The sequence below is a fragment of the Chiloscyllium punctatum genome, chromosome 8 (assembly GCF_047496795.1).
Source record: "Chiloscyllium punctatum isolate Juve2018m chromosome 8, sChiPun1.3, whole genome shotgun sequence".
Lineage (NCBI taxonomy): Eukaryota > Metazoa > Chordata > Chondrichthyes > Orectolobiformes > Hemiscylliidae > Chiloscyllium > Chiloscyllium punctatum.
Genome location: NC_092746.1, coordinates 130,658,242 through 130,729,862, shown reverse-complemented (window position 1 = coordinate 130,729,862; position 71,621 = coordinate 130,658,242). Strand labels below are relative to the sequence as shown.

Below are 71,621 nucleotides of genomic sequence, written 5' to 3'. Positions count from 1 at the left end.
GTCGCGACACTAGGGATTTCTTACAGAAACTCAGCACCCAGGGACCAATCAAACCAGGAACATTCCTCGTCACAGTGGACGTTTCCGCACTCTGCACCAGCATCCCCACAATGGCAACAGCCTCAGTACTCCACACCAACAGCTGCCAATCTCTGAGCACCGTCCTACAACTCATCTGCTTTACCCTCAACCACAACATCTTCACCTTTAACAACCTGTTCATCCAGACACATGGAACAGCCATGGGGACCACATTTTGCACCCCAATATGCCAACATCTTCATGCACAGGTTCAAACAAGACTTCTTCTCTATGCAGGACCTTCCAACTAACACTATACACCAGGTACATTGATGACATTTTCTTCCTCTGGACCTACGGAAAGGAGTCACAGTGATATCAATGAGTTTCATCCCCCCATCAAACTCACCTTGGACTACTCTCGACTATCTGTCTCATTCTGGGACACATGCATCTCCATCAAGGATGGACACCTCAACACCACACTCTACCGCAAACCCACAGATAACCTCACAATGCTACACTTCTCCAGCTTCCACCCAAAACATATTAAAACAGCCATTCCCTATGGACAAGCCCTACACATACACCGGATCTGCTCAGAGGAGGAGGAATGGGGGGGACATTTGGAAGTACTCAAGGATGCCCTCATAAGAACGGGATACGATGCTCAACTCCGACGTGCCACAGCAAGGAACTGTAATGACTCCTCAGGAGACAGACACGTGCTGCAACCGACAGGGTCCCCTTCGTTGTTCCGTATTTCCCACGAACTGTAAAACTATGCTATGTTCTTCGTGACCTGCAACACATTATCAATGAGGATGAGCACCTCCCCAAGACCTTCCCCACATCTCCACTGCTCACCTTTAAACAACCACCAAACCTCAAACAGATCGTTGTTCGTTGCAAACTGCCCGGACAACTCCATACAACCCTGTCACGGTAGGCACTGCAAGACGTGTCAGAGTGTGGGCATAGATACCACCATTACACGTGGGCACACCTCCCCCCATGTACGTGGCAGGTACCCGTGTGACTCAGCCAACATTGTCTATCTCATACGCTGCAGGAGAGGTTGCCCTGAGGCTTGGTACATTGGGGAGACCGAGGAAAGGCTGTGGTAACGGATCAATGGGCACCGCACAATCATCAACAGACAGGAGGGTTCCCTCCCAGTTGGCGAACACTTCAGCGGTCCAGGACATTCAACCTCGGACCTTCGGACAACCATCCTCCAAGGCAGACTTTGGGACAGGCAGCAGAGGAAAGTGGCCGAGCAGAGGCTGATAGTGAAGTTCGATTCCCATAGGGAGGGCCTCAACCGGGACCTTGGGTTCATGTCACATTACAGGGGACCACACACACACACACACACACACACACACACACACACAGACACTCCTCCACACACACACGCACACACACACACACAGACACTCCTACACACACACACACACACACAGACACACACACACACACAGACACTCCTACACACACACACACACAGACACTCCTCCACACACACACACACACACACACACTCCTACACACACACACACACACACACAGACACTCCTCCTACACTCATACACACACACACACACAGACACTCCTCCACACACACACACACAGACACTCCTACACACACACACACACACACACAGACACTCCTCCTACACTCATACACACACACACAGACACACACACACAGACACTCCTACACACACACACACACACACACACAGACACACACACACAGACACTCCTCCACACACACACACAGACTCTCCTCCACACACACACACACAGACACTCCTCCACACACACACACACACACACACACACACACAGATCCTCCTACACACACACACACACACACACACAGACACTCCTACACACACACACACACAGATCCTCCTACACACACACACACAAGCACACTCACATAGACCTTCTCTCATACGTTCACACAGACACTCCCACATGCACACACGCACCCTCTCACAGACTTGTACCCCTTTACGCTCACACGCATACACATACACACACTCTCATAGACACTCACAATTCCCCCACCCCACCACACACACACACACATACACACACACACACACATACACACACATACACACAAATAAGTTTGTAGGGTGAGTTTGTACTTGCAGAATTACATCTTATTTTGCTCAAAAAATGCGTGAATCCATGCAAGATTCTGTAAATCCCTTTTTTAGATTAGAATCAGTCAGCCCATTGCAGCACAGACAGTCTCACAGCTCACTAACGCTTCAATACCCTCTGGACCGACATGACACCAATTGTTAAAGTCCACTTGAGACTGTACCTTTAAGAAAGTTCTGGGAGTTACATATGAACGAACTCAAACCAACATGGCCATTCTAATAGAAGAGAGACTGAACAAACAATCCAGGCCTTTTTCAAAATGTAATTCCAGCAAGATCACTCTGTAAACTTATGCTATAAATTCTGTGTCTTACGATTATATACTCAAGAAACACCAGATGAAGGAGCAGCGCTCCGAAAGCTAGTAGTTCCAAATAAACCTGTTGGACTATAAACTGGTGTTGTGTAATTTTTAACTTTGTACACCCCAGTCCAACACTGGCATCTCCAAGTCATACACAACTACAGAAGCACAGGGGTGCAGGTGTACAGGAGTGCAGGTGTACAGGAGTATAGGTATACAGGAGTGTAGGTGTACAGGAGTGTAGGTGTACAGGAGTGTAGGTGTACAGGAGTGTAGGTATACAGGAGTACAGAGTACAGGAGTGCCGGAGTCGAGGAGTTGAGGGTGCAGCAGTACAGGAGTGAAGGAGTACAGGAGTGTAGTAGTCCTGGAGTGCAGGAGAACAGAAGTGTGGGAGTACAGTAGTGCAGGAGAACAAGAGTGCAGGAGGACAGAAATATGGAAGTGCAGGGGTACAGGAGTGCAGGGATACGGGAGTGCAGGAGTACGGGAGTGCAGGGGTACGGGAGTGCAGGGATACGGGAGTGCAGGAGTACGGGAGTGCAGGAGTACAGGAGTGCAGGAGTATGGGAGTGCAGGAGTACAGGAGTGCAGGGGTACGTGAGTGTAGGAGTACAGGAGTGTAGGGGTACTGGAGTACAGGAGTACGGGAGTGTAGGGGTACGGGAGTGCAGGGGTACGGGAGTGTAGGGGTACGGGAGTGCAGGAGTACGGGAGTGCAGGGGTACGGGAGTGCAGGGATACGGGAGTGCGGGGGTACGGGAGTGTAGGGGTACGGGAGTGTAGGAGTACGGGAGTGTAGGGGTACAGGAGTGTAGGGGTACTGGAGTACAGGAGTACGGGAGTGCAGGGGTACGGGAGTGCAGGGGTACGGGAGTGTAGGAGTACGGGAGTGCAGGGGTACGGGAGTGCAGGGGTACGGGAGTGTAGGAGTACAGGAGCGCAGGGGTACGGGAGTGTAGGAGTGTGGGAGTGCTGGGGTACGGGAGTGCAGGGGTACGGGAGTGCAGGGGTACGGGAGTGTAGGAGTGTGGGAGTGCAGGGGTACGGGAGTGTAGGAGTACGGGAGTGCAGGGGTACGGGAGTGTAGGAGTGTGGGAGTGCAGGGGTACGGGAGGGTAGGGGTACGGGAGTGCAGGGGTACGGGAGTGCAGGGGTACGGGAGTGTAGGAGTACGGGAGTGCTGGGGTACGGGAGTGCAGGGGTACGGGAGTGCAGGGGTACGGGAGTGTAGGAGTACGGGAGTGCAGGAGTACGGGAGTGTAGGGGTACGGGAGTGCAGGGGTACGGGAGAGCAGGAGTACGGGAGTGCAGGAGTACGGGAGTGTAGGGGTACGGGAGTGCAGGGGTACGGGAGTGCAGGGGTACGGGAGTGCAGGAGTACGGGAGTGCAGGAGTACGGGAGTGTAGGGGTACGGGAGTGTAGGGGTACGGGAGTGCAGGGGTACGGGAGTGCAGGAGTACGGGAGTGCAGGAGTACGGGAGTGTAGGGGTACGGGAGTGCAGGGGTACGGGAGTGCAGGGGTACGGGAGTGCAGGAGTACGGGAGTGCAGGGGTACGGGAGTGTAGGAGTGTGGGAGTGCTGGGGTACGGGAGTGCAGGGGTACGGGAGTGCAGGAGTACGGGAGTGCAGGGGTACGGGAGTGTAGGAGTGTGGGAGTGCTGGGGTACGGGAGTGCAGGGGTAGGGGAGTGTAGGGGTACGGGAGTGCGGGGGTACGGGAGTGCAGGAGTACGGGAGTGCAGGGGTACGGGAGTGCGGGAGTACGGGAGTGCGGGGGTACGGGAGTGCAGGGGTACGGGAGTGCGGGAGTACGGGAGTGCGGGGGTACGGGAGTGCAGGGGTACGGGAGTGCAGGGGTACGGGAGTGCAGGAGTACGGGAGTGCGGGAGTACGGGAGTGCAGGGGTACGGGAGTGCAGGGGTACGGGAGTGCAGGGGTACGGGAGTGCAGGGGTACGGGAGTGCAGGGGTACGGGAGTGCGGGAGTACGGGAGTGCGGGGGTACGGGAGTGCAGGAGTACAGGAGTGCAGGGGTACGGGAGTGCAGGGGTACGGGAGTGCAGGGGTACGGGAGTGCAGGGGTACGGGAGTGCGGGAGTACGGGAGTGCGGGAGTACGGGAGTGCAGGGGTACGGGAGTGCAGGGGTACGGGAGTGCAGGGGTACGGGAGTGCAGGGGTACGGGAGTGTAGGGGTACGGGAGTGTAGGGGTACGGGAGTGCAGGGGTACGGGAGTGCAGGCGTACGGGAGTGTAGGGGTACGGGAGTGCAGGGGTACGGGAGTGCAGGAGTACGGGAGTGTAGGGGTACGGGAGTGTAGGGGTACGGGAGTGCAGGGGTACGGGAGTGCAGGGGTACGGGAGTGTAGGGGTGTAGGGGTGCAGGGATACGGGAGTGCAGGGGTACGGGAGTGTAGGGGTACGGGAGTGCAGGAGTACAGAGACTGCAGAAGTACAAGAGTATTGGATTACAGGAGTGCAGGCTGCAAGAGTACTGGAGTGCAGGAGTACAGGATGCAGGAATACAGCAGTGCACGAGTACAGGAGTGTAGGAGTACAGGAGTGCAGGAAGAAAGGAGTGCAAGAGTACAGGATTACAGGAGTGCAGGCTGCAAGAGTACTGGAGTGCAGGAGTACAGGATGCAGGAATACAGCAGTGCAGGAGTGCAGGAGTACAGGAGTGCAGGAATAAAGGAGTGCAAGAGTACAGTATTGCAGGGATGCAGGAGTGCAGGAGTACAGGAGTGCAGCAGTACAGGAGTGCAAGACTGCAGGAATACAGGAGCGCATGAGTACAGGAGAGCAGGAATACAGGAGTTCAGGAGGACAGGAGTGCAGAAGTACGGAAGTACAGGAATACAGGAGTGCGGGAGTGCAAGAATACAGGAGTGCATGAGTACAGGAGAGCAGAAGTACAAGAATGCAGGAATACAAGAGTGCAGGTGTACAGGAGTGCAAGAGTATATAGTGCTGGAGGACAGGAGTTCAGGAGTACAGAAGTGCAGGAGTACAGGAGTGCAAGAATACAGGAGTACAGCAGCGCAAATGTTCAGGATTACAGAAGTGCAGGAGTACAGGAGTATGGGAGTGCAGGGATACAGGAGTGCAGGGGTACAGGATGCAGGAATACAGCAGTGCAGAAGTACAGGAGTGCAGAAGTACAGGATGCAGGAATACAGCAGTGCAGGTGTACTGGAGTGAAGGAGTACAGGATGCAGGAATAAAGGAGTGCAAGAGTACAGGATTGCAGGAATGCAGGAGTACAGGAGAACAGGAGTGCAAGAGTACAGGAGTGCAAGAGTACAGGAGTGCAGGAGTACAGGAGTACAGGAGAACACGAGTGCAAGAGTACAGGAGTGCAAGAGTACAGGAGTGCAGGAGTGCAGGAGTACAGGAGAACAGGAGTGCAAGAGTACAGGAGTGCAAGAGTACAGGAGTGCAGGAGTACAGGAGTGCAGGATTGCAGGAGTACTGGAGAGCAGGAGTGCAGGAACGCATGAGTGCAGGAATACAGCAGTGCAGGAGTGCAGGATTGCAGGAGTACTGGAGAGCAGGAGTGCAGGAACGCATGAGTGCAGGAATACAGCAGTGCAGGAGTGCAGGAGTACAGGAGTGCAGGAATAAAGGAGTGCAAGAGTACAGGATTGCAGGAATGCTTGAGTACAGGAGTGCAGGAGTGCAGAAGTACAGGAGAATAGGAGTGCAAGAGGACAGGAATGCAAGAGTACAGGAGTGCAGGATTGCAGGAACGCATGAGTACAGGAGTGCAAGAGTGCAGGAGTACAGGAGTGCAGGAGTACAGGAGTGCAGGAGTGCAAGAGTGCAGGAGTGCAAGAGTACAGGAGTGCAGGAGTACGGGAGTACAGGAGTGCAAGAGGACAGATTTACAGATTTTACAGATTACTTACAGTATGGAAACAGGCCCTTCGGCCCAACAAGTCCACACCGACCCGCCGAAGCTTATACCACCCAGACCCATACTCCTACATTCGCAGGAGTGCAAGAGTGCAGGTGTGCAAGAGTACAGGAGTGCTGGAGTACAGGAGAGCAAGGTTGCAGGACTGCAGGAGTGCAGGACTTCAGGAGTACGGGACTGCTGGGGTACAGGAGTGCAGGGATACAGGAGTGCAAGGGTACAGGATTTCAGGGGTACGGGAGTGCAAGGATACAGGAGTGCAGGAACACTGGAGTGCAAGAGTACAGGAGTGCAAGAGTACAGGAGTGCAGGGGTACAGGAGTGCAGGACTGCAGGGGTGCAGGAGTGCAGGAGTACAGGAGTGCAAGAGTACAGGAGTGCTGGAGTACAGGAGTGCAGGGGTGCAGGAGTGCAGGAACACTGGAGTGCAAGAGTACAGCAGTGCAGAGGTACAGGAGTGCAGAAGTCCAGGATGCAGGAGTACAGGATGCAGGAATACAGCAGTGCAGGAGTACTGGAGTGTAGGAGTACAGGAGTGTAGGAGTACAGGAGAGCAGGGACACATGAGGGCAGGAGTACGGGAGTGCAGGAGTACAGGAGTGCAGGGGTCATGAGTGCAGAAGTACAAGAATGGAGGAGTGCAAGAGTACAGGAGTGCATGAGCCCGGGAGTGCAGGAATACAGGAGAGCAGGTGTGCATGAGTACAGGAGAGCCGGAATACAGGAGTTCAGGAGGATAGGATGCAGGAATACAGGAGTGCAAGAATACAGGAGTGCATGAGTGCATGAGTACAGGAATGCAGGAGTACAGAGGAACAAGAGTGCAGGAATACAAGAGTGCAGGTGTACAGGAGTGCAAGAGTATATAGTGCAGGAGTACAGGAGAGCAGGAATGCAGGACTGCAAGATTGCAGAAGTACAAGAGTATTGGATTACAGGAGTGCAGGCTGCAAGAGTACTGGAGTGCAGGAGTACAGGATGCAGGAATACAGCAGTGCACGAGTACAGGAGTGTAGGAGTACAGGAGTGCAGGAAGAAAGGAGTGCAAGAGTACAGGATTACAGGAGTGCAGGCTGCAAGAGTACTGGAGTGCAGGAGTACAGGATGCAGGAACACAGCAGTGCACGAGTACAGGAGTGTAGGAGTACATGAGTGCAGGAATAAAGGAGTGCAAGAGTACAGGATTACAGGATTGCAAGAATGCAAGAGTACAGGAGAGCAGGATTGTTTGACTGCAGGAGTACGGGACTGCAGGGGTACGGGACTGCAGGGGTACGGGAGTGCAGGGGTACAGGAGTGCAGGGGTACAGGAGTGCAGGGGTACGAGAGTGCAGGGTTACGGGAATGCAGGGGTACAGGAGTGCACGGGTACAGGAGTGCAGGGGTATGAGAGTGCAGAAGTACAGGAGAGGAGTGCAAGACTGTAGGAGTACGGTAGTGCAGGAGTACAGGAGTGCAGAGGTACAGGAGTGCTGGAGTACAGGAGTGCAAGAATACAGGAGTATAGCAGTGCAAGAGTGCAGGAGTACAGGAGTGCGGGAGTATGGAGGTGCAGGGATACAGGAGTGCAGGGTTACGGGTCTCAGGGATACGGGAGCGCAGGAATACAGGAGTGCAGGAATACAGGAGTGCAAGAGTACAGGTGTGCAAGAGTGCAGGAGTGCAGGAGTACAGGTGTACAGGAGTGCAAGAGTACAGAAGTGCAGGAGAACATACTGGCAAGAATACGGGAGTACAGGTGTACAGGAGTGCAAGAGTGCAGGAGTGATTGAATACAGGTGTTCAGAAGTACAGGAGAGCAGGAATACAAGAGTGTAGGTGTACAGGAGTGCAAGACTATATAGTGCAAGAGTACAGGAGTACAGGAGTGCAAGAATACAGGAGTACCGCAGTGCAGGATTACTGAAGTGCGGGAGTGCAGGAGTGCAGGGGTACAGGGGTACAGGAGTGCAGGGGTACAAGAATGCAGGAGTACCTCTTGAGATAATGTTCTATTGACCAAGTTCGAGAACCAATCATTCTCCAGGTGATATCTCCCAGACAAGTCACTTTCCCAACATTCTGAACGATGTTCTGTGGCCTGCTCAATCTCACTTGCAGAGCTTCACCTTACAAGGTCATATCATTAACACTTTGGCTGCCATTTGAAATGTTTTCGTTGTAGCATGTTTGTCTGTCCATTCTTCCTTCTTTACCTTCTGCTGCACTGTTCTCCAGGATCATGACTGATCCAACACTCCTGACATCCCTTTTCCTGCCCTTTCCCCTCGATTCCCTGAATGATCACAAATCTATCGATCTCAATCTCAAATATACCCAAGGACTCAGCCCCCACAGCTCCCTGTGACAAGGAGTACCAAAGATCCTCAACCCTCCGAGAGAAGAAATTCCTCCTCATCTCAGTCTTAAATTAGCCCACCTTTATTCAGAGGCTGTGCCCTCTCGTCTTAGACAAACATCCCCTTCCCATCTGAAACCTATGCTCTCTCGTTCTAGTCTCCCCTATCCTGGGAAAAAGCCCTTGGCTATTCACACTATCCATACCTCTTGTGACTTTATGAACCTCTATAAGGTCAGCTTCTGACACTCCAGGGAAAATACCCCAGCCTATTCAGCCTCTGCCGAAAGTTCCATCTCTCCAACCCCAACAACTTCAATTATCAATCACCATTAATTGCTGCAGCCTCCATGGCAACATCATTAACTATCAAACAAATTGCTCATCAGCACTTCCCTCTCATATAGAATAAAAGAGGGTGTTCCTTTGGAATTGATATTCTTGCAAATGATCCTGATGAGTACAAGACAAAACAGAATCATTAAGTCAGACAGTTGAATAGCATGGGTACAAACGACAGGATGACTGAATGCCCGTAGTACTGAGCAAAATAGAAACTGATGGACACGTATGTTAAAACACAGGAGCACACAAGGAACAATCAGGGGTCACAAAGAGGAGGCTGTGTATCTAACCCCGTGCTGTCCCTGTCCTGGGAGTGTTTGATGGGGGACAGAGTAGAAAGAGCATTACTCTGTTTCTAACACCATGCTGTCCCTCTCCTGGGTGTGTTTATGGGGGACAGTGTAGATGGAGCTTTACTCTGGATCTAACACCATGCTGTTCCTTTCCTTGGAGTGTTTGATGGGAGGACAGTGTAGAGAGAGCTTTACTCTGTATCTAATCCCATGCTGTCCCTGTCCTGGGAGTGTTTGAAGGGGGTGGGGGACAGTGTAGAGGAGCTTTACTCTGTAACTAACCCCATGTTGTACCTGTCCTGGGAGGATTTGATGGGTGAACAATGTGGAGGGAGCTTTTCTCTGTATTTTACCGTGTGCTGTCCCTGTCCTGGGCGTGTTTGATCAGGACTGTTACCTCATTCCATGAGAAAATACCGTGAGAAAACCCACTATGTTTCACAGTGGAAATCCCTCAGAAAACATGACACAGACTTAGTGAAAGTAAATGGAAGGCTCAGTCTCCTGTCTCTGGCCTGTTCTCTCAGGTTAATGTCAAAGATGCCAAGTCCCTTCTTTAAAATGAGCAGGGAGGAGCTGTCTGGTGTCATGACCAATATTGATCACTCAATCACTATTGCAAAAACCGAGCGCATTTTGATGAAACCTTATTGTGTTGGAATTGACCAGCGTGCTGTACAAATTATTTCAGGAACTAATCTTTAAAGTCCACTCTGCTGGTTCGAACACACTTGGAAACATCCAGAGATTGTGAAAGGTGCTACAGAAAATCTCACTTTTCAATGTTTTTCTAAGTTACATCTGTGCTTAAAATAACAGTGTCCAATTTCACATGGCCCCAGGATACAGTCCAACAGGTTTATATGAAACCACGAGGCTTCGAAGCAATGTACCTTCATCAGGTGAAGTGCAAGGAGCTGGTCTCATACAGTGTGAGGATGTGAAGGGGATGGCCTACAGTTCAGAGACAGCCAGAGAGATCATTACAAAGAATTAAATATCAGGAGACAAACCAAACAGCTGAGTGAACATGCTGGGTCTAAGAATCGTGTGCTGAGGGTCGAACTAAAGTAACAAGTAATCCCAAACTGTCCACACTAATTAAGGTGGAAAGAGATAACAAGTTCCCAAGGTGATGATCTCCCCTTCACTTGTTACTCAGCTGTTGACACTTTACTCATACCATCGGACATGATTGACCACCTGCAGGGACTTCTTATTCATCCGACTGGCACTCCACTCCCACCATTCGGATGGTCCTTTGATCTCTCTGTGGATCAATTCTGTGCCTGTGGTCTGACCTGCACTTCTCCTGGTCAAGGGGCAGCGTGCCGAAAGCTTGTGATTTCAAATTCACTGCCACAAAGAAATCCTTGTCTTGTCACCTGGAGGCTGTCTTTGGCTGTCATCCAGCCTTCTACTTTCCTTTCCTGACTACACCTTGTCAATACTTGTCAACATCGGCACACCCAGTTATCAACTTGCAGCTCATTTGGATTCCAATGTTCCAAACAGAGCTGCACTTCCCCTCCCTCAGATTTCCAGCTTTCCTCTTCAAGCACATGCCTGGGAATTGAGAAGTACCACAACAATAAGACAGACACATTCAGGCCCCTTTCTACTTTACAGCCGCTGTGACTTTAGAGGTCAATAGTAAAAAGACAATGCACAGAGATTCTCCGAGCACTCCCATGTTCTGGATAGAGATAAGGGGTGAATATGATTGAACAGAATCACAGGATATTCAGTCAGGGACAGTATATATCAATAAAGTGACATACTGTGGATGCTGGAAATCTGTAACAGTTTATAGAAAACCAGATAGTTGGATACACAACAGGGTTGAGATATACACACAGGATAGCAATCTTTTGTAACATATACATTACCCACAAGTGTACGCACCGACCAACTGGGTTGGTATATATGATGTGGAGGTGCCAGTGTTGGACAGGGTGGACAAAGTCAGAAATTACACAACAGCCAATCCTAGGAGCCAGGCTGGCTCGGAAACTCTGATTTATTGTTCCATCGGAAACCTCGCACCAATCCAGCTCCTCCTACTGCCCCCCCCCAACCATGACCTCACCCTCCCATCACCAAACCATTCCCTCCCAGACCATCCATGAACCTCATCACCTCAGGGGCTACACCGCACCAGCCAGTTCCATCTCCTACCCAAAATTCACAAACCAGCCTGCCTCGGTCGACCCATTGTCCCAGCCTGCTCCTGCCCTACTGAATGTATCTCTTCATACCTTGACATTGTCCTATCCCCCTTGGTCTAGGATCTCCCCACATTTATTTGGGACACTACCAATGCCATTCACCTCCTCCATGATTTTTGTTTCCCTGACCCCAAATGCCTCATCTTCACCATGGCCATCAAGGCCCTGTACACCTCCATCCACCATGACCAGGGCCTCCAGCCCACTGTTTCTTCCTCTCCCACCAACCCAACCAATACCTTCCACTGATACACCCATCCGATTGACTGAACCTTACCTCACCCTCAACAATTTCTCCTTCTAATCCTTCCACTTGCTCCTGACAAAAAGGTAGCCATGGGCACCTTCATGGGCACCAGCTGTGCCTGTCTCTTTGTTGGGGACGTGGAACAGTGTAGCTTCCACAGCTACACCGGCAGCATTTCCTACCTTTTCCTCTGCTACATTGATGACAGTAAAGGCACAATCTTATCCTCCCATGAGGAGGTTGAACAATTCATCAACTTCACCAGCTCCAGTTCCAGCTCCTCACAGACCGTGTTCGGGAACTGGAGCTGGAGTTGGATGGACTGAGGATTATTCCAGAGGCTGAGAGGGTGATAGATAGAAGCTACAGGGACATAGATACACCAGAGAACAGCTGGGTAACAGTTAGAGGTGGGAAGGGGAGGAAGCAGGCAGTGCAGGGATCCCCTGTGGTCGTTCCCCTCAACAATAAGTATACCTCTTTGGATACTGTTGGGGGGGACGGCCTAGCAGGGGTAAGCTGCAGTGACCAGGTCTCTGGCACGAGGTCTGGCTCTGAGGCTCAGAAGGGAAAGGGGGAGAGGAGGAGAGCGCTAGGTATAGGAGACTCTATAGTTAGAGGGACAGACAGGCAGTTCTGTGGACATGGGCGAGACTCTCGGATGGTTTGTTGCCTCCCGGGTGCCAGGGTCCGAGACGTCTCAGACCGTGTCTTCAGAATCCTTAAGGGGGAGAGTGTGCAGCAAGAAGTCGTGGTGCACGTTGGCACCAAGGACATAGGTAGGAAGAGGGGTGGGGAGGTCATTCAGGAGCTCAGGGAGTTAGGCTGGAAGCTAAAAGCTAGGACGGACAGAGGCATCATCTCTGGGTTGTTGCCGGTGCCACGTGACAGTGAGGCAAGGAATAGGGAGAGAGTGCAGTTGAACACGTGGCTGCAAGGATGGTGTAGGAGGGAGGGCTTCAGATATTTGGACAATTGGACTGCATTCTGGGGAAGGTGGGACCTGTACAAACAGGACGGGTTGCACCTGAACCAGAAGGGCACCAATATCCTGGGGGGTAGTTTGCGAGCACTCTTCGGGGGGGTTTAAACTAATTTGGCAGGGGGATGGGATCCGGACTTGTAGTCCAGCAAGTAGGTTAGCTGTTTGTCAGGATGTCCAAGAATGTAGGGAGGCTGTGGAGAAGGTAGCACTGACAGGGAATACTTGCGGACACAGAGATGGGTTCAAGTGTGTATACTTCAATGCAAGGAGTATCAGAAATAAGGTGGGTGAACTTAAGGCGTGGATCGGTACCTGGGACTACGATGTTGTGGCCATCACGGAAACGTGGATAGATGAGGGACAGGAATGGCTGTTGGAGGTTCCTGGTTACAGATGTTTCAGTAAGATTAGGGAGGGTGGTAAAAAGGAGGGGGGTGGCATTGCTAATTAGAAATGGTATAACGGCTGCAGAAAGGCTGTTCGAGGGGGATCTGCCTTTGGAGGTAGTATGGGCTGAAGACAGAAATAGGGAAGGAGCAGTCACCTTGTTGGGTGTTTATTATAGGCCCCCCAATAGCAGCAGAGATGTGGAGAAACAGATTGGGAAACCGATTTTGGAAAGGTGCAGAAGCCACAGGGTAGTAGTCATGGGCGATTTCAACTTCCCAAATATTGATTGGAAGCTCTTTAGATCAAGTAGATTGGATGGGGCAGTGTTTGTGCAGTGTGTCCAGGAAGCTTTTCTAACTCAGTATGTAGATTGTCCGACCAGAGGGGAGGCCATATTGGATTTGGTACTTGGAAACGAACCGGGACAAGTGATGGGCTTGTTAGTGAGTGAGTATTTTGGTGATGGTGACCACAATTCTGTGACTTTCACCTTGGTTATGGAGAGAGATAGGTGCGGCAACAGGGTAGGTTTTACAATTGGGGGAAGGGTAAATACGATGCTGCAAGACAGGATCTGAGGAGCATAAATTGGGAGCATAGGCTGTCAGGGAAGGATGTCTTGGAAATGTGGAACTTTTTCAAGGAACAGATACGACAATGTGTTGGGCATTTTGAAAAACTTGAGGATAGACAAGTCCCCGGGCCTGATGGGATATATCCTAGGATGATATGGGAAGCAAGAGAGGAAATTGCAGAGCCGTTGGCAATGGTCTTTTCGTCTTCACTGTCAATGGGGGTGGTGCCAGGGGACTGGAGAGTGGCGAATGTTGTGGGAATAGGGATAACCCCGGGAATTACAAGCCAGTTAGTCTTACTTCGGTGGTAGGCAAAGTAATGGAAAGGGTACTGAGGGATAGGATTTATGAGTATCTGGAAAGACACTGCTTGATTAGGGACAGCCAGCACGGATTTGTGAGGGGTACGTCTTGCCTTACAAGTCTTATTGAATTCCTTGAGGAGGTGACCAAGCATGTGGATGAGGGTAGAGCAGTGGATGTAGTGTACATGGATTTTAGTAAGGCATTTGATAAGGTTCCCCATGGTAGGCTTATGTGGAAAGTCAGGAGGCATGGGATAGAGGGAAATTTGGTCAGTTGGATAGAGAACTGGCTAACCGGTCAAAGTCAGAGAGTGGTGATAGATGGTAAATATTCAGCCTGGAGCCCAGTTACAAGTGGAGTTCCGCAGGGTTCAGTTCTGGGTCCTCTGCTGTTGGTAATTTTTATTCATGACTTAGAAGAGAGAGTCGAAGGGTAGGTCAGTAAATTTGCAGACGATACGAAAATTGGTGGAGTTGTGGATAGTGAGGAGGGCTGTTGTTGGCTGCAGAGGGACTTAGATATGATGCAGAGCTGGGCTGAGGAGTGGTAGATGGAGTTCAACCCTGTCAAGTGTGAGGTTGTCCATTTTGGAAGGACAAATAAGAATGCGGAATACAGGGTTAACGGTAGGGTTCTTAGTCAGGTGGAGGAACAGAGGGATCTTGGGGTCTATGTACATAGATCTTTGAAAGTTGCCACTCAGGTGGATAGAGTTTGTAAGAAGGCCTATGGTGTATTAGCGTTCATTAGCAGAGGGATTGAATTCAAGAGTTGTGAAGTGATGTTGCAGCTGTACAGGACCTTGGTTAGGCCACAGTTGGAGTACAGTGTGCAGTTCTGGTCCCCTCATTTTAGGAAAGATGTGGAAGCTTTGGAGAGGGTGCAGAGGAGATTTACCAGGATGTTGCCTGGAATGGAGAATAGGTCGTACGAGGATAGGTTGAGAGTTCTCGGCCTTTTCTCATTGGAACGGCGAAGGATGAGGGGTGACTTGATAGAGGTTTATCAGATGATCAGGGGAATAGATAGAGTAGACAGTCAGAGACTTTTTCCCCGGGTACAACAGAGTGTTGCAAGGAGACATAAATTTAAGGTGAAGGGTGGAAGGTATAGGGGGGATGTCAGGGGTGGGTTCTTTACCCAGAGAGTGGTGGGGGCATGGAATGCGCTGCCTGTGGGAGTGGCAGAGTCAGAATCATTGGTGACCTTTAAGCGGCATTTGGATAGGTACATGGATAGGTGCTTAATCTAGGATAGACGTTCGGCACAACATCGTGGGCCGAAGGGCCTGTTCTGTGCTGTATTGTTCTATGTTCTATGTTCTAGGAGTACAGGAGTGCAAGAATACAGGAGTACAGGAGTGCAGGAGTACAGGAGAGCAGGAGTACAGGAGAGCAGGAGTACAGGAGTACAGGAGTGCAAGAGTACAGGAGTGCAGGAGTACAGGAGTGCAGGAGTACAGGACTGCAGGAGTTCAGGAGTACAGGAGTGCAAGAGTACAGGAGTGCAGGGGTGCAGGGGTGCAGGAATAAAGGAGTGCAAGAGTACAGGAGTGCAGGAATAAAGGAGTGCAAGAGTACAGGATTACAGGAGTGCAGAAGTACGGAAGTGCAGTACTACGGTGGTGCAGGGGTACGGTAGTGCAGAAGTACGGAAGTGCAGTAGTACGGCGGTGCAGGGGTACAGGGGTGCAGGAGTGCAGGGGTACAGGGATGCAGGAGTGCAGGAGTACGGAAGTGCAGTACTACGGTGGTGCAGGGGTACGGTAGTGCAGAAGTACGGAAGTGCAGTAGTACGGCGGTGCAGGGGTACAGGGGTGCAGGAGTGCAGGGGTACAGGGATGCAGGAGTGCAGGAGTACAGGAGTGCAGGAGTGCAGGAATAAAGGAGTGCAGGAGTGCAGGAGTACAGGAGTACAGGAGTGCAGGAGTGCAGGAGTGCAGGAGTGCAGGAATAAAGGAGTGCAGGAGTGCAGGAGTACAGGAGTACAGGGGTGCAGGGGTGCAGGAGTTCAGGAGTACAGGAGTGCAGGAATAAAGGAGTGCAAGAGTACAGGATTACAGGAGTGCAGAAGTACAGAAGTGCAGTAGTATGGTGGTGCAGGGGTACGGGAGTGCAGGAGTACGGGAGTGCAGGACTACAGGAGTGCAGGAGTACGGGATACAGGGATACGAGAATCTAGGAGTACGGGATGCAGGGGCACGGGAGTGTAGGAGTACAGCAGAGCAGGAGTACAGAAGAGCAGCACATTGGGAGTACAGGAGTGCAGGATTGCAGGAATACAGGAATGCAGGAGTACAGGAATACAAGAGTGCCGGAATACAGGAGCACAGGAGTGCAGGAGTATAGGAGTACAAGAGTGCAGGTATACAGGAGTGCAGGAGTACAGGAGTGCAGGAGTACAGGAGTGCAGGCATAAAGGAGTACAAGATTACAGGAGTGCAGGGGTACAGGAGAGCAGAAATAGAGGAGTGCAGGAGTGCAAGAGTACAGGAGTATAGGAGTGCAGGAGTATAGGACAGCAGGAATACAGGAGTATCGGAATATAGGATTGCAAGAGTACAGGGGTACGGGAGTGCAGGAGTACGGGAGTGCAGGGGTATGGGAGTGCAGGAGTACGGGAGTGCAGGAGTACGGGAGTGCAGGGGTACAGGAGTGCAGGGGTACGGGAGTGCAGGGGTACAGGAGTGTAGGGGTACGGGAGTACGGGAGTATGGGAGTGCAGGGTTACAGGACTACAGGAATCCAGGACTGCAAGAGTACAGGAGTACAGGGGTGCAGGAGTACAGGAGTGCTGAAATAAAGGAGTGCAAGAGTACAGGATTACAGGACTGCAGGAGTACAGGATTGCTGGAGTGCAGGAGTGCAAGAGTGCAGGAGTGCAAGAGTGCAGGAGTGCAGGAGTACAAGAGTGCAAGAGTATATAGTGCAAGAGTATAGGAGTACTGGAGTACAGACGTGCAGGAGCACAGGATTGCAAGAATACAGGGGTACAGCAGTGCAAGAGTGCAGGAGTACAGGAGTGCAGGAATAAAGGAGTGCAAGAGTACATGATTACAGGCCTGCAGGAGTACAGGGTTGCTGGAGTACAGGAGTGCAAGAGTTTAGGTGTGCAAGAGTACAGGAGTGCTGGAGTACAAGAGTGCAGGAGTACAGGAGTGCAAGAGTATATTGTGCAAGAGTACAGGAGTGGTGGAGTACAGATGTGCAGAAGTATAGGAGTGCAAGAATACAAGAGTACAGCAGTGCAAGAGTGCAGGAGTGCAGGAGTACAGGAGTGCCGGAGTGCAGGAGTACAGGAGTGCAGGAGTACAGGAGTACAGGATTACAGGAGTGCAGGCTGCAAGAGTACAGGAGTGCAGGAGTACAGGAGTGCAGGAATGCAGGACTGCAAGAGTACAGGAGTATAAGAGTGCAGTTGTACAGGAGTGCAAGAGTATAGGAGTGCAAGAATACAGGTGTACAGCAGTGCAAGAGTACAAGAGTGCATGAGTGCAGCAATGCAGGAGTACAGGAGTGCAAGAGTATATAGTGCAGGATTACAGGTGTGCTGGAGTACAGGAGTGCAAAAGTACGGGAGTGCAGGAGTACGGGCGTTCAGGAGTACGGGAGTGCAGGGCTACAGGAGTAAATGAGTGCAGTGGTACAGGATTGCAGGAGTACAGGAATACGGGAATGCAGGTGTACAGGAGAGCAGCACATTGCGAATACGGGAGTGCAGGGGTACTGGAGAGCAGGGGTACGGGTGTACGAGAGTAGGGGAGTGCAGGGGGAGAGGAGTGCAGGAGGACAGGAGGACAGGAGTGCAGGAGTGCAGGAGGACAGGAGTGAAGGAGTGCAGGAGTGCAGGAATACAGGAGTACAGCAGTGCAAGAGTGCAGGAGTACAGGAGGACAGGAGTGCAGGAGTGCAGGAGGACAGGAGTGCAGGAGTGCAGGAGGACAGGAGTGCAGGAGTGCAGGAGGACAGGAGTGCAGGAGTGCAGGAGGACAGGAGTGAAGGAGTACAGGAGTGCAGGAATACAGGAGTGCAGGAATACAGGAGTACAGCAGTGCAAGAGTGCAGGAGTACAGGAGAGCAGGAATGCAGGACTGCAAGAGTACAGGATTACAGGAGTGCAGGCTGCAAGAGGAACAGGAGTGCAGGAATGCAAGAGTACAGGAGTGCTGGAGTGCAGGAGTGTAAGAGTACAGGATTACAGGAGTGCAGGAGTACATGAGTACAGCAGTGCAGGAATACAGAAGTGCAGGAGTACAGGAGTGAAGGAGTACAGGATTACAGGAGTGCAGGAGTGTAAGAGTACAGGATTACAGGAGTACAGGAGTGCAAGAGTACAGAAATGCTAGAGTACACTAGAGTACAGGCGTGAAGGAGTACAGGAGTGCAGGAATACAGGAGTGCAGGAATACAGGAGTGCAGGAATACAGGAGTGCATTAGTGCAGGAGCGCATGTGTACCAGAGCACGAGTACAGGAGAACATGTGTACAGGAATACAGGGGTGCAGGAATACAGGTGTGCATGAGTCCAGGAATGAAGGAGTACTGGCGTATAGGAATACAGGAGTGCAGGAGTGCACGAGTACAGGAGTGCAGGAACACAAGAGTACAGGAGTGCTGGAGTGCAGGAATACAGGAGTCCAGGAGTGCACGAGTACAGGAGTGCTGGAGTGCAGGAACACAAGAGTAAAGGACTGTAAGAGTACAGGAGTGCAGGAATACAGGACTGCAATAATACAGGAGTGCAAAAGTACAGGATTACAGGAGTGCAGGAGTACAGGAATGCTAGAGTACAGGAATGCAGGATTGCAGGAGTACAGGAGTGAAGGAGTACAGGAGTGCAGGAATACAGGAGTGCAGGAATGCAGGAGTGCATTAGTGCAGGAGCGCATGAGTACCAGAGCACGAGTACAGGAGCACATGTGTACAGGAATACAGGGGTGCAGGAATACAGGTGTGCATGAGTCCAGGAATGAAGGAGTACTGGCGTGCAGGAATACAGGAGTCCAGGAGTACAGGCATGTAAGAATACAGGAGTGCAGGAGTGCACGAGTACAGGAGTGCAGGAGTGCATGAGTACAGGAGTACAAGATTACAGAAGTACAGGAGTGCAGGAGTACAAGAGTGCAGGAGTACAGGAGTATAAGATTACAGAAGTACAGGAGTGCTGGAGTACAAGAGTGCAGGAGTACAGGAGTATAAGTGCAGGAGTGCTGGAGTACAGCACCACATCAGTGCAGAAGTGAAGAAGTGCACGAGTAAAGGAGTAGATGAGTACGGGATACAAGAGTGCAGGAGTACAGGAGTGCTGGAGTAGAGGTGTACAGCAATACAGGAGTACAGCAGTGCAGGAGTATAGCAGTGCAGAGTACAGGTGTGCAGAGATGCAGCAGTGCAGGTGTACAGCACAACAGCAGTGCAGGAGTACAAGAATACAGAAGTGTATTGCACGGGCCGCACAGTGGCTCAGTGGTTAGCAATGCTGCCTCACAATACTAGGGACCGAGTTCGGTTCCAGCCTCGGGTGATGGTCTGTGTGGAGTTTACACATTCTCCCTGTGTGTGTGCCTGGGTTTCCTCCCACAATCCAAAGATGTGCAGCTTTGGGTGGGTTAGCCATGCTAAATTGTCCATAGTGTTCAGGGCTGTATAGGTTAGGTGCATTAGTCAGGGGTAAATGTACAGTAATTGTGTGGGGAAATGGGTTTGGGTGGGATACTAATCGGAGGGTCAGTGGGGAGTTGTTGGGCCAAAGGCCTGTTTCCACATTGTAGGGATTCTAAGGAGTACAGTGAATAGTGTTTAATGTCAGCACACATGGTGCCACCCCAGGCACCATGTTACCTGAGTGAGGATTTAAGGACAAAGTAGTAAGAGAGACGAGAATTAAAAAGTTGAGCATTACTTCATAGAATAGTAGAAAAATAAAGAAATCAGTAACGGTTTATAATCTTCCATAGTTTAAACTAGGAAATTAGTGGAACACTTTAAACGTTCTATGTTATTTGAAGGTCATTTGCTTATCTCGCTCTCCGAGAGACCTCAGCGTCTGTTCTCAGCGTGGCTGCTACCAATACCATCGCTGCTACTGAAACTGTTGCCTCTCTGATCTCCCCCAGTGCCTCAGGAACATGTTCCAGGCAGGATCCAGCAGAAAGCTGCTTCAGATCTGATATGTTAAAAACAATGACTGCAGATGCTGAAAACCAAATACTGGATTAGTGGGGCTGGAAGAGCACAGCAGTTCAGGCAGCATCCAACGAGCAGCGAAATCGACGTTTCGGGCAAAAGCCCTTCATCAGGAATAAAGGCAGTGAGCCTGAAGCGTGGGAGAGATAAGCTAGAGGAGGGTGGGGGTGGGGAGAGAGTAGCATAGAGAGCTGCAGCATAACAATGAGAGTTGGTGGTAGAGCCCACGGTGCAGGATTGAAGTGCCGAAGAGTCATGTCCGTGGATCGGAGATGTGCCATGAGGGATTTTAAAGGCTGGGATATATTAGATGCCAATGTCCATGTGTTTGGGATGTACACAGTCAGTTTCCATGGAGCATACCCTGAGAGATTGGTGCCTAATGTGCAGTGAATTCCCTAAATACCCACTCTGCTTTCCGGGTCAAGTTTTCCTAACATCGGGTTTGTTTGAATTTGGTAAGAACAAGGCCCAAGAGCAGGAGGAGGCCATTCACCCCTTCGGGTCTGCCTCGCCATTTGATACGATCATGGCTGACCTCATTCTCAGCCTCAACCCCAATCTCCAGAGCCCTTCAGACCCTTCCTAATTAAAAATCTGTCTCTCTCCATTCAATTTACTCAATATCCCAGTATCCACCACATCCTGAGGGAGGGAATTCCACACATTCATGAACGGTTTGTCCACTTTTGGAACATTGTGTGCAATTCTGGTCTCCTTCCTATCAGAAGGATGGTGTGAAACTTGAAAGGGTTCAGAAAAGATTTACAAGGATGTTGCCAGGGTTGGAGGATTTGAGCTACAGGGAGAGGCTGAATAGGCTGGGGCTATTTTCCCTGGAGTGTCAGAGGCTGAGGGGTGACCTTATAGAGATTTATATAATCATGAAGGACATGGATTGGGCAAATACCCACAGTCTTTTTCCCCAGAGTGGGGTAGTCCAAAGCTAGAGGGCATAGGATTAGGGTGAGAGGGGAACGATTTGAAGGGAACCAAAGGGGCAACTTTTTCACACAGAGGGTGATGTGTGTATGGAATAATCTGCCAGAGGAAGTGGTGGAGGCTGGTACAATTACAGCATTTAAAAGGCATCTAGGTGGGTATATGAAAAGGAAGGCTTTAGTAGGATATGGACCAAATGATGGCAGATGGGATGAGGTTAATTTAGGATACCTGGTCAGCATGGATGAATTAGAGCAAAGGGTCTTGTTTCCATGCTGTACGTCTCTATGACTCTGAAAGAAGTAATTTCGCTTCATCTGTTTTAAATCTGCTACCCTTTATCCTAAATGATGACTTCTTGTTCCAGAGTGCCCACATGAAGAAACATCCCCAGTATGTTTATTTCATCAATCCCCTTTGGCATCTCATACATCACTGTGGGACAATAGGAATGTAAATATTACAGAGGTGTGTTGGGCTGTGAGTGTTTCCCAATTAAACATGAACATCCGTTGGGATCTCACCGATGCTTCATGAGAATCCTGCAGCTCCGTTTGTGAGAACCAAGCCATTGGGAGAGACTCCACACAGATGTTGTTTAATTGATCCAATTATAGACTCATCATCAGACAAAAACCTTATGTACAACTCATCCGCACTGACCAGACAGCTCAATCTGACTTCGACCCATTTGCTTCTTAGAAGGTGGAGGGACCTGCAACTTTCCAATGCAGAGGGACAGCTCCTATATCTAGGGAATTCTGAAAGATTATAATTAGGTAATCTACAATAATCCTCTGCTTCCTTTAACATCGGGTCCCAAGGATTTCCTCACTTTTTAATTCCATTATTTTACTTAATTCTTTGCAGTTCCTGTCCCCGATCCACGATTAATTTCCTTGCGGCTTCCGGCAAGTTATCCTCTGGTTTTACTGTAAATAGAATAATATTGCGCAGAACAAGCCCTTCAGCGTCAATACTGAGGCAAAGTACTATCTGCCATTTCCCTTAAGTTTACAGACCAAAAGACTGCAGATGCTGGAATCCAAAGTAGGCAAACAGGAGACAGGAAGAATACAGCAAGCCAGGCCGCATCAAGAGGCAGAGAAGTCGATGTTTTGGGTATAACCCTTTGGGGGTGTGGCTAGGGGGTGCTGCACATGACAAATCCCAGTTTGCAGTCAGTAATGGGTCGATGCTGGTCCTGACCACCCTTTTTGTAACTGTAAATATGATTAGATTACTTGATTAGATTACCTACAGTGTGGAAACAGGCCCTTCAGCCCAACAAGTCCACACTGACCCTCCGAAGAGCAACCCACCCAGACCCATTCCCCTACATTTACCCCTTCACCTAACACTGAAGGGGCAATTTAGCATGGCCAATTCACCTCATCTACACAATTTTGGACAGTGGGAGGAAACCGGAGCACCCGGAGGAAACCCACACAGACACGGGGAGAATGGGCAAACTCCACACAGAGAGTCGCCTGAGGCGGGAATTGAACCTGGGTCTCTGGTGCTGTGAGGCAGCTGTGCTAACCACTGATTTTTGAAGTCCCTGGTAAGTTTCCTTCTGTAAGCCCTTTTAATAGCAGCTCTGAGCTGCTTTGTAGCTCTGTGCTGGTCTCTGTCTTTCCCACTCAGCAGGATCGATGGTTGTAGTTTGTATTTTTACACTTTTATTTTTACACAGCCCCTTTACCCCTTTCATTGTCCATGGCTGATTTTTTTCCTGTGAAGTGGATCTTTTCCCCCTCACAGATGTAAATTGGCTTTGTATGGTGTTCAATGTTTCTTTAAACATTCAGCTGTCTTACATATTACCACATTGTTGTCTAGTTTCTCCATAAAACAAGTTAGACAACTCCAACTGGATTGTTTTGAATGTATTTGCCTGGAGACAAATCACTACAAAACAAGTTGGTGCCAATGAAAAACAGTCCCAATTTTATGAGGGAACAAGTTACAACAACATTTAATATTAAGTTAAAAATCCCACAACATCAGGTTATAGTCCAACACATTTATTTGGAAGCACTAGCTTTTCGAGTGCTGCTCCTTCATCAGTTGGTTGTGTGTGGAGTGGCGCTTCGGAAGCTAGTGCTCCCAAATAAACCTGTTGGACTATAACCTGGTGTTGTGGGATTTTTAACTTTGTCCACCCCAGTCCAACACCGGCATCTCCGAATCAGGACTCAGCACAGACAGTCTAAACAGACCCAAGAATGTGGCGCTGGAAAAGATATGAGAGGACCTGAATTCACAGTTGACACTGTATGGGCACAATATAGAGGCCTGTTTTCTCGAGTGGTACCAATCAATTGTCCCCTGACTCTCCACAGCATATGGGAGGGCATCATGGTAACCCATCCAAATACCATTTACTTATAATTCCAATATTTTCAACTTCAAAGCTCCTCAACCCAGCTTTGTCTCTCTGGGGGCAGATGTCAGAGGTAGTTTCTTTACTCAGAGAGTAGCATGGAATGCTCTGCCTGCAACAGTAGTAAACTCGCCAACTTTAAGGGCATTTAAATGGGCATCGGATAGACATATGGATGAAAATGGAATAGTGGGGGTTAAATGGGCTTCAGATTGGTTTCACCGGGTCGGTGTACCATTGAGGGCCAAAAGGCCTGTACTGTGCTGGAATGTTCTATGTTCAATGTTTACTATCCAAATTAGCCAAATCAAGAGTATGATCTAGTGGTACCCCTGCTGTGTTTCCTGTGGCTGGATTGGTAAGGAGTTCCCTTCTCTTCCGTCCATTAGCTGCTGGTCTGGGTTTTCCCACATATTTCCATGTCCCTCAACTCATTATTCTGTGGGTCAGGTAGGAAAATAATCATTTTAATGGGAAGGACACCACTCCAATAACTGTATCCCTGATACATCTATTATAATTGGCATTAGCTCGTGGTAAATATTATCAAACACAATTTTACCTGTGTCTGGATATGGGTTTTGTGATTTCAGAGTTTTACTTGGCCAATATACCCAGCATGCTTTGCTGTTTGGCGAAGTTAGCAATCTATCTGTGTTTTAGCATTCAGGAGGCTGCTGCATATCCCCCCTTTTGAACCAAAAGAATCTTATACAAATGAAGTTTCAAACCTCATTGTAAAAATTGGTTATATTTGTTGTCAGGGGATCCTCTGTGTTCTTGTGAAAGACACTCTGTACCTATGCGTTTAATTTTAGTTCTTTGTGAGGGCCTGGTATGTGTGCGTGGGACAAGAATAGAAGCAAGGACTATTTTCTAAATGGGGAGAAATTTCAGAAGTCTGAATTGCAAAGAGACTTGGGAGCTCTCGTTGAGAATTCTCTCAAGGTAAACTTGCAGGTTTAGTCAGTACTTAGAGGAGAAAGTGAGGACTGCAGATGCTGGAGATCAGAGCTGAAAATGTGTTGCTGGAAAAGCGCAGCAGGTCAGGCAGCATCCAAGGAACAGGAGAATCGACGTTTCGGGCATTAGCCCTTTAGTCAGTACTTAGGAAGGCAAATGCAACGATGGCATTTATTTTGAGAGGACTTTAATATAAAAGCAGGGATGTACACCTGAGGCTCTATAATGCTCTGGACAGACCACACTTGGAGTATTGTGTGAATTTTGGACCCCATGTCTCAGGAACGATGTACTGGTGTTGGAGCATGTTCAGAGGAGGTTCACGAGAATGGTTCCAGGAATGAAAAGCTTTACATATGAGGAATGTTTGATGACTCTGGGTTTATACTTGATGGAGTTTAGAAAGATGAGGGGGATCTAATTGAAACATACAGAATATTTAATGGCCATGACAGAGTGAATGTTGGGAAGATGTTTCCATTAGCAGGAGAGACTCAGACCTGAGGGCAGAGCCTTACAGTAAAGGGAAGACCTTTTAGAATGGAGATACGGTATTAGGGAAATGTGAGTGTATTGTACCTTCAAGAGAATTAAAAGCTAGCAGAACTACCTGACAGCACCAAGTGGTCTGAACAAGATACAATGTCACATTTTGGTCCAGCAGCTAGTGTAGCTGGATGCCTGGAGACAAAAACAAATTTGAAGTAAACTAATCAGCTTAAATTATACCCCTCCAAAAAAAACCTCCAATGGAGTTTGAGTTTAGTAAATTGGCAATATTAAAAGGCAATGACACAATCTGATGCTTTGGGAGTATAAATTGAACAGTTGGGAGGAGAACTGCCAGAAGACCAACAGATGTTGGCTGCTAGTCAGAAGTCAGAGATGTAACTGTCTAAAGAAGGCATTTGTACAGAGAAAAACCTGAACACCGATCTGGAGAGCACTCTACAGAGGAAGGTAAAGAGAAGATTCAACCGCTGGCTGGTTTTGAAGTTTGAATTTTTCAGTAAACCTTAATTGAGGGGTTTTATCGGACTAGTATTATAGAACGGAAAGTAAAAGATAGGTATGGGGAAGGAGGTGTAAACAGTTGTTAGTTAATTATTGTCTGTTGTACTTTAAGTAATAAAGTTGTTAATATTTACTTTAAATAGTTCTTGACCTCTCAAATTTTTACAGATAACTGCACAGATTGAATCTATTCTGTGTTGCTAGTTTAACTTAAGCAGGAAGTTTACCCTGTGTCATAACATTTTGGAGGCTGGTTGCTGGGACTTGAACAACTTAGGGAGCTTTTGTCCACAATTTAAACTGTTTGGGTCTTGGATGTGCAATTTGAACTGGTTTAGATTTGAATATATTTGGCGGATATCAGCAGATTTAAGCACCTGCAGGTTAGTGTCCAAGATAAAACATAGGTGAGACAATTTGTTTAATTTCGGTGACTTGTGGTTGATTAAATTAAAAGTGCGAGAAAGGTCTCTTAAAATTGCTGAATAGGTTCTGGGATTTGAAGATGATTCTCAAATTGGCCAAGTAAGTTAAGAAGGAAAGAAAAAGGCCATACTTTTAGAATGAGCAAATATGCTAAATTTGAGTTTAACTTAGGACAAAAATAAAGCAGAAATGGAAAGAGAATTACTCAAGCACTTAGGTGTGTCAGAGAAACAGACAAATGCAGTAGAGGAAGAAAACTTAAATTACAATTGAGGAAAATGGAGTTAGAAGACAAACAAAGGGAGAGAGAAAGAGAAAGAGAGAAAGGAAAAAAGATAGAGAGAAGGTTCTTAGTTAAGCAAAGAAAGAGAGAAGAGAAAGAGAGAGAGAATTTGAACTTGAGAAATTGTGACTTAGCAAAGTCAAGTTAACAGGATGGAGATTAAAAGAGAAGGTAGTGATGTATACAAATATGACAAAACTCTGCCATATTTTGATGAAGAAGATGTTGAAGCCTTCTTTATTTCATTTGAAAAATTGGCTTAGCAGATGGAGTGGTCCGAGGACTTATAGGTGATGCTAGTTCAGACTAAATTGTTAGGCAGAGCTAGTGCAGTATTTGCAGTGCTGTTGGATGAAGGATCAAGAGATTAAGAAGAGGTTAAATACACTATTCTAAGTGCTTACAAGTTGTTACCAGAAGCATATAGACAGCGGTTCGGAAACACAAATAAGGAACCAGGTCAGACTTATGATGAGTTGGAAAGAATTAAATATATTCATTGTGATAGATGGGTGTGTGTTTGAAAAATAGATAAGACATTTGAGGCTCGATGAGAGATTATTCTGCTGGAGGAGTTTAAAAATTCACTTCCAGAGATGATAAGAATTCACACGGAGGAACAGAAAGTTCAGGAAGTGAGAAGGGCAGCAGAATGAGCAGATGAATATGCCCTGGTGCATAAGACAAGCTTCCGGCCAGACTTTCATCCTGTGAGCATAAGCAGTTGGGAGAAGGGGTGATCCTCTACTACTAAACCAACAGTAGAGAGCACTGGTAAGAATTGACCACAGGTTAAAAAAGAAGCCTAAGAGGGTGGAAAGGAGGTGAACGGCCCCAGGTTTTTCCACTGTGGCCAAGTCGGACATGTGAAGTCACAGCACTGGGCATTAAAGAAAGATACTGTGGGAAAAGATGTGGTCAAGGAACCTAAGTATTTGTGAAGCAAGTGAAGGAAACACCAAGAAGAGTCGAAGAGCTGCAGCCCAGGCAAGGGCTGGGCATGGAGTTAGTATCTGATCTCTGCAAAGAATTCGCCTCTGGGTAAAGTTAACTCAGAAAGAACACAGGAAGAAAGACAAGAAGTTATAATTTTGAGAGATACAGGATCTAACAAGTCGTTGATTGTGAGAGATGAGCGAACATGCACACTTTCTTTGATGTGCCCGAGAGTGTGGTAATTTGAGGGATAGATGGACAGAAATTTTGTTTCCCCTATGTAGGATCAGATTGGGGTGCCAACTCAAGACTGGGGAAGTAACAGTAAGAGTGATTGACAGAGCGTCAGTTCCAAGAATTCAGTTTGTTCTTGGGAATGGTTTGACAAGGTGGGAGTGAGACCCCACATTGTGGAGAAGCAAAGAGTAGAGAGAAAGGTGAAGGAGTTGAGGTTCAGTTAGTGAATACCCTGCTTGATGTAATGGTGCAGGAAAACTCTGAACAGGCAGAGGGTCAAAGAAGAACAAAGAGAACAAAGAACATTTACAGCCCAGGAACTGGCCCTTCGGCCCTCCAAGCCTGAGCTGATCCAAATCCACTGTCTAAACCTGTCGCCCAATTTTTAAGTATCTGTATCTCTCTGCTCCCCACCTAATCATGCGTCTATTCAGATGCATCTTAAATGAATCTACCATGCCCATTTCTGCTACCTCTGCTGGCAACGCGTTCCAGGTGCCCACCACCCTCTGTGTATAGGACTTACCACGTATACCTCCCTTGGGCTTTTCACCTCACACCTTGAAAGGGTGACCTCTCGTTATTGAATCCTTCACCCTGGGAAAAAGCTTGTCTCTATCCACCCTGTCTATACCCTTCATGATTTTGTAAACCTCAATCAGGTCCCCCCTACAATCTCCTTTTTTCTACTGAAAAAGAACCTAACCTACTCAACCTCTGTTAATAGCTGGCACCTTCCATACCAGGCAACATCCTCGTAAACTTTCTCCGCACCCTCTCTAAAGCGTCCATATCCTTTTGGTAATGTGGCGACCAGAACTGTACACAGTATTCTCAAGGTCTTGTACAATTTTAACATGACCTGCCAGCTCTTATACTCAATACCCCGTCCGATGAAGACAAGCATACTGTCTGCCATCTTGACCACTCTATCCACCTGTGCAGCAACCTTCAGGGGACAATGGACCTGAACCCGCGGATCTCTCTGTTCATCAACTCTTCCCAAGGATCTTCTATTTACTGTATAGCTTTCTCTAGAATTAGACTTCCCAAACTTCATAAACCTCACATTTGCCTGGATTGAACTCCATCTGCCACTTTTCCGCCCAACTCTTCAGTCTATCTATATCCTCCTGTATTCTCTGACAGTCCCCGATGCTTTCTGCTACTCCACCAATCTACGTGCCATCTACAAACTTGTTGACCAGACCAACAATGCCCTCTTCCAGATCATTGATGTCTATCACAAACAACAGTGGCTCCAACACTGACCCCTGTGGGACACCACTGGTCACCTTTCTCCATTTTGAGAAACTCCCTTCAACTACTACTCTCTGTCTCCTGTTGCTCAACCAGTTCTTTACCCACCTCGCGAGAACATCCTGCACACCATGTGACTTCACTTTCTCTATTAGTTTACCATGAGGAACCTTATCAAACACCTTACTAAAGTCCATGTATATGACATCAACAGTCCTTCCTTCATCTATTCCAAACTTGGTCACTTCCTCAAAGAACTCTATTAAGTTGGTAAGCCACGATCTCCCTGCACAAAACCATGTTGCCTACCACTGATAATCCCATTCTTTTCCAAATATAAATAGATTTTATCCCTCAGTACCTTCTCCAGCAACTTTCTCACCACTGACGTCAGGCTCACTGATCTGTAGTTACCCGGAATATCCCCCTACCCTTCTTGTACATGGGGACAACATGAGCAACCTTCTAGTCCTCCGGCACCTCACCTGTGTTTAAGGATGCTACAAAGATATCTGTCAGGGCCCCAGCTAATTCCTCTCTCACCTCCCTCAGCAACTTGGGATAGATGCCATCTGATCCTGAAGAATTGTCCACCTTAATAACCTTTAGCATACCCAGCATATCGTCCCTACTTATGTCAACGTGATCCAGACTAATCAACATCTCTAATCTCAACATTCATCATGTCCCTCTCTTAGTGAACACTGATCCAAAGGAACCATTCAGAATCTCACCCTTTTTCTCAGGTTCGACACACAGCCTTCCTTCATTTTCCTTTAGTGGACCAATCCTTTCTCTAGTTACCCTCTTGCTTCTTATATAAGAATACAAGGCTTTGGGATTCTCCTTCATTCTGCTCACTAAAGCTATTTCATGACCCCTTTCAGCACGCTTGATTCCTCGTTTAAGGCTGGTCCTACTCACCCAATATTCCTCCAGAGCCCATTCTGTTCTTAGCTGCCTGGACATTATGTACATTTCCCTTTTCCTCTTGGCTAGTCGTACGATTTCTCCTGTCATCCACGGTTCATGAATCTTGCCTTTCCTATCCTTTGTCTTCAATGGGACATGCCTATCCTGCACTATCTTTAACCTATCTTTGAAAGCTTCCCACATCTCAAATGTGGACTCCCCTTCAAATAGCTGTGTCCAATCCACATTTTCCAGCTCCTACCTAATTTTGATATAACTGGCCTTGGCCCACTTTAGTACTCTTTCCTTAGGATCACTCTCATCTCTGTCTACGTGTTTCTAAAACTTACAGAATTGTGGTCACTCTTCCCAAAGAGATCCCCCACCACAACGTCTACCACCTGTCCTGGCTCGTTCCCCAGTACCAGGTCCAATATGGCCCTTTCCCTCCTCAGATTATTGACACACTGCTCTAGAAAACTCTCCTGGACGCTTCTTGCAAATTCACCCCAGCTAGGTCTCTGACACTAAGTGTATCCCAGTCAATGTTGGGAAAATTAAAATCTCCCATCAACACCACCCTGTTGCCTGTACATCTTTCCATAATCTGTTTTCCTGTTTGTTCTTTTACCTCCCGCTCACTGTTGGGAGGCCTGTAATACAACCCCAACAATGTAACTGCACCCTTCTTATTTCTCAGCTCCACCCATAATGCCTCACTACTCAAACCCTCCATAGTGTCCTCCTTCAGCACAGCCGTGATATCATCCCTGACCAGCAATGAAACTCCTCCCCCCCCCCCCCTTTTACTTACCTTCCTGTCCTGTCAGAAGCTTCTATATCCTGGAACATTTAGTTGCCAGTCATGCCCTCCTTCAACCAAGTCTCTGTGACTGCAATAATGTCATACTCCCAGGCCCCAATCCAAGCCCTAAGTTCATCTGCCTTACCCACTTTACTCCTTGCATTAAAGTAGATGCACTTCAGACGGCCAGTTCCTTTGCGTTCATGACACATATGTATCAGATAAAAGTGTTTAGTCCTGGAAGGCTAAGAGACTTGCAACAACAAGACAAGACGATAAAAGATATATATGTTGATGCATACTCTGAAAAGGAGGCAGAGAATATTCCAGAGGCTTATTATCCGAAAGATAGAATTCTAAGGTGGTTAGTTCAGAAGTGCACCAGATTGTGTTGCCAGTAGCATACAGACAGGTGTTATGGGTAGCACATGAACTACCTGTAGGAGGTCACCTTGGGGTAACCAACTCTCCAGCTAAGGTACAAAAACATTTTTATTGGCCTGGAATTCACAAGGATGTGGTTAACTTTTGCCGTATGTGTCATACATACCAAATGGTAGGCAAGCCACAGGCGGTAATAAAACCAGCCCCTTTGCTGCCAATGGCTGAATTTGAAGAACCTTTCACACAGGTTAGAATTAATTGTGTAGGTCCCCTCTTGAGAACTAAACTTGGAAACCAATATTTGTTAACCATAATGGATGTGTCTACCAGATTTCCGGAGGCAATTCCATTACAGAGGATCAAGGCAAAAAGGAGTTAGTAGCTTTTCTTCACATGTTATGGGCAACGCAGAGAGATTCAGTCAGACCGAGGGTCAAATGTTACTGCTCAGCTGTTTCAGGAGGTAATGGATAGCTCAGGTATACAGCACTTTAAATCCAGTCTGTGTCATCCTGAATCGCAGGGAGCTTTAAAACAGTCGCATCAGACCCTGAAGATCATGTTGAGAGCGTACTGTTATCTGAATGATTGGGATAAAGGTATCCCATTCATGTTGTTTGCCATTAGAGATGCTCCAAACAAATCTACTCAGTTCGCTCCCTTTGAGTTAATATTCGGTCATGTAGTGAGAGGGCCTTTGAAATTCATTAAAGTAAAATTGACAGGACCAAAGTCAGAGATCTCACACTCAGATTATGTACTAGAGGTGGGGGAGAGACTAAATCGAGTAGGTGAGTTAGCTAAACAGCACCTAAAAAGGGCACAGCATAGAATGAAGCAGGTGGCAGATAAAAGCTCTGAGATTCAGATGTTTTCCCAGGAGAATACCATGTTCGTACTGTTATCAGTGACAGGACATCCCTTCAAAGTCAGCTTCAGTGATTCCTATCAAATTGAGAAAAAGTTGAGTCAGGTGAACTATTTACTAAAGATGCCAGATAGAAAAAAAAGGTATCGAGTATGTCATGTGAACGTGTTGAACATGTAATACACTAGAGAGAAAGAACTGGAGAAACAAGTTTTAGTTACTGCCCCGCAGAGTGTGGAATCAAATCCAGATGATGTGGATTTTGATGTGCCTCAAAATAGAGTTAAAAATGAAGAAGTCCTTGAGGAGTGGGATAGGTTAGTAAGCTGTCTGTCTCAGGAGCATAGAACGCAATTGAAAGGTTTGTTACTGCAGAATAAGGGCATTTGTAAGAATCAGATGGGGAGGACTAATGCTATTGTACATGAAGTCGGTGTAGGGAATACTGTTCTGATAAAACAACATTCCTATCGGCTTAACCCTTTCAAAGCCAGACAGGTCCAGATAGAGGTGGAGGCCGTGCTCGACAAGGACATCATCGAACCAAGCCAGAGCGAGTGGAGTTCGCTGATCGTCTTAGTTCCCAAACCTGACGGGACCCAACGATTCTGCGAGGATTATTGGAAGGTCAATGCCATTACAAAATCAGACTCGTACCCATTTCCTCGATTGGAGGACTGTGTCAAGAAAGTAAGACAAGCCAGTCACATGATCAGGTTGGACTTAATGCCTGGTTACTGGCAGGTAGCTTCATCAGAGTCGGCGAAAGAAATGTCTTCATTTGTAACCTCAAATGGTCTATATCAGTTTAAAGTGATGCCTTTTGAAGAATACACCCAGCACATTCCAAAGTCTCATGAAGAGTTGTGGGTGGGTTAGCAAACTGTGCAGTCTGTTTGGATGAGGTAGGGATCTTTAGTAAGTTCTGGAAAGATCATACTGGTACAGTTGGCAAAGCTCTTTAAATGACTTCGCGAAGCAAAACTGGTGATAAACTTAAATAAAATGGAATTTACGAAAGCAGAGGTACATCGGACATGGAAGGTTGACCCCCATGGAACACAAAGACAAAGCCCATTGAGGAATTTCCACGACCAACCTCGAAGAAAGAGGTGCTTCGTTAGTCGGGACTTAGTGGATTCTATTAGAAGTTTGTTCCGAACTTCAACAGTGTAGTGGCACTGTTAACCGATTTGCTAAAGAAGAACACAAAGTTTTGGTGGACAGAGCAATGCTAAGAGGCATTCGACTGTTTTGAGAGCCATATTAACCATTAAACCAGTTTTAGCTACACCAAACCTTTCACAACCTTTTAAAGTTACCATCGAGTCTAGTGAGATCGGAGTTGGAGCTGTACTGCTACTGGAAGATGAGGATGGGATTGAACTGCCAGTTAGTTACTTTTTGAAGAAGATCAATATCTACCAAAAGAAATACTCCACAATCGAAAAGGAATTATTGAGTTTGGTACTGGCCTTACAAGATTTTAATGTGTATGTCAGAACAACGTGTCAGAGACGGTTGTGTACACTGACCACAATCCGCTTACATTCTTAGAAGGCTTTAAAGATAAATATATATCTGACTATTTCGTTGGAGTCCTATGGAGACATTTAATTTAAAAATTGTACATGTTGCGGGTGGTAAGAATGCAATGGCAGATGCATTATCGCGGGTTTAACTGATAAAGTTCAGATGAGATTTGTATATAAATATATATATATAAATACTCAATTCAAACTTGATTGGAGTTTGTTTTTGGGGAGGGGGTATAATTTAAACTCCTTGCCCTAATTCAAATTTGTTTTTGTCTCTAGGCATCCAGCTACACTAGCTGCTGGACCAAAAGGTTACATTATATATTGTTCAGAACACTTGGTACTGTGTCAGGTAGTTCTGCTAGCTTTTAACTCTCGTAAAGGTACAGTGCGCCCACATCTTCATAACACTCCCCCCTTTTCAAAAAGATGAGCCATCATAATGAAAAGATGGCTTTTTTTTCTATTCTTTAAACACAATACCCTAAGGTCCTGATAACTTTACTCTAAGTTCAATTGTACCAGCCTCCACACTTCCTCTGGCACCTCATTCCATATACGTGTGAAAAGGTTGCCCCTTGGTCTCTTTTATATCTTTCCCATCTCACCCTAAACCTATGCCCCCTAGTTCTGGACTCCCCGACCCCAGGGAAAAGACTTTGCCTATTTATCCTTTTTTTAATTGTATCGGTCCTGCCTTGGTTTCCTTTACCAAATGCAGTATCTCACATTTGTCCAAATTAAACTCCTTCTTCCACTCCTCACCCCATTGACCAAATCGATCACGTTCTCTTTGTAATCTTAGATAATCTTCTTCACTGCCCACCTATTGGTATTCCTGACATTGAAATGATTTGACAAGGTATTTCCACAAAGGAAAGACTGTTATCACCAACCCTTCTTCCAAACTATCACAATTTGTATGAAAAACGAAGGATTTTGGAAGAAAGAACTGGGGGAGGGTCAATTCTTAGACAAGATTATTACTTCAATATACACGGTAAATGTGAGGTTAGCGGAATTAGGTTTAGGTGGAGCGTTGTTAAAGATTCAGAATCTGTTGCAGAAGAATGCACACCAGTTTTATTTTTAAGAAGTGTGATGAATATTTGGAAAAAAAACAACTTGAAATTTTATGGGGAAAGGAAAGGGCATGGAATCATGGGGGGAAAGTGATTGGGTTAAATGGACTTTAATATTATAAGATTCTGTTTTTGGTATGGCCAGTTGAGAGACAAATATTGCTTTAGATAATGACTTCATCTTCAAATTATATTCCAACATCTTTAACTCTGTTTAGATGGTGTGGCCACTTTTGCCTTGGATCTGGATGTTGACACCTGACATTCACTCATCAATGGTATGGTGGCTCAGTGGTTAGCACTGCTACCTCACAGCACCAGGGAGTTGGGTTCGATCCCAGCCTCGGGCGACTGTCTGTGTGGAGTTTACACATTCTCCCCGTGTCTGTGTGGGTTTCCTCCCACAATCTAGAGATGTGCAGGTTGGGTGAATTGGTTGTGCTAAATTGCCCATAGTGTTCGTGGAAAAGTTTAGGACAATACGGTAGGGGAATGTGTCTGGGTGGGTTACTCTTTGGAGGGATGATGTGGACTTGATGTGCTGAATACTGCGAATCCTCTTGCAAGGATGCCTGCCTTGAAGAAGTTTTCCTTCTCTCTCTACAAGAATCTCAGGGAGAGCCTCTCCCACTGCAACTCCCAGGTCATTTCCTCTGCCCTGAAGCTACTCTATGTTACTTTCTCCCCACCCCCACCCTCCACTCACTTAACTCTCCACCCTTCAGGCTCTCTGCCTGTATTCCTGATGAAGGGCGTTTGCCCGAAATGTTGGATGCTGCCTGAACTGCTGTGCTCTTCCAGCACCACTAATCCAGAATCTGGTTTCCAGCCTCTACAATCATTATTTTTACCTAGTTGATGGGCTGAATACCCTGTTTCCACACTGTTATGACTCTATGATCCATTCCACAAGAATGCACAATTTCCATAGAATCCCCACAGTGTGGAAGCAGGTTGTTAGGCCCATCCAAGTCCATACCATTCCACCCAATCCCTGTAACCCTGTGTTTCCCACGACCATTCCTCCTAACCTGCACACCTTTGAACTGTGGGAGGAAACTGGAGCACCCAGAGGAGACCCACAACTGGGAGGGACCATCGTTCACAGCAAACTAGCCAGTGTTCCAGAGAACATTGACTGCAATATCATCCAATCCTACCACGGCAACCTCTGCAAGACATCTCAGATCATTGATACGATACTGCCATCACACCTGGGAACACCCCTGACCATGTACCTGGCAGGTACTCATGTGACTCGGCCAATATTGTCTTTCTCATACACTGCATTCAGGGATGCCCCGAGGCATGGTATATTGGTGAGACCAGCAGATACTATGACAACGGATGAATGGACACCATGCACCATACAGGAATATTCCCTCCCAGTCAGGGAACATTTCAGTGGTTCAGGAAATTCAGCCTTTAATCTTCGGGTAAGCGTCCTCCAAGGCAGCCTTCGAGATACACAACTACACAGAATCGCCGAGCAGAAACTGATAGCCAAACTCCATACCCATGGAGACAGCCTCAACTGTGATCATGGGTTCATGTTGTGCTATTTGTAACCCCACCGGACTGTTCTGTATTTGTAAAGTCTTCCTTATTGCCCTGTTTTGACACCATCATGTGATAACTTGCTATGATCTCTCCACCTTCATTAGTTTGTACAGTTTTGGATTACTTCTTACTTTGGTGAGATCCTTGGCATGTTGGCACTTTACTCACACCGTCTGACACTCTTGATCACCTGCAGAGACTTATTACCCAGCCTATCGACACTCCTCACACCATTTGTATGACCTTGTGATCTCTATGCCTGGACATTCTGTGCCGATGTGCCTCCCTGCACTTCACCTGATGAAGCCTGTAATTTCAAATAAATGTGTTGGACTACAACCTGGTGCCTTGTGACCTCTGAGATTGTATCAGGCAAGACAGGTATGCAAGCTATTTCCATGATTGACTAGAATGAATGAATGCTGATGGATGCAAGATTTCAGATGAAACAATAGCTCAGAGTTTCAGATGAACTGTTTATGAATCAGCCCAGCTCCTCAGATTGGCTCAATCAATCAGAAAATTACAATATCTGATACTGCTTTACATTACACCTTTTCCTGAAACAGAAACTAATCTACAAGGAGGAACTAAAATATGTAAATGACGTTGCTGTATCAAACTGCCCGAATTACATTGGAGGAATTGACATGTCAGTTACCTTGCTGACAAAGTAAATGACAGTGAGCCTGAGCATTTGGGAGTTTTTGAACTGTATATAAAAGGGAGACTTGGCCCAGAGGAGCTGACACTCCAGAGACAACATCAGTCCATGAAGAAGGAATGTTGGGAGAGAGAACATCAACATTGACCTTAGCTCAGCCAGCTACAACCAGGGTAATACAATCGTCTTTACCATCTAGTGCTGCCGAAGCAGATTTTAATCCAGTGTAAGAATGTAATAATTTAAGAACCGTGAGGTTACTTAGGAAATAGAGGGGAAAAAAACAATATACAGCATCTGTTTCAATGATAATAATCTGAACTTTTCATCTCTTTATTTTTCTGATTTATTGGTATGATTTAGTACTTTTGAAGGTCTATAATGCTAGACATTTTATTTCTTTATTTTTGAATCTTTTTTCCTGAAGAATTTGTACTGAAGAATCTGTACCTAGGTATCTTTGTACCAAAAATGCCATTGTAAGTGTTGACTTGTAAATGTTTCACTGTACACATGTGAATACATGTGACAAGAAACCTAATTCGATTCAGTTCAAGTTAAATCACAGCCCGTGCTCAAATACATCTCATTATCAGTCAGTATGCAAGTAAATCTGAAAACCTTGTAACTTCGTTTACCTAGTTCCCAATCCCAACCATCCTGCAGCCACGTCTCAGTAATCGCTACTATCTCATAATCTCCAATTTGAATTTGTGCCTGCAGCTCATTTATTTTATTCCTTACACTCTGTGCATTTATATAGCGAACCCTTATTTGGGCCACATGCTGTAACCTGTCCCTCAGCACTGGTGCTTTATTCATCTGTGTATTCTTTCTCTTTTCCAGTTTAATCAATGTACTTATAGCTTTGCCATTAGCTGCTGTATCTGAAATAGGATTGTTGATTGTTTCTTTACTCAAACATGTTCCTTGATTTTGAAACTTCATTGACTTCAAGCATACTGGAAATTCTTTGCAAGTCTTGAAGAATTGCTATGGAACTGATTAGGTCTCTGGTTGGGATGCCCTTCAGAAGCTCAGGGCAGCCTCAATGGGCTGAATGGTCTCTTTCCACACTGTAGGGATTCTATGAGTCTATGATTCTGGAGACAGACAATGGGTCTGGAAAATATCAAGCTCCCAAACCCTTCTCTCTGATGTTCCCTCTTGATCTACCCATGTCCCTCATAGAGTATTAGAGATGTACAGCACAGAAACAGACCCTTCAGTCCAACCCATCCATGCTGACCGACCTGTTCTGTCCCCATGAGGCTCAGTGTTGTACTTTGTTTTGAAATGGTCAGCACCTTGGGATGTTTGATTATGGTTTGATTCTCAGTCCTCTGTCCTGTCACCATCAGACTGGGGAAAGCCACCTCCATGTGACCACATCATGACTGCAATTACATAGCCACCGTTTCCAGAACAACTGTAAGAATGTGTGTGTTTCTCTTAATCACCCAGTGATGTGAAATTTGACTCCTCACTTTGAAAGGATTGATTTTATCGGGAGACTGCCTTGCTCTGTGGTCTGTGTCTCTCTCACCAGCCCTGTTCTGATCTCTTCACCCCCTCCCCTTCCCTCTGTACCCCAGCCCTCCCCACTCTATGCCTCTCCCATCTGCACAACCCCCCTCCTCTCTGTCAGGCACGCCCCTCTTCCCTCTGCACATGTTCAGGAATGAATCTTGTTGCACGCAGTCCCAACCTCCTTGGGCCTGTCTGAAACACAGTGGCTCCATGTTCAGTTTCTACTCCCGGTGAGGTACTGTTCACAAAAAAGTGTTTTTCTCTTTCTTCATTCTCAGGGTGTGGGTGTCTCTGGCTAGACCAGCATTTCCTGCCATCCCTTACTGCCCAGAGGACAGTGAGCAGTCAACCACATTGGTGTGGGTCTGGAGTCACAGGTAGGCCAGTTTCCTTCCCTAAAGGACATGACTGAACCAGGAGGGCTTTTTTGACAAATAATTCATGATCATTCGACACTTAATCCCTGATTTGTTTTTTATTGAATTCAAATTCCTCCATCTTCCATGGCAGGACTCAATCCAGGTTCCCAGAACCTTATCTGGATTAATGTTTCTCGAAATGGAGAAAGGTGACCAGTGGTGTTCCACACGGCTCAAGTGCTGGGGCCTCTGTTGTTTGTAATATACATCAATGATCTGGAAGAGGGCATTGTTGGTCTGATCAGCAAGTTTGTAGATGACAAGAAGTTTGGTGGAGTAGCAGAAAGCATAGGGGACTGTCAGAGAATACAGGAGGATATAGATAGACTGGAGATTTGGGTGGAGAAGTGGCAAATGGAATTCAATCCAGGCAAATGTGAGGTGATGCATTTTGGGAAGTCTAATTCTAGAGTGAATTATACAGTAAACAGAAGACTCTTGGGAAAAGTTGATGAACAGAGAGATCTGGGAGTTCTGGTCCATTGTACCCTGAAGGTTGCTGCACAGGTGGATAGAGTGGTCAAGAAGGTATATGGTATGCTTGTCTTCATCGGACGGGGTATTGAGTATAAGAGCTGGCAGGTCATGTTAAAGTTGTACAAGACTTTGGTTTGGCCACATTTAGAATACTGTGTACAGTTCTGGTCACCACATTACCAAAAGGATGTGGACACTTTGGAAAAGGTGCAGAGAAGGTTTACAAGGATGTTGCCTGGTATGGAAGGTGCTAGCGATGAAGAGAGATTGAATAGGTTAGGATTGTTTTCATTAGAAAAAAGGAGATTGAAGGAGAACCTGATTGAGGTTTACAAAATCATCAAGGGTATAGACAGGGTGGATTGAGATAAGCTGTTTCCCAGGGTGAGGGATTCAATAACAAGAGGTCACGCGTTCAAGGTGAGAGGTGAACAGTTTAAAGGGAGATATACGTGGCAAATACTTCACACAGAGGGTGGCGAATGCCTGGAACGCGTTGCCAGCAGAGGTGGGAGAGGCAGGCACGGTAGATTCATTTAAGATGTGTCTGGAGAGATGCCTGAGTAGGTGGGGAGCAGAGGGATACCGATGCTTCGGAATTGGGCAACAGGTTTAGACAGTGGACTTGGATCAGCTCAGGCTGGCTCCCCCCAACCCCCCTCCCCCGGTTGCTCTGATATAAATCTCTGAGCAAAGTCACCACTCACAGCCACGGTGAAAACCATCAGAAGGTGAGACACTGTTCCTGATCACTCTTCCTGCAGCCTGGAACTGGGCACTGGGTGGGGAGCACTGGGCAATGGGCACTGGGTGGGGAGCACTGGGCAATGGGCACTGGGTGGGGAGCACTGGGCACTGGGTGGGGAGCACTGGGCAATGGGCACTGGGTGGGGAGCACTGGGCACTGAGTACTGGGGAGAGAGCATTGAGCACTGGGCACTGAGTACTGGCGGGGAGCACTGGGCACAGGGTGGGGAGCACTGGGCACTGGGAACTGGGCACTGAGTACTGGGGAGAGAGCATTGAGCACTGGGGGAGAGCACTGGGCGGGGAGCACTGAGCACTGGGGAGAGAGCAGTGGGCACTGGGGTGGGAGCACTGGGAACTTGGAACTGGGGTCTGGGCACTGGGGATTGAGCAGTGTGATTAAATTTTCGAGATTAGGTTTAGGTTTGAGGATTAGGACTGGGATTGGGATTGCAGATTGAGATTGCGGGTAGAAGATTGGGATTGGGGATTGGGTTTTGGAATTGGACACTGGGTGTGTTCTCGGAATGCCTGGAACCTCTTGACCCACATTGTAGAGAACCATGTTCAACCAACAGCCCCCAGTGTAATGTGCAGTCGAGAGTAATCTGAGCTTTACTCTGTATCTAACCCCGTGCTGTCCCTGTCTTGGGAGTGTTTGATGGGGGACAGTGTAGCTAGATCTTTACTCTGTATCTGACCCCGTGCTGTCCCTGTCTTGGGAGTGTTTGATGGGGGACAGTGTAGCTAGATCTTTACTCTGTATCTGACCCCCTGTTTCACTGAGTCAGGAGCATTTGAGGGGGGAAGAGTGTAGAGGCAGCTTTACTCTGTAATACTCAGGGACAGTATAGAGCATGCTTCAGTCTGATACTGGGGGACAGTGTAGAAGAGCTTCACACTGTTACTGGGGGGACAGTGTAGAGGGAGCTTCACTCTGTTACTGGGGGGACAGTGTAGAGGGAGCTTCATTCGGTTACTGGGGACAGTGTAGAGGGAGCTTCACGCTGTTACTGGGGGGGGGGACAGTGTAGAGGGAGCTTCACTCTGTTACTGTGGGGACAGTGTAGAGGGAGCTTCACTCTGTTACTGGGGGGGACAGTGTAGAGGAAGCTTCACTCTGTTACTGTGGGGACAGTGTAGAGGGAGCTTTATGCTGTTACTGTAGGGACAGTGTAGAGGGAGCTTTATGCTGTTACTGTGGGGACAGTGTAGAGGGAGCTTTATGCTGTTACTGTGGGGACAGTGTAGAGGGAGCTTTATGTTGTTACTGAGGGGGACAGTGTAGAGGAATCTTCACTCAGTTACTAGGGGACAGAGTACAGGGAGCTTCACTCTGTTACTGATGGACACATACTGTGTGTGTGGGGGTGTGGGTGTGTGGGTGTGAGCGGGCGTGTGGGTATGTATGTGGGAGTGTGGGTGTGTGGGTGGGGGAATGTGGGTGTGGGTATGTGTGGGGGTGTGGGGGTATGTGTGGGTGGGGGGTGTGGGAGTGTGTGGGTGTGGGTGTGTGTGTTTAGGTGTGTCTGTGCGGGTGTGGGGATGGGGAACTGTGGGTGTGGGTGTGTGTGGGGGTGTGTGGGGGTGTGTGGGGGTGGCTGTGAGTGTGGGTGTGGGGTGAGTGTGAGGGCGTGTGGGTGTGGGGGCGTGGGTGTGTGGGTGTGGGTGGGTGTGAGGGTGGGGGTGTGGCGGCGTGGGTGTGGGTGTGGGGGTGTGGGGGGCCGTGGGGGGCGTGGGGGGGGGCGTGGGTGTGGGAGTGAGGGTGTAGGTGTGTGTGGATGAGTGTGTGGGGGTGGGGGTGTGTGGGTGTGTGGGGATGTGGGTGTGGGTGGGTTTGTGGGTGGGGGTTTGTGGGTGGGGGTGTGTGGGTGTGTGTGTTTAGCTGTGGGGGTGTGGGTGTGGGGGTGTGGGGTGTGTGGGGGTGTGTGGGGGCGGGTATGGAGGTGGGGGTGTGGGTATGTGACTCGGTTACTGGGGCCAGTGTAGAGGGAGCTTCACTCTGTTACTGGAGGGACAGTGTAGAGGAGCTTTACGCTGTTACTGTGGGGGACAGTGTAGAGGGAGCTTTACACTGTTACTGTGGGGACAGTGTAGAGGGAGCTTCACTCTGTTACTGAGGGGACAGTGTAGAGGGAGCTTTATGCTGTTACTGTGGGGACAGTGTAGAGGGAGCTTTATGCTGTTACTGTGGGGACAGTGTAGAGGAAGCTTCACTCTGTTACTGTGGGGACAGTGTAGAGGGAGCTTCACTCTGTTACTGAGGGGACAGTGTAGAGGAATCTTCACTCAGTTACTAGGGGACAGAGTACAGGGAGCTTCACTCTGTTACTGAGGGACACATACTGTGTGTGTGGGAGTGTGTGGGAGTGTGTGTTTAGGCGTGTGGGTGTGCAGGTGGGCGTGTGGGGGACTGTGGGTGTGGGTGTGTGTGGGTGTGGGTGTGGGTGTGTGAGGGTGTGAGGATGTGAGGGTGTGAGGGTGGGGGTGTGGGGGTGTGGGGGTGTGGCTGTGGGTGTGGGGTGAGTGTAAGGGCGTGTGTGGGTGTGGGCATGGGTGTGGGGTTGGGGGTGTGTGGGGGTGAGGGTGTGGGGGTGGGGGTGTGTGGGGGTGAGGGTGTAGGTGCGTGTGGATGAGTGTGTGGGGGTGGGGTTGTGGGAATGTGGGTGTGGGTGTAGGGGTGTGGGTGTGGGGGTGGGGGTGGGGGTGGGGGTGAGGGGGTGTGGAGATGTGTGGGAGTGTGGAGATGTGGAGATGTGGGGATGTGGGTTGGTGTTGCGTGTGGGGGTGTGGGGGGTGTGTGGGGGGTGTGTGGGTGGGGTTGTGTGGGGGGTGTGGGGGGTGTGGGTGTGTGTGGGTCTGGGGGTGTGGATCTGGGAGTGTGGGTGTGGGGGTATGGGGGTGTGGGCGAGTGTGGGCGTGGGGGCAGGTGTGTGTGGGGGTGTGTGTGGGGGTGTGGGGGTGTGTGAGGGTGTGGGGGTGGGGGGGTGTGTGGGGGTGTGGGGGTATGTGAGGGGGGTGTGGGGGGTGTGGGTGTGTGTGGGTCTGGGGGTGTGGATCTGGGAGTGTGGGTGTGGGGGTATGGGGGTGTGGGCGGGTGTGGCCGTGGGGGCAGGTGTGTGTGGGGGTGTGTGTGGATGTGTGGGGGTATGGGCGTGCGTGTGGGTGTCGGGGTGTGGGGGTGGGTGGGGTTGTGTGGGTGTGGTTGGGGGTGTGTGGGTGTGTGTGTTTAGGTGTGGGTGTGGGGGTGGGGGGATGGGGGTGTGTGTGGGGGTGTGGGGGTTGGGGTGGGGGGGTGTGTGGGGGTGTGAGGGTGTGTGAGGGTGTGTGAGGGGTGTGGGGGGGTGTGTGGGGGTGGGTGTGGGGGTGGGGGTGGGGGTGTGGGGGTGTGTGGGGGTGGGGGTGGGGGGGTGTGTGGGGGTGTGGGGGTATGTGAGGGTGTGTGGAGATGTGGAGATGTGGGGATGTGGGTTGGTGTTGCGTGTGGGGGTGTGGGGGAGTGTGGGGGGGGTTGTGTGGGGGTGTGTGTGGGGGGTGTGTGGGGGGTGTGGGAGTGGGGCTCTGGGTGCGTGGGGGTGTGGGGGTAGGTGTGGGGGCGTGAGGGTGGGTGTGTGGGGGATGTGGGGGTGTGTGGGGGGGTGTGGGTCTGGGGGTGTGGGTCTGGGGGTGTGGGTCTGGGTCTGGGGGTGTGGGTCTGGGGGTGTGGGTCTGGGGGTGTGGGTCTGGGGGTGTGGGTCTGGGTCTGGGGGTGTGAGGGTGTGTGGGGGTGAGTGGGGGTGTGTGGGCAGGTGTGTGTGGGGGGGTGGGGGCGTAGGTTTGGGTGGGTGTCGGGGTGTGGGGGTGTGGAGTTGTGGGTGTGGGGGTGTGGCGGGGGGTGTGTGTGGGGGGCTGTGTGGAGGGGGTGTGGGGTGGGGTGTGTGGGGGAGGGTGTGGGGGTGGGTGGGGGAGGTGGTGTGCGGGTTGGGGGGAGTGGGGGCGTGGGTGTGGGGGTGGGTATGGGGGTGTGTGGGGGTGTGGGTGTGGGTGTGTGGGGGTGTGGGGGTGTGGGTGTGGGGTTGGGTGTGGGGGGGTGTGGGGGCATGTGGGTTCGGTGGTGTGGGTGTGGGGGTGGGTGTGGGGGTGGGTGTGGGGGTGGGTATGGGGGGGTGTGGGGGTGTGGGTGTGGGGGGGTGTGGGGGCGTGTGGGTACGGTGGTGTGGGTGTGGGGGTGGGTGTGGGGGTGGGTGTGGGGGTGGGTATGGGGGTGTGTGGGGGGGTGTGGGTGTGCGGGTAGATTTGGGGGGGGTATGGGGGTGTGGGTGGGGAAACGGGGGTGTGGGGGTGGGTATGGGGGTGTGTGGGGGGGTGTGGGTTTGCGGGTAGATGTGGGGGGTGTGCGGGTAGATGTGGGGGGGTGTGGGTGGGTGAGTGTGGAGGTGTGGGTGTGGGGGTGTGGCTGTGGGTGTGGGTGTGGGTGTGGATGTGTGGAGGTGTGGGGGTGGGTGTGTGGGTGCGTGGGTGTGGATGTGTGGGTCTGTGGGTCTGTGGGTGTGGGGGCGTGTGTGTGGTGGTGTGGGGGTGTGGGTATGGGTGTGCCGGTTTGGGGGTGCGAGTGGGGGTGTGGTGTTGGGGGTGTGGGGTTGGGTCTGTGTGTGGGTGTGGGTGTGGTTGTGGGGTTGGGGGTGTAGGGTTGGGGGTGTAGGGTTGGGGGTGTGTATGTGAGTGTTTGTGGGTGTGGGTGTGGGTGTGTGTGGGTTTGTAGGTGGGTGTGTGGGGGGGTGTGGGGTGTGGGTGTGTGGAGGTGGGGGTGTGGGGGTCTGTGGGTGTGGGTGTGTGGAGGTGGGGGTGTGGGGGTGTGTGGGGGTGGGTGTGTGGGGATGTGTGGGGGTGGGTGGGGGTCTGTGGGTGTGGTTGGTGGTGTGTGGGTGTGTGTGTTTAGGTGTGGGTGTGGGGGTGGGGGTAGGGGGGTGTGAGGGTGTGTGAGGGGTGTGGGGGGTGTGGGGGGTGGGTGTGGGGGTGGGTGTGGGGGTGTGGAGATGTGTGGGACTGTGGAGATGCATGGGGGTTTGGGGTGTGGGTGGGGGTGTGGCGGTGTATGGGGGTGGGGGTGTGGGTGGGTGTGGGTGTGAGGGTGTGGGGGTGTGAGGGTGTGGGGGTGGGGCTGTGTGGGGGTGGGGGTGTGTGGGGGTGGAGGTGTTGGGGGGTGTGTGGGGGGGGTGGGGGGGGTTGTGTGGGGGGGGTGTGGGGGGTGTGTGGGGGGTGTGGGAGTGGGGCTCTGGGTGCGTGGGTGTGTGGGGGTGGGTGTGGGGGCGTGGGTGTGGGTGTGTGGGGGTGTGTGGGGGGGTGTGGGTCTGGGGGTGTGGGTCTGGGGGTGTGGGTCTGGGTCTGGGGGTGTGAGGGTGTGGGTCTGGGTGTGTGAGGGTGTGTGGGGGTGTGGGGGTGAGTGGGGGTGTGTGGGCAGGTGTGTGTGGGGGGGTGGGGGCGTAGGTTTGGGTGGGTGTCGGGGTGTGGGGGTGTGGCGGGGGGTGTGTGTGGGGGGCTGTGTGTAGGGGGTGTGGGGTGGTAGTGTGTGTGGGGGGGTGTGAGGGTGTGGGGGTGTAGGGGTGTGGGGAGGGTGTGTGGAGGAGGTGGTGTGCGGGTTGGGGGGAGTGGGGGTGTGAGGGTGGGGGTGTGGGTGTGGGGGTGGGTATGGGGGGGTGTGGTGGGGTGTGGGTGTGCGGGTAGATGTGGGGGGGTGTGGGGGTGTGGGGGTGTGGGTGGGGAAACGGGGGTGTGGGTGTGGGGGTGGGTATGGGGTGTGTGGCGGGTGTGGGTGTGCGGGTAGATGTGGGGGGGGTGTGGGGGGTGTGGGGGGGTGAGTGTGGGGGTGTGGGTGTGGGTGTTGGTGTGGGTGTGGGTGTGGGTGGGGTGTGGGGGGGTGTGGGTTGGGTGTGGGTGTGGGTGTGGGTGTGGGTGTGGGTGGGGTGTGGGTGTGGGTGTGGGTGGGATGTGGGTTGGGTGTGGAGGTGTGGGGGTGTGGGGGTGGATGTGTGGGTCTGTGGGTCTGTGGGTGTGGGGGCGTGTGTGCGGTGGTGTGGGGGTGTGGGTATGGGTGTGCCGGTATGGGGGTGCGAGTGGGGGTGTGGTGTTGGGGGTGTGGGGTTGGGGGTGTAGATTTGGGGGTGTAGGGTTGGGGGTGTGCGTGGGTGTGGGGGTGGGTATGTGAGTGTGTGTGGGTTTGTAGGCGGGTGTGTGGGGGGGTGTGGGGTGTGGGTGTGTGGAGGTGGGGGTGTGGGGGTGTGTGGGGGTGGATGTGGGGGTGTGGGGGTGGGGCTCTGGGTGCGTGGGGATGTGGGTGTGGGTGTGGGTGTAGGGGTGTGGGGGTGTGGGTGGGGGTGTGGGTGTGGGAGGTGTGGGTGTGTGTGGGTCTGGGGGTGTGGATCTGGGAGTGTGGGTGTGGGGGTATGGGGTGTGGGTGGGTGTGGGCGTTTGGGGGTGGGTGGGGGTGTGTGGGTGTGGTTGGTGGTGTGTGGGTGTGTGTGTTTAGGTGTAGGTGTGGGGGTGGGGGGTTGGCGGGGTGTGTGGTGGTGTGGGGTTGGGGGTAGGGGGGTATGTGGGGGTGTGAGGTTGTGTGAGGGTGTGTGAGGGGTGTGGGGGGGGTCGGTGTGGGGGTGGGTGTGGGGGTGTGGAGATGTGGGGATGTGGGTGGGTGTTGGGTGTGGGTGGGGGTGTGGCGGTGTATGGGTGTGGGGGTGTGGGTGTGTGTGGGTGGGTGTGGGTGTGAGGGTGTGGGGGTGTGTGGGGGTGGGTGTGGGTGTGAGGGTGTGGGGGTGTGTGGGGGTGGGGGTGTGTGTGGGTGGGGGTGTGGGGGGGTGTGTGGGGGTGTGTGGGGGGTGTGGGGGTGAGTGGGGGTGTGTGGGCAGGTGGGTGTCGGGGAGTGGGGGTGTGGATTTGTGGGTGTGGGGGTGTGGCGGGGATGTGTGTGGGGGGTGCTGTGTAGAGGGGGTGTGGGGTGGGGTCTGTGGGGGGGTGTGGGGGTGGGTGTGTGTGGGGGTGGGTGGGGGGTGGTGGTGTGTGGGTGGGGGGGAGTGGGGGTGTGAGGGTGGGGGTGTGTGGGTGTGTGGGTGTGCATGTGGAGTTGTGGGTGTGGGGGTGTGTGGGTGTGTGTGTGTGGGGGGGTGTGGGTGTGTGGGTACGGGGGTGTGGGTGTGGGGGTGGGTATGGGGGGTTGTGGGGAGGTTTGGGTGTGCGGGTAGATGTGGGGGGGTGTGGGGGTGTGGGGGTGTGGGTGGGGAAACGGGGGTGTGGGTGTGGGTGTGGGTGGGTGTGGGTGTGGGTGTGGGGGGGTGTGGGGGTGGGTGTGGGGGTGTGTGTGGGTGGGTGTGGGGGGGTGTGGGTGGGTGTAGTGGTGTGGGGGTGTGGGGGTGGGTGTGGGGGAGGTGTGGGTGTGGGGGTGTGGGTGTGGGTGTGGGTGTGGGTGGGGTGTGGGGGTGGGTGTGTGGGTGCATGGGTGTGGTTGTGTGGGTCTGTGGGTCTGTGGGTGTGGGGGCGTGTGTGTGGTGGTGTGGGGGTGTGGGTATGGGGGTGCGAGTGGGGGTGTGGGTGCGGGTGCGAGTGGGGGTGTGGGGTTGGGTGTGTGTGTGGGTGTTGGTGTGGTTGTGGGGTTGGGGGTGTAGGGTTGGGGGTGTAGGGTTGGGGGTGTGCGTGGTTGTGGGGGTGTGTATGTGGGTGTGTGTGGATGTGGGTGTGTGTGGGTTTGTAGGTGGGTGTGTGGGGGTGTGTGGGGTGTGGGGGTGGGGTGTGTGGGTGGGTGTGTGGGTGTGGGTGTCAGTTTGTGGGGGTGTGGGTGTGTGTGGGGGTTTGTGGGTGGGTGTGTGGATGTGTGGAGGTGTGTGGGGGGGTGCGGGTGTGTGTGTGGGGGGTGTGTGTGGGTGTGGGTGTGGGGTGTGTGTGTGGGTGTGGGGGATAGGGGGTGTGTGGGGGTGTGGGGGGTGTGGGGGGTGTGGTGAGGGGGGTGTGGGTCTGGGTGTGGGGGTGTGGGGTTGTGGGCCTGTGTGGGTGTTTGTGTTTGGGAGTGTGTATGGGTGGGTATGGGGGTGTGGGGGTGGGTGTGTGTGTGTGGGTGTGTGTGTGTGGGTGTGTGGGTGTGGGGGTGGGTGTGGGGGTGTGTGGGTGTGGGGGTGAGTGTGGAGGTGTGTGGGTGTGGGGGTGGGTGTGGGAATGTGTGGGTGTGGGGGTGAGTGTGGAGGTGTGTGGGTGTGGGGGTGAGTGTGTGGGTGGGTGTGGGGGTGTGGGGGTGGGTGTGGGTGTGTGGGTGTGGGGGTGTGTGGGTGGGTGTGGGGGTGTGGGGGTGGGTGTTGGGGTGTGGGGGTGTGTGGGTGGGTGTGGGTGTGTGTGTGTGGGTGGGGGTGTGTGGGTGTGTGTGTGTGGGTGTGGGTGTGTGGGTGTGTGTGTGTGGGTGTGGGGGTGTGGGGGTGGGTGTGGGGGTGTGGGGGTGTGGGGGTGTGGGGGTGGGTGTGGGTGTGTGTGTGTGGGTGTGGGGGGTGTGTGTGTGTGGGTGTGTGGGTGTGGGGGTGTGGGGGTGGGTGTGGGGGTGTGGGGGTGTGGGGGTGGGTGTGGGGGTGTGGGGGTGTGTGGGTGGGTGTGGGGGTGTGTGGGTGGGTGTGGGGGTGTGGGGGTGTGGGGGTGGGTGTGGGGGTGTGGGGGTGTGTGGGTGGGTGTGGGTGTGTGTGTGTGGGTGTGGGGGGTGTGGGTGTGTGTATGTGGGTGTGGGGGTGGGTGTGGGGGTGTGGGGGTGTGTGGATGGGTGTGGGGGTGTGTGTGTGGGTGTGGGTGTGTGTGTGTGGGTGTGGGGGGTGTGGGTGTGTGTATGTGGGTGTGGGGGTGGGTGTGGGGGTGTGGGGGTGTGTGGATGGGTGTGGGGGTGTGTGTGTGGGTGTGGGGGTGTGGGGGTGGGGGTGTGGGTGTGTGGGTGGGTGTGGGGGTGTGGGGGTGTGTGTGTGGGTGTGTGGGTGTGGGGGTGTGGGGGTGGGTGTGGGGGTGTGGGGGTGTGTGGATGGGTGTGGGGGTGTGTGTGTGGGTGTGGGGGTGTGGGGGTGTGTGTGTGGGTGTGTGGGTGTGTGGGTGGGTGTGTGGGTGTGTGGGTGGGTGTGGGGGTGTGTGGGTGGGTGTGGGGGGGTGTGGGGGGGTGTGGGGGTGTGGGGGTGGGGGTGAGTGTGGAGGTGTGTGGGTGTGGGTGTGTGTGTGTGGGTGTGGGGGTGTGGGGGTGTGTGTGTGGGTGTGGGGGTGTGTGGGTGGGTGTGTGGGTGTGTGGGTGGGTGTGGGGGTGTGTGGGGGGGTGTGGGGGGGTGTGTGTGTGTGGGTGTGGGGGTGTGTGGGGGGGTGTAGAGGTGAACAGTTTAAGGGAGATACACGTGGTAAGTACCTCACACAGAAAGTGGTGGGCATCAGGAATGTGTTGCCAGTCGAGGTGGGAGAGGCAGGCACGGTAGATTCATTTAAGGTGAGTCTGGACAGATGCCTGAGTAGGTGGGGAGCAGAGGGATACAGATGCTTAGGGATTGGGCGACAGGTTTAGACAGTGGACTTGGATCAGCTCAGGCCTGGAGGGCCGAAGGGCCAGCTCCTGGGCTGTAAATTTTCTTTGTTCTTTCTTCTTTAACTCAGCAAGAATAGCAAGAGGCCTTTGACTGCAAACATTTCTTACTCATGCATTTATCCAAATATCTTTTAAATGTTGTAACTGTACCCGCATCCACCACTTCCTCTGGAAGTTCATTCCACATGTGAACTACACGGAGTCTAAAATAAATTGCCCCAATATCCTTTTTATACCTTTCTTCTCTCACCTTAAAAATATGCCGCCTGGTCTTGAAATTCCTCACTCGACAGAAAAGATATCTGCCATTCACTTTATCTATGACCCCTCATTATTTTATAAACCTGTATAAAGTCACCTCTCAAGTCACCTTTGCCCCAGTGAAAGCAGCTCCTGCCTATCCAGCCTCTCCTGGTAACGCAAGCCCTCACTTCCCAGCAACATACTGGTAAATTGCTTCTGAACTCTCTCTCTCTCTCTCTCTCTGAAAGAAGGCAAGGCAGTGGCAGTCTGGGGACTGGACCTCTATGTTGCAGAGGCTGAACGGCAACTCTTCGACACCACGTCCTAATTCCCCCTTGACTGCGACCCCACCGTGACCCATCAGACCAAAATCACTCACACTATCTGAGCACTCATCACCTCCGGTGATTTTCCCTCCATTGCCTCCAAACACATAGTTCACCCCCCCCCGCACTGCCCAGTTCTACCGGTACCCCAAGATCTACAAGTCCAACTACCCCGGCTGACCCATTGTCTTTGCATGTTTCTACCCCTCAGAACTCATCTCATCCCACTTCGACTCCATCCTCTGTCCTTTAGTTCAGGCACTTCTCACCTACATCAGTGACATCAACCACATCCTCCATTTCTTCAGTAACTCTCGGTTCCCTGGTCCCCAGCACTTTATCTTCACTATGGATGTGCAGTCCTTATACACATCCATACTCCACAAGGATGGCCTCCAGGCCCTCAGCTTCTTCATCTCCAACAGACCCATCCAGTCCCCCTCCACCAATACTCTCCTCCATTTCTCCAAACTGGTCCTCACCTTTAATAACTTTTTCTTTAACTCCTTCCATTTCCTCCAAATCCAGGGGGTGGCCATGGGAACCCAGATGGGCCCCAGCTATGCCTGCCTCTTTGTTGGTTATGTCAAACAATAGACAATAGACAATAGACAATAGACAATAGATGCAGGAGTAGGCCATTCTGCCCTTCGAGCCTGCACCGCCATTCAATATGATCATGGCTGATCATTCCTAATTAGTATCCTGTTCCAGCCTTATCTCCATACCCCTTGACTCCACTATCTTTAAGAGCTCTATCCAATTCTTTCTTAAAAGAATCCAGAGACTGGGCCTCCACTGCCCTCTGGGGCAGAGCATTCCACACAGCCACCACTCTCTGTGTGAAGTAGTTTCTCCTCATCTCTGTCCTAAATGGTCTACCCCGTATTTTTAAGTCGTGTCCTCTGGTTCGGCACTCCCCCATCAACGGAAATATGTTCCCTCCTGCCAGAGTGTCCAGTCCTTTCATAAGCCTATACGTTTCAATCAGATCCCCTCTCAGTCTTCTAAACTCAAGGGTATACAAGCCCAGTCGCTTCAGTCTTTCCGTGTAAGGCAATCCTGCCATTCCAGGAATTGACCTCGTGAACCTACGCTGCACTCCCTCAATAGCCAGAATGTCTTTCCTCAAATTTGGAGACCAGAACTGTACACAGTACTCCAGGTGTGGTCTCACCAGGGCCCTGTACAGCTGCAGAAGCACCTCTTTGCTTCTATACTCAATCCCTCTTGTTATGAAGGCCAGCATGCTATTAGCCTTCTTCACGACCTGCTGTACCTGCATGCTTGCCTTCATTGACTGGTGGACAAGAACACCCAGATCTCTCTGAACAGCCCCTTTACCTAATTTGATACCATTGAGGTAGTAATCTGCCTTCCTGTTCTTGCCACCAAAGTGGATAACCAGACATTTATCCAAGATGGACAAACAGTCCATCTTCTGTCGTTACACCAGCACCACTCCCCACCTCATCCTCCGCTACATTGATGGCTGCATTGGCGCCATCTCGTGCTCCCATGAAGAGGTTGAACAGTTCATCAACTTCACCAGTACATTCCACCCTGCCCTTAAATTCACCTGGACTATCTCTGACACCTCCCTCCCCTTCCCGGACCTCTGCATCTCCATCAACGATGACCAACTCAACACTGACATTTTTTTTACAAATCCACTGACACCCATAGCAACCTGGATTACACCTCCCCACACCCTTCCTCGTGCAAAAATGCTATCCAGTATTCCCAATTCCTCTGACTCTGCCACATCTGCTCCCAGGAGGACAAGTTCCACCACAGAACACACCAGATAGCCTCCATCTTTAAAGACCACAATTTCTCTTCCCACGTAGTTGAAGATGCCCCTCCAAAGGATCTCATCCATGTCCCGCACCTCTGCTCTCGAACCCCACCCCTCCAACTACAACAAGTACAGAACCCCTTGGTCCTCACCTTCCACCCCACCAACCTCTGCATAAACCACATCATCCGCCAACATTTCCGCCACCTACAAGCGGACCCCACCAGCTGGGATATATTTCCCTCCCCACCCCTAACCACTTTCCGCAAAGACAGTTCCCTCTGTGACTACCTGGTCAGGTCATTGCCCCCTAAAAACCCACCCTCCCATCCTGGCACTTTCCCCGTCACCTCAGGAATTGCAAAATTTGTACCCACACCTCAACCCTCACCCCCATCCAAGGCCCCAAAGAAGTCTTCCACATCCATCAAAGTTTCCCCTGTGCACCCACCAATATCATTTATTGTATCCGTTGCTCCCAATGCGGTCTCCTCTACATCGGGGAGACTGAGCGTCTTCTTGCAGAGCGCTTCAGAGAACATCTCCGGGACACCCGCACCAATCAACACCACTGCCCAGAGGCCGAACACTTCAGCTCCCCCTCCCACTCTGCCAAGGATATACAGGTCCTGGGCCTCCTCCATCGCCACTGCCTCATCAACCGATGCCTGGAGGAAGAACGCCTCATCTTTTGTCTCTGAACCTTTCAATCCCAGTGCATCATTGTGGACTTTACCAGTTTCCTCATTTCCCCTTCCCCCACCTTACCCTCGTTCCAACTTTCCAGCTCAGCACTGTCCTCATGACCTGTCCCACCTGTCAATCTTCCTCCCACCTATCTGCTCCACCCTCCTCTCCAATTTATCACCTTTAGCCCCACCTCCATCACCTGTTGCACTTTCAGCTACTTTCTCCCCAGCCCCACCCTTCTCCCATTTATCCCTCCAGCCCCGAGGCTCCCAGCCTCATTCCTGATGAAGGGCTTTTGCCCCTCGGATGCTGCCTGACCGGCTGTGCTTTTCCAGCACCCCACTCTCGACTCTGATCTTCAGCATCTGCAATCCTCACTTTCTCCTGCCAGTCCACCTTACTTTGACAAATAAACAACAGTAACACATTTACTTCAAAAGGAAAGGAGACAAAATATAACTAACTCGAGGCCAATTGGTTTGGTATATGTTATTGGAAAAACATTAGAATCTATTCTAAGAGAGTATTTAGAAAAACATAGATGGCTAATGTTACTTCAATATTCAAAACGGGAAGCAGACTCAGATGTACAGCACGGAAACGCATCTTTTGGTCCAACCCGTCCATGCTGACCCAGATATCCCAACCCAATCCAGTCCCACCTGCCCCCACCCGGCCCATGTCCCTCCAAACCCTTCCTATTCATATACCCATCCAGTTTCCTTTTAAACGTTGCAATTGTACCAGCCTCCACCACATCCTCTGGCAGCTCATTCCATACACGTACCCCCCTCGGAGTGAAAAAGTTACTCCTTCGGTCTCTTTTATATCTTTCCCATCTTACCCTAAACCTCTGCCCCCGAGCTTTGGACTCCCTGACCCCAGGGAAAAGACTTTGTCTATTTTTCCGATCCATGTCCCTCATGACTTTATAAACCTCTATAAGGTCACCCCTCAGCCTCCGATGCTCCAGGGAAAACAGCCCCAGCCTGTTCAGCCTCTCCCTGTAGCTCAAATCCTCCAACCCTGGCAACATCCGTGTAAATCTTTTCTGAACCTTTTCAGGTTTCACAACATTTTTCCAAGAGGAAGGAGACCAGAATTGCACACAATATTCCAACAGTGGCCTAACCAATGCCCTGTAAAGCTGCAACATGACCTCCTAACTCCTGTACTCAATACTCTGACCAATAAAGGAAAGCATACCAAACGCCTTCTTCACTATCCTATCTACCTGCGACGCCACTTTCAAGGAGATATGAACCTGCACTCCAAGGTCTCTTTGTTCAGCAACACTCCCTTGGACCTTACCATTAAGTGTATGAGTCCTGATAAGATTTACTTTCCTACAATGCAGCACCTCACATTTATCTGAATTAAACTCCATCTGCCACTTCTCAGCCCATTGGCCCATTTGGTCCAGATCTGTTGTAATCTGAGGTAACCCTCTTTGTTGTCCACTACACCTCGAATTTTGGTGTCATTTGTAAACTTACTAACTGTACCTCTTATGCTCACATCCAAATCATTTACATAAATGATGAAAAGTAGAGGGCCCAGCACCGATTTTTGTGACACTCCACTGGTCACAGGCCTCCAGTCTGAAAAACAACCCTCCACCACAATCTTCTGTCATCTACCTTTGAGCCAATTCTGTGTCCAAATGGCTAGTTCTCCCTGTATTCCATGAGGTCTAACTTTGCGAACCAGTCTCCCATGGGGACCTTGTCAAATCCCTGACTGAAGTCCATATAGATCACATCTATCCCTCTGCCCTCATCAATCCTCTTTGTTATTTCTTCAAGAAACTCAATCAAGTTTGTGAGACATGATTTCCACACACAAAGCCATGTTGACTATCCCGAATCAGGCCTTGCCTTTCCAAATACATGTACATCCTGTCCCTCAGGATTCCCTCCAACAACTTGTCCACCACCGAGGTCAGGCTCACTGGTCTATAGTTCCTGGCTTGTCCTTACCACCCTTCTTAAACAGTGGCACCACATTAGCCAACCTCCAGTCTTCTGGCACCTCACCTGTGACTATCGATGATACAAATATCTCAGCAAGAGGCCCAGCAATCACTTCTCTAGCTTCCCACAGAGTTCTCGTGTACACCTGATCAGGCCTTGAGGATTTATCCACCTTTATGCGATTCAAGACATCCAGCACTTTTTCCTCTGTCAAAGCTGAGAGGATGTTTCCCTCATGCGAGAGTCCAGAACCAGAGGACACTGTTTTAGAAAAAAATGGGCACTAATTTAAGACAGGAGAAGGAATTTCCTCTCGGAGAGTTCGGGGTCTTTGGAACTCCTTGCCACAGAAAGCTGCAGCAGCAGTGTCTATTTAAGACTGAGGTAGATGGAATTTTTGGGGGGGAACGAAGGGTTACAGGGAAAGTGCAGGAACGTTGTATCAGCTATGATCCTATTGAACGGCACAGCAGGGTCAAGGGGCTGAGTGGTCTCCTCAGAGAGCTAGGAGAAAGTGAGGACTGCAGATGCTGGAGCTCAGAGCTGAAAAATGTGTTGCTGGAAAAGCGCAGCATCCAAAGAGCAGGAGAATCGATGTTTCGAGCATAAGCCCTTCTTCAGGAATTCCTGAAGAGAGCTTCAGTGCAGAGGGATTTGGGTGTCCTTTTGCATCAATCATAGAAAACTAGGATTCAGCTTCAGCAGGTAATAAGGAAGGCCAATGGAATGTTGCCATGTATTGATAAAGGGATGGAGTGTGTAAGTAGGGGAGTGTTGCTGCAATTGTACAAGGTATTAGTGAGACTGCACCTGAACCATTGTGGAGAGTTCCTCCTTTATTTGAGGAACATTGGAGGCAGTTCAGAGAAGGGTCGCTAGATTGATTCCAGACATCAGGGGTTTCCAGACATGCAGAGATTGAGCAGTTTAGGCCCGTTCTCTCTGGAGTTTAGAAGAATGAGAGGCGATCTCACTGAGGTCTATAAGCTGCTAAAGGGGATTGACAAAGTCGATACAGAGAGGATATTTCCTCACATGGCTATCTAGAATGTGAGGTGATAGCTTTAGGATAAGGGGTAGCAGATTTAAACAGAGGGAGGGAGGAATTACTTTGCTCAAAGGGTCATGATTCTGTGGAATTCCCTCCCCCCCACCCCCTACCCCCACCCCCCGCTCCCTCCCGCCCCACTGAGTACGGTGGATGCTGGGACATTAGTAAATTTAAGGAGGAGACAGATAAATGTTTATTTATTATTGGGTTGTATGGTTATGGAGAGCAGGCAGGGAAGTGAAGTTGAGGCTGAGAATGAAATCAGCTGTGATCATTTCAAAGGTGGAGCAGATTCAAGGGGCTGAATGGCCTACATGTGCTCCCAGTTCTTAAGGTCTTCACTCTCCCCGATACATTGTGGAGTCATAAATAACTTTTATCTTTTTTTTCAGAGACAACTGAAGGAAACGACCATCCGAACATAGTGCTCAGCCCATCAGTATGGCAGGAACAGCAGTAGATTCCCTGGAACTGGCAAAAGCCAGCACTGAGGTTGCAACTGCAGTGGTTGCAGTGAGAAATGCGATGTCAGTTGTTGAGAGTTTAGGAAAATTCGCCTCTGCTGCTGGAGCGGTAGGAGCCATCTTTGGGGTAGCAGCAGCAATTGTTAAACTTGCTATGGGTAATGTGGAGAGTGAGGAGCTGAGATATATGAAGGAGCAGTTCCAGATAGTCAGGAACCAGCTGGATGTCATTTCAGGTCAGATTCAGCAAGTGCTTCAGGCTATCGAACAAAGTACAGTTAATAATCAGTACTTCCCCGTTGAGGAGAATCTGAAAAACCAATTCAGGAAGTACATGGACATCCTGAACGCAAATCCGGAATACCGGGAGAAGGAGAAAGAAGAATTCCTCACACACTTCAATGAGACTAAAGGTGACCAGAACCTTCACACTCTCTATGATGCAGTGATGGGGTATTCTGCCATCTTTGGCAAACCCATTCTGGAAACTGCCATGGAATATGACCAGAGGAACCGGCGTCTGATGGAGGGGCTCTGCTGCCGCCTCAAAGAGCTCTTCTGTATTGGTCTGATTGCCCTGGTGGGTCACTCTGCTATCACTGGGACCGATGTAGAGGCATTAAAGAGAGAGTGGAATGAGAAAATGGGCAAAGTAGAGAATAAAATGAAATCCATGATAGATAAGTGCATCAATGAGTTTGCTGAGCAGGCAGAAATAGATGTTGAGAAAATGATAACTGAAAAGGGTGGAAGAAATAACTGTGAATGTGTAAGTTACATTCTCAATGGTTTATCAAAGAAATATGACTGGGTTAAATGGTCTGTACGGGTCTATAACTCTGTCAGTGGCTTCGACAATCACTGTGTCATTGGCCCCAATTATTTTCACTTTTTCAGACGCAATGGGGTTAATGCTGTTGTCTCCTATGCAATTGATCCAAAACCAATTAATGAAAGTTCCATAAAGCAGTTAATGGAGGGGAAAGATGGCTGGTCTGATGCAAGAAAAGTTGCAGAACATGTGGACAATAACCTTCCCTCTGGGTATGTTGTCCATGTAGTGAGACGCTTCAAGGGTCTGTGGTACCACAGTAACTTTCCTGCAAGTTGTCATTTCTGGGAAAATTACTCAGGTGTCACCCTGTGTGTCCATTCCACATAAAGATCCTCCTGAGTTTTCCAGTTCCTCCTCCCCTGAGTTGATGCTGCTGTGCTTCAGGGGATGAGGTTTTGATTTTTGGATACATTACTCTATCATTGATCAGCATCTATTCCACAAGAAAGTAATGAAATCTTCAATCAATTCTCTGAAGTTTGATTACGTATTTGACCACTTATCTCTCCCTGACTATGATACACTCAACAGCAAGTTTGTCTCTTTTGTCCTTTTGTGTAATTGGTAAAAAGCTATATTCATTTGATGATCTCTCCAAGATGGCGTTCCCTCCTCACTGTGATAATTGATTCTTTGATCAATATTGTGAAACCTCTTTTCTCTTCCATCCCTCTCTCTATCTCACCTGAATGCCCAATAATGTGATGCTGCTAGTCATGTCTATCTTTCAGACAAGTCTCAGTTACAGCTCTGACATCATACTCCTACAAGGAGCATGCTCCTGTGTCTGTTCAGATCGAACCCATCCAACTTAGACAGGGCCTACCGTCTCTAGAATTGAAAGCTTGGTTTCCTGCACCATCTCTCCAGTGACACATTGATCTACTCTACCCTTCCATTCTCATATTCTCTACTCCATGACACGAAGAAACACCCAGAGGTTGCTATCTTTAAAGGTCTGCCTTTCAATTTCCAACCTAACTCCCTCTGTCTACTTGCAGGACCTCATTTCTCTTTCTCCCTCTGATCACTGGTCCCAATATGGACCATAAATTCCAGCTGATCACTGTTCCCCCTCCCAGTGCCTTTCAGTTATTCCATGACAAATCAGGGTCTGGCACCCAGGAGGCAACACATCGATACATCACGGCTTTGAAATGCCCTCACAAGTGACTCCCCGATCACTACCGCCCTTCCACACTTCTTCCTCCCTCACCCTCACCCTGAGTATCTGGAACACCCACAATGCCATGGCATTGGCTCTGGCCGGGCTCCACAAATGAACCATCATTTTGGTTTGCAATTGACCTACATTTGGGGAACTCCCTCTTGACCTGCCTGGTCCCCTTCTTCTGTCTGGTCACCCATTCACCCTGTCCTGACATTTCCTTAAGCTGCGGGAGGTTGGGGGGGGAGGTGGGGGTTGGGGGAGGTTGGGGGGAGGTGGGGGGTGGGGGAGGGGGGGTGGGGTGTAGGGGGAAGGGTTGAGGAGGAGGGGTGACCACATCCTGAAATGCATTACCCACAATTCTTCCACCTGGTGAATGCCCCATGCTCCACCCAGCTGCTCCTGTATCCAAAGGTCAGGCTCACACTGCTCCAGTCAGAGGCACTTCCTGGACATACTCACCCAAGGTACAGGAACCATCTCGGATTTCAGGAATGGGATAACCATGAACCTCGACTCCCCAGTCGGACCTTCACAGAATAGAAAATCTTCCTTTTAATTTACACTTACACTTACTGAAGGATTGACCAGACAAATGCTATTCCTGTTTCTGCTCCAGTCCCACTCAGGACCACGATCAGACTCTCGGCTCCCCACCCCCTCCCCTCAGTGACACTGTCACAGGGTCCCCACCCCCTCCCCTCAGTGACACCGTCACAGGGTCCCCACCCCCTCAGTGACACTGTCACAGGGTCCCCACCCCCTCCCCTCAGTGACACTGTCACAGTGTCCCCACCCCCTCCCCTCCGTGACACTGTCACAGGGTCCCCACCCCCTCCCCTCAGTGACACTGTCACAGGGTCCCCACCCCCTCAGTGACACTGTCACAGGGTCCCCACCCCCTCCCCTCAGTGACACTGTCACAGGGTCCCCACCCCCTCCTCTCAGTGACACTGTCACAGGGTCCCCACCCCCTCCCCTCAGTGACACTGTCACAGGGTCCCCACCCCCTCAGTGACACTGTCACAGGGTCCCCACCCCCTCCCCTCAGTGACACTGTCACAGGGTCCCCACCCCCTCAGTGACACCGTCACAGGGTCCCCACCCCCTCAGTGACACCGTCACAGGGTCCCCACCCTCTCCCCTCAGTGACACCGTCACAGGGTCCCCACCCCCTCAGTGACACCGTCACAGGGTCCCCACCCCCTCCCCTCAGTGACACTGTCACAGGGTCCCCACCCCCTCAGTGACACTGTCACAGGGTCCCCACCCTCCCCTCAGTGACACTGTCACAGGGTCCCCACCCTCCCCTCAGTGAATCTCACTGCCTGACTGAGCTGTTATTTTCAGACACTGACTTACTGCTTTCCATTTGGGATTATGTCTGAGTGGGCCCATTCATCCTAAAGCAGACCGGAGTTGTTAATGCTGTGGAGAGTATTGAGAGAGTAGAGAGAGTTCGGAAAGCCCATTCACTTATCACTGCCAAATGACAAGGCTCCATTGGGAATCTCCACATTGCTAGATTGCAGTGGTACCATACTGTATGGTACATTGGACGGACAGTGTCCTGTGTCTAATACACTGTTTATCCTTGATAGAGTCATAGAGATGTACGGCATGGAAACAGACCCTTCGGTCCCACCCGTCCATGCCGACCAGATATCCCAATCCAATCTAGTCCCACCTGCCAGTGAGGATCTAAAATTTGAATTTAGGCAATTTGAATTTATGTAGATTTTTATTTACTCAAAATGGTTTCTCGATTTAAAAGAATACTATAAAATGGCCCGTGAACCTGTACTGCTGATTTACAGAACTAAGCTGAAATTCAAAGATAAGAGGACCATAGAGTTTTCAAAAGCTGAATACTGACACATTAATTGATCATTTGAGCTAAGCTTGAACCAGTATATGGCATGACAATTTACATAAATAAGATATCTTTTACCATCGAATCCCATTGGATTAGCCTGTCTTCAATCATGTCACCTTATTATGGTTGATTGGACCTTTCTTGGAATGAAGAACCCTTTCCCAAGAAATATCATTCGATTAACTTGCTGTAAATCATGTCACCTTATTATATGTGATTGGTCTTTCTTGTAATTAAGGCTGTACTATTTCTTAATATAATGTGTAATTTTCGAATGTAATTGTGCAACTTCACCACAGAACACAGAAGCTTCAATCTCTGTGTTGCTGGATAGAATTGCATCAAGGTTCCTTCATTCAATAAACTAATGACCCTTGCTTTTTGAATAGACCACATTTGTCGATTCTTTTGACCGAACTCGAACCAAGAGGCCCCTCACCATCTGAGGAGCAGGAAAATTGACGTTTCAGGCAAAAGCCCTTCATCAGGTATATGAAGGGCTTTTGCAAAATGTCAATTTTCCTGCACCTTGGAAGCTGCCTAAAATGCTGTGTCATATACCTCTCCACCTCTCTAATCTCGTGTTGGAGAGGTAGTCGTTGGTGTCTGAATCTGACAGAGTGGGCGCTGTATTAGAGTGGAGATGTCACTCCAGCAGACCTGTACTAGCTGGGTGGTGGGGGGGGGGGGGGGGGGGGGGGGGGGGGTGGGTGGGGTGGGGGGGGGGGGGTGGGGGGGGAGGGGGGAGTTGGGAGGGGGGGTTTGAAAAATGTGGTGCTGGAAAAACACAGCAGGCCAGACACAATCCGAGGAGCAGGAGAATCGACGTTTGGTGAGGGGGGGCAGGAGGGTAACGATGCTGTACACAATCGGGAGCAGCACATACAGAAGGTCCTGACCAGGGCTACAATACCCACAAGAACAGAAATAAGGGGTATCAGACCGTGGAGCAGAGCTGTGCCCCGTGAGCCAAGCCAGGATGTTGCCCAGCTCCACAAGTTCCAATGGGACTCCTGTCCATGTAGGATAGCAGCAGCCTATCAGATGTGGTGCGCCAGGTCAGTTATATTTTCACTGGTCTCAGAAATGTGGGTACAGCAGTCTACGCCAATGAGGGCGCATGTGCCCCCTTTTTCAACCAGCAAGTAGTCCAGGGCCATTCGATTTTCATTCAGCTGGGCAAACATATCAGCCGTGGCATTCACCATCTTCTCTGGTGTGGGAGCCAGCTGATGTACCTCTATGTCCAGGCGCAGGGTTGGGTACGTGGGCACAAATAGGGAGAGAACCTTGTCTGGGCCAGTTAGGGTGTATTTGCTGCAGGTAATAAGCTCCTGGAGGGGAGAGGACTGGGAATGGTCAATGAGTGGTCCCACGTACCTGATGAAACAGCTCCCAGTCCCTAACATTGGCAGCCCAGCCAGGGGTATACCTTCTGGCTGCAGACAAAATAAGTGCCGCTGTATGTTTTCAGGTGGTAGGTTTGGTCTCCTGTCCTGATGGTAGTGAAACTGGAATTGTGGGCAAACTTGTTCATTTGGGGGTGGGGGGAGGCGCGGGGTGCAAATCACAATGCTGCCCTCTGCCATGGGCCGGTGCATTGCGGAGGTCAGGAGCAGGGAGTTGGGGCATTAGCTGGGGCAGATGGCTGGCTTCTTGACAAGCAGATATTCCCTATGGATGGTCCTGTCCAGTGGTATCAGTGATGATCAATGCTGGGGGTTCATGTGAGAGGTTATGGGCTGGGGTGAACCACCTAGTCAATTTGTCAAGCTGGTACTCTGTGGATTTCCAGCGGTCTGGGCTATTCGTTATGTGAATGGCCGGTTTGGTTGCAGACTGAGCATCGTGACCTCAGGGTGACCTGTCTGGGTCCAGCCATTCTGCCATCTCTGCAACGTTAAAAGGGACTGTGGCTAGAGGAATGTTCCCGTGGGAATGAGCAGGCTTTGATCACAGACCCAGCAGCTGGTCTGGTTCACCCTCTGAGCCATGTGAAGGAAGGTGTTCGACTGCAGCTCATTGGCAGTGAATTAAGTGCCTTGTTCTGCGTCTCCTGTTACCAATCCATAGTGATGTGCAGGTCAGACCGAGGGTCATATCCCGATAGTTGCGGCGATCAACTGGATCCCTCCATAGTGTCCGGAGCTGTATCTTGTCTGGCTCAGACTTCCTTCTGTGAAGCTGGATCCCTCTGCAGTGTCCGAGCTGTATCATGTCTGGCTCGGTCATCCCTCTGTGGAGTTGGATCCCTCTTGCACTGGGTCGGGTGTGTCCATTCCAGTGTCCCTTGGATATTGCGTGCAAATCCCATCTCCTTCCTATTGGAAAGATGTTGTGAAAGTTGAAAGGGTTCAGAAAAGATTTACAAGGATGTTGCCAGATTGGAGGGTTTGGGCTATATAGAGAGGCTGAATAGGCTGGGGCTGTTTTCTCTGGAGCGTTGGAGGCTGAGGGGTGACCATATAGAGGTTTATAAAATCATGAGGGGCATGGATAGGGTAAAGAGACAAGGTCTTTTCCCTGGGGTGGGGGAGTCCAGAGTTTAGGTCTCTCTTATATTTTTACCCTCTCACCCTAAACCTATGCCCTCTAGTTCTGGACTCGCCAACCCCAGGGAAAAGACTTTGCCTATTTACCCTCTCCATGCCCCTCATAATTTTGTAAACCTCTGTTAGGTCACCCCTCAGTCTCTGACGCTCCAGGGAAAACAGCCCCAGCCTATTCAGCCTCTCCCTGTAGCTCAAATCCTCCAACCCTGGCAACATCCTTGTAAATCTTTTCTGAACCCTTTCAAGTTTCACAACATCTTTCTGATAGGAAGGAGACCAGAACTGCATGCAATATTCCAACAGTGGCCAAACCAATGTCCTGTAGAGCCGCAACATGACCTCCCAACTCCTGTACTCAGTACTCTGACCAATAAAGGAAAGCATACCAAACACCTTCTTCACTATCCTACCTACCTGCGACTCCACTTTCAAGGAGCTATAAACCTACACTCCAAGGTCTCTTTGTTCAGCAACACATCCCAGGACCTTACCATTAAGTGTATAAGTCCTGCTAAGATTTGCTTTCCCAAAATGCAGCACCTCACATTTATCTAAATTAAACTCCATCTGACACTTCTCAGCCCATTGGCCCATCTAGTCAAGATCCTGTTGTAATCTGAGGTAACCTTCTTCACTGTCCACTACACCTCCAATTTTGGTGTCATCACCAAACTTACTAACTGTACCTCTTATGCTCACACCCAAGTCATTTATATAAATGATGAAAAGTAGAGGACCCAGCACCGATCCTTGTGGCACTCCACTGGTCACAGGCCTCCAGTCTGAAAAACAACCCTCCACCACCACCCTCTGTCTTCTACCTTTGAGCCAGTTCTGTATCCAAATGGCTAGTTCTCCCTGTATTCCATGAGATCTAACCTTGATAACCAGTCTCCCATGGGGAACCTTGTGAAATGCCTTACTGAACTCCGTATTGATCACATGTATCCCTCAGCCCTCATCAAACCTCTTTGTTACTTCTTCAAAAAACTCATTCAATTTGTGAGATATGATTTCCCACGCACAAAGCCATGTTGACTATCCCTAATTAGAACTTGCCTTTCCAAATACATGTACATCCAGTCCCTCAGGATTCCTGATATCTATAAGGAGACTTGGTTGAGGCAAGGACATGATTGGCAACTAAATATCCCAGGATATGGATGCTTCAGGCGGGATAGAGAGGGAGGTAAAAGGGGTGGAGGAGTGACATTACTGGTCAGAGAGGATATCACAGCTGTGCTGAAGGAGGGCACGATGGAGGGCTCGAGCAGTGAGGCAATATGGGCAGAGCTCAGAAATAGGAAGGGTGCAGAAACAATATTGGGGCTGTACTACAGGCCTCCCAACAGCGAGCGTGAGGTAGAGGTACAAATATATAAACAGATGATGGAGAGATGTCGGAGCAACAGGCTGGTGGAGATTTTAATTTTCCCAACATTGACTGGGATTCACTTAGTGTTAGAGGTCTAGATGGAGCAGAATTTGTAAGGAGCATCCAGGAGGGGTTTCTAGAGCAGTTTGTAAATAGTCCAACTCAGGAAGGGGTCAGACTGGACCTGGTGTTGGGGAATGAGCCCAGCCACGTGGTTGAAGTTTCATCAGCGGATTACTTTGGGAATAGTGACCACAAATCCATAAGTTTTAGAATATTCATAGACAAAGACAGGACTGGTCCTAAAGGAAGATTGCTAAATTGGGGGAAGGCCAACTATACCAAAATTCGGCAGGAGCTGGGGAATGTGGATTGGGAGCAGCTGTTTGATGGTAAATCTACATTCGATATGTGAGAGGCTTTAAAAGGGAGGTTGATTGGAGCTCAGGAGAGATATGTTTCTGTGAAAATAAGATATAGAAATGACAAATTAGGGAACCGTGGATGAGAGGTGAAATTGTGAGACTAGCTGAGAGGAAAAAGGATGTTTACATAAGGTCTAGGTGACTGAAGACAGACGGAGCTTTGGAAGAATATCGGGAATGTCGGACCAATCTGAAATGAGGAATTAAGAGAGGGCTAAAAGAGGTCATGAGATATCCCCGAGCACATTTAAGGAAAATTCCAAAGCCTTTTATTCATCTATAAGGAGCGAGCGGGTAGCGAGGGAAAGGGTTGGCCCACTCAAGGATAAAGGAGGGAAGATATGCATGGAGTCAGGGAAAATGGGCGAGATTCTTAATGAGTACTTTGCGTCGGTATTCACCAAGGAGAGGGACATGACGGATGTTGAGGTGATGGATAGATATTTGAGTACTCTTTGGTCAAGTCTGCAAAAGGAGGGAGGAAGTGTTGGATATTGATCCTAGGTTACTGAGGGAAGTGAGAGAGGAAATAGCTGGGGAATTAACAGATATCTTTGCAGCATCCTTGAATACAGGGGCAGACCCAGAGGACTGGAGAATTGCTAATGTTGATTCTCTTGTTTAAGAAGGGTAGTAGGGATAATCCAGATAATTAAAGACTGGTAAGACTCATGTCAGTGGTAGGGAGGTTGCTGGAGAAGATACTGAAGGATAGGGTATATACCCATTTGGAAGGGTTTATCAGTGATAGGCAACATGGTTTTGTGCGGGGAAGGTCATGTCTTACAAACCTAATAGAATTCTTTGAAGAGGTGACAAAGTTGATTGATGAGGGAAGGGATGTAGGTGTCATATACATGGACGTTAGTGAGGCATTTGATAAGGTTCCCCATGGTAGGCTGATGATGAAGGTGAAGTCGCACGAGGGGCCCAGGGTGTTCTAGTGAGATGGATAGAGAACTGGCTGGGCAGCAGGAGACAGAGAGTCGGAGTGGAAGGGGCCCTCTCCAAATGGAGACCTGTGACCAGTGATGTTCCACGGGGATCCGTGATGGGAATACTGTTGTTTGGGATCTACATCAATGATTTGGAGGAAGGTGTAGGTTACCTCATTAGCAAGTTTGTAGATGACACTAATATTGGTGGAGCAGCAGATAGTGAAGGAGACTGTCAGAGGATACAGCAGAATATTGATAGCTTGGAGAGTTGGGCAGAGAAATGGCAGATGGAGTTCAATCCAGGCAAATGCGAAGTGATTATGAAACTTATGAAACATTACGAAACCTGCAATTCCAGAGCAAACTACACAGTGGGTGGAAAATCCCTGGGGAAAATCAATATACAGAGAGATCTGGGTGTTCAGGTCCTACTCAGAAGGGAAGGGTGGAGAAGAGCAGAGCAATAATAATTGGGGACTCGATAGTTCGGGGCACAGATAGGCGGTTTTGTGGGAACGAGAGAGACTCACGTTTGGTATGTTGCCTCCCAGGTGCAAGGGTACGTGATGTCTCTGATCGTGTTTTCCGGGTCCTTAAGGGGGAGGGGGAGCAGCCTGAAGTCGTGGTCCATATTGGCACCAATGACATAGGTAGGAGGAGTGCTGAGGATGTTAGACAGGCTTTTAGGGAGCTAGGTTGGAAGCTCAGAGTTAGAACGAACAGAGTTGTTGTCTCTGGTTTGTTACCCGTGCCACGTGATAGAGAGTCGAGGAATAGGGAGAGAGAAGAGTTAAATGCGTGGCTACAGGGATGGTGCAGGAGGGAGGGATTTCGGTATTTGGATAACTGGGGTTCTTTCTGGGGAAGGTGGGACCTCTATAGACAGGATGGTCTGCACCTGAACCTGAGGGGCACCAGTATCCTTGGGGGGAGGTTTGCTAGTGCTCTTGGGGGGGGTTTAAACTAACTCTGCAGGGGCATGGGAACCCAGACTGTAACTTTAGGGTGCAGGACCTGGAGTGTAGGGAGGGTAGGAATATGGTATCAATCTTAAAGGATCGTGCCTGTAAACAGAAGAGTGGCTTGAAGTGTGTATACTTTAATGCCAGAAGTATACGAAATAAGGTAGGTGAACTCGCAGCGTGGGTTGGTACCTGGGACTTCGATGTTGTGGCTATTACGGAGACATGGCTAGATCAGGGACAGGATTGGCTGTTGCAGGTTCCAGGGTTTAAATGTTTTAGTAGGGTCAGAGGTGGGGGTAAAAGAGGGGGGGGGTGTGGCTTTGCTTGTCAAAGATAGTATTACAGCGGTGGAAAGGAAGATGGATGAAGATTTGCCATCTGAGGTAGTTTGGGTTGAGGTTAGGAATAGGAGAGGTGAGGTCACCCTGTTAGGAGTCTTTTACAGGCCTCCTAATAGTCCTAGAATCGTTGAAGAAAGGATTGCGAAGATGATTCAGGAGAAGAGTGACAGTAATAGGGTGATTATTATGGGAGACTTTAACTTTCCTGATATTGATTGGGAAAGCTATAGCTCAAGTTCGTTAGATGGGTCAGTGTTTGTGCAATGTGTGCAGGAGAGTTTCCTGACACAATATGTAGATAAGCCAACAAGAGGTGAGGCCATACTGGATTTGGTTCTGGGTAACGAACCAGGCCAGGTATTAGAACTAGAGGTAGGTGAGCACTTTGGGGACAGTGACCACAATTCGGTGATTTTTACTCTAGTGATGGAGAGGGATAAGTGTGTACTACAGGGCAAGAGTTATAGCTGGGGGCAGGGAAATTATGATGCGTTGAGGCATGACTTAGGATGTGTGGATTGGAAAAGTAGATTCCAAGGCAAGAGCGTAATTGATATGTGGAACTTGTTCAAGGAGCAACTATTGAGTGTCCTTGATAAGTACGTACCTATCAGGCAGGGAGGAAAGGGTCGTGTGAAGGAGCCGTGGTTTAATAAGGAGTTGGAATCCCTTGTTAAATGGAAGAGGGCGGCCTTTGTAAAGATGAGGCGTGAAGGTTCAATAGGGGCGATTGAGAGTTATAAGGTAGCCCGGAAGGACCTGAAGAGAGAGCTAAGAGCAGCAAGGAGGGGACATGAAAGGTCCTTAGTTGGTAGGATTAGGGAAAACCCTAAGGCTTTCTATAGGTATGTTAGGAATAAAAGAATGACTAGGGAAGGAATAGGTCCAATCAAGGATAGTAATGGGAAGTTGCGTGTGGAGGCTGAAGAGATTGGGGAGGCGCTGAATGAATACTTTTCGTCAGTATTCACTCAGGAACAGGACATTGTTGTCGATATGAATACTGAGGCACGAATAAGTAGAATGGATGGCTTTGAGATATGTAGAGAAGAGGTGTTGGAAATTCTGGCAAGGGTGAAAATAGATAAGTCCCCTGGGCCTGATTGCATTTATCCTAGGATTCTCTGGGAAGCAAGGGAGGAGATTGCAGAGCCATTGGCCTTGATTTTTGTGTCCTCTTTGTCTACAGGAGTAGTGCCAGAGGACTGGAGGCTAGCAAACGTGGTTCCCTTGTTCAAGAAGGGGAGTAGGGATAATCCTAGTAACTATAGGCCAGTGAGTCTCACTTCTGTTGTGGGCAAAGTCTTAGAGAGAATTATAAGGGATAGGATTTATGCACATCTGGATAAGAATGATGTGATCAAGGATAGTCAGCATGGTTTTGTGAAGGGCAGGTCGTGCCTCACAAACCTTATTGAATTCTTTGAGAAGGTGACGAAGGAGGTAGATGAGGGGAAAGCGGTAGATGTAGTATATATGGATTTTAGTAAGGCGTTTGATAAGGTCCCCCATGGTAGGCTACTGCAGAAAATACAGAGATATGGCATTGAGGGTGAGTTGGAGGTTTGGATTAGGAATTGGCTCTCTGGAAGAAGACAGAGGGTAGTAGTTGATGGCAAAGATTCATCTTGGAGTGCCGTCACTAGTGGTGTTCCGCAAGGATCTGTTTTGGGACCATTGCTGTTTGTCATTTTTATAAATGACCTGGAGGAAGGGTTAGAAGGTTGGGTGAGCAAGTTTGCGGATGATACGAAAGTCGGAGGAGTTGTAGACAGTGAGGAAGGATATGGCAGGTTACAGCGGGATATAGAGAAGCTGCAGAGCTGGGCAGAAAGGTGGCAAATGGAGTTCAATGTAGCTAAGTGTGAAGTGATTCACTTTGGTAAGAGTAATAAAAAGATGGATTACTGGGCTAATGGTAGACTACTTGGTAGTGTGGAAGAGCAGAGGGATCTTGGTGTCCATGTACACAGATCTCTGAAAGTTGCCACCCAGGTAAATAGTGCAGTGAAGAAGGCATATGGCGTACTGGCTTTTATTGGTAGAGGAATTGAGTTCCGGAGTCCTGAGGTCATGCTGCAGTTGTATAAGACTCTGGTGCGGCCGCTTCTGGAATATTGTGTGCAGTTTTGGTCGCCATACTATAGGAAGGATGTGGAGGCACTGGAACGGGTGCAGAGGAGGTTTACCAGGATGTTGCCTGGTATGGTAGGAAGATCCTATGAGGAAAGGCTGAGGCACTTGGGGTTGTTTTCTTTGGAGAAAAGAAGGTTTAGGGGTGATTTGATAGAGGTGTACAAGATGATTAGGGGGTTAGATAGGGTTGACAGTGAGAACCTTTTTCCGCGTATGGAGTCAGCTATTACAAGGGGGCATAGCTTTAAATTAAGGGGGGGTAGATATAGGACTGATGTTAGGGGTAGGTTCTTCACTCAGCGAGTCGTAAGATCATGGAATGCCCTGCCAGTAGCAGTAGTGGACTCTCCCTCTTTATGGGTATTTAAGCGGGCATTGGATAGGTATATGGAGGATAGTGGGTTAGTGTAGGTTAGGTGGGCTTTGATCGGCGCAACATCGAGGGCCGAAGGGCCTGTACTGCGCTGTATTGTTCTATGTTCTATGTTCTATGTTCTATTATTCCCTGAAGGTGGCGACACAGGTCAGTAGAGTGGTCAAGAAGGCATACAGTGTAATTTCCTTCATTGGACGGGGTATTGAGTACAAGAGTTGGCAGGTCATGTTACAGATGGATAGGACTTTGGTTCAGCTACATTTGGAATACTGTGTACAGTTCTTGTCAAAAGGTTGTGGATGCTTTGGAGAGGGTGCAGAGGATGTTGGAGAGGGTGCGGAGGATGTTGGAGAGGGTGCAGAGGATGTTGGAGAGGGTGCAGAGGATGTTGCAGAGGGTGCAGAGGATGTTGCAGAGGGTGGATAGCAAGAAGCTTTTTCCCAGAGTAGGGGACTCAAATACTAGGGGTGAGAGGGGAAAGTTTCAAGGAAATATACATGGAAAGTTCTTTCCACAGAGAGTGGTAAGTGCCTGGAATGCATTGCCAGTGGAGGTGGTAGGGATGGGAACGATAGTGTCATTGAAGATGTATCTTGACAGATACATGAATGGGCAGGGAGCAGAGGGATACAGATCCTTAGAAACTAGGCGGCAGGTTTAGGTAGAGGATCTGGATTAGTGCAAGCTTGGAGGGCTGAAGGGCCTGTTCCTGTGCTGGAATGTTCTTTGTTCTTAAACTCCATCTGCCATTTCTCCACCCAAGTCTTCAGCCTATCAATATCCTGCAGTATCCTCTGACAATCCTCCTCACTATCCACAGCTTATGTACCTTGCACAGGACAGTGAGCTGCATTTACATGGCCTCCAGTTGTTGTTGGATGGTGCTCTCCAATGAGGGTGGCCATTCTCTCATGGCTGAAGCTCCAGTGTTTGACAGCAGTGTCATCAAAGAATGGACGCTGAGTTCAGAGAGTGGGGAATCTGTCGCCCAAACACCCAGGCTTGGGCCAAATGGAATACAATGGAAAGTTTGTTCAAAATCAGTTCTGGGCAAAAGTGAGGACGGCAGATACTGGAGATCAGAGTCGAGAGTGTGGGGCTGGAAAAGCACAGCAGGTCAGGGAGCATCCGAGGAGTAAGAGAATCGACATTTCGGGCACAAGCCCTTCATCAGTCCTCAGGTGTAACATTATTTGTCCATTTTATAGCCTTTTCCTTTAATGCAAGAAATCCTCGATTTTGTTTTTGCCGACCACTTGTTAACATTTTCCTTTTTGTGCATTTAATGAATGTATTTTGTTGTAAACTACTTAATCAATGTTTAAATGTTGGGAATTGCTTTGTTGACCATCATAGTTTTTAACATCTACCACAAGCAATTTCTGCTTCATAAATCTCAAAAACTGAAACTTTTAAATATAAGTTTCTGATTGGTCCATTGCATGTTCCGAATTAATGTGCAGAAATAAATGAATATAACTTGACCACAATTAGAGACCTGGATGCAGCTGACCAGGACTGGGAGCTCCACTTTCTATGTTCACAGAGTCATAGAGATGGACAGCACGGAAACAGACCCTTCGGTTCAACCCGTCCACGCCGACCAGATATCCCAACCCAATCTAGTCCCACCTGCCCCCACCCGGCCCATATCCCTCCAAACCCTTCCTATCCATATACCCATCCAGATGCCTCTTAAATGTTGCAATTGTACCAGCCTCCACCACTTCCTCTGGCAGCTCATTCCATACACGTACCACCCTCTGGGTGAAAACGTTGCCCCTTAGGTCTCTTTTATATCTTTCCCCTCTCACCCTAAACCGATGCCCTCTAGTTCTGGACTTAGCCATCTCAGGGAAGAGACTTTGTCTATTTATCCTATCCATGCCCCTCATGATTCTATAACCCTCTTTCAGGTCACCCCTCAGCCTCCGACAGTCCAGGGAAAACAGCCCCAGTCTGTTCAGCGTGTGCGTGTGTGCATGTGTGTGTGAGTGTGTGTGTGTGAGTGTGTGCATCTGTGTGAGAGTGTGTGTGTGTGCGTATGCATGTGCGTGTGCATGTGTGTGTGTATGTGTGTGTGTATGTGTGTGTGTGTGTGTGTGAGTGTGTGTGAGTGTGAGTGTGTGAGTGTGTGTATGTGAGAGTGTATGTGTGCATGTGTGTGAGTGTGTGTGTGAGAGTGTGTGTGTGCATGTGTGTAAGTGTGTGTGTGAGAGTGTGTGTGTGTGTGTATGTGAGTGTGTGTAGGAGTGTGTGTGTGTATGTGTATGTGTGAGGGTGTGTGTGCATGTGTGTGTGTGAGAGTGTGTGTGAGAGTGTGCGCATGTGTGTGTTTGTGTGTGTGTGAGAGTGTGTGCATGTGTGTGTTTGTGTGTGTGTGAGAGTGTGTGTATGTGTATGTGTGTGTGCATGTGTGTGTGTGTGAGTGCGTGTCTGTGTGTGTGTAAGTGTGTATGTGTGAGTGTGTATGTGTGAGAGTGCGTGTGTGTGCGCATGTGTGTTTGTGTGTATGTGTGTATGTGTGAGTGTGTGTGCATGCGCACACGTGTGTGCATGTGTGAGAGTGTGAGTGTATGTGTGTGTATGCGTGCGTGTGTTTCTGCACGTGTTAGTGTGTGTGCATGTGTATGTTTGTGCATGTGTGAAAGCGTGTGTGTGTGCGTGTGCATGTGTGCGTGTGTGAGTGTGTGAGTGTATGTGTGCATGTGTGTGTGTGAGTGTGTGTGTGCATGTATGTGTTTGTGTGTGTGTGTGTGAGTGTGTGTGCGTGAGCGTGTGT

The 71,621-nt window shown here is 49.8% G+C and overlaps 1 protein-coding gene across 1 annotated transcript; it reads left to right on the top strand.

Annotated features, from left to right (window-relative positions):
* Positions 1 to 36,588: 36,588 nt before the first annotated feature.
* LOC140480920 (uncharacterized) lies at positions 36,589 to 58,110 on the top strand. The gene is made up of 3 exons (XM_072576506.1): positions 36,589 to 36,751; positions 38,387 to 38,485; positions 55,781 to 58,110. Exon 3 carries the CDS (start codon positions 55,830 to 55,832, stop codon positions 57,012 to 57,014), a length of 1,185 nt encoding a protein of 394 aa, XP_072432607.1. The 5' UTR covers positions 36,589 to 36,751; positions 38,387 to 38,485; positions 55,781 to 55,829; the 3' UTR covers positions 57,015 to 58,110.
* The last annotated feature ends 13,511 nt before the right edge of the window (positions 58,111 to 71,621 follow it).

Excerpts from the sequence above, each read along its gene's own strand:
- LOC140480920 (XM_072576506.1), top strand. The coding sequence starts at position 55,830 with ATGGCAGGAACAGCAGTAGATTCCCTGGAACTGGCAAAAGCCAGCACT.